The following is a 72,089-nucleotide window of genomic DNA, read 5'->3' as shown; positions in this document are numbered from 1 at the left end:
TAAAAAACAGCCATAAATGATAAGAACCATTGGCAAAAGGTAAATCTGAAACTAAATCTTGACCGATTCTTGCAGAGTGAAGATGCCAGACATGTGATGGTCATTTGAATATTACATTTTTTTAAGAAAATCAAGTTTTTCATGCACCACACATATCTACAAGACAAATATTGTTTTAAATATTGTCAAGTAGGAAAAAAAATATGTTCCCATGGGGTGTCTGGGTAGCGTAGCGGTCTATTCCGTTGCCTACCAACACGGGGATCGCCGGTTCGAATCCCCGTGTTTCCTCCGGCTTGGTCGGGCGTCCCTACAGACATAATTGGCCGTGTCTGCGGGTGGGAAGCCAGATGTGGGTATGTGTCCTGGTCGCTGCACTAGCGCCTCCTCTGGTCGGTCGGGGTGCCTGTTCGGGGGGGGGGGGATAGCGTGACCCTCCCATGCGCTACGTCCCCCTGGTGAAACTCCTCACTGTCAGGTGAAAAGAAGCGGCTGGCGACTCCACATGTATGGGAGGAGGCATGTGGTAGTCTGCAGCCCCCCCGGATCAGCAGAGGGGGTGGAGCAGCGACCGGGGCGGCTCTGAAGAGTGGGGTAATTGGCCAGATATAATTGGGGGGGGGGGGATATGTTCCCATGTACCCGCATGGCATTTTTTTGTAAACTATCCATGTTCTATGCAAATATGCCTCCAACCCCCATGGCCGTTTTGCCATCGTGGGAGGAGCATCAGCTGTGCGGTTCTAAGTTCCTGTTTATTTTTTACTCTGCCTTACAACAACAAGTGAAAGCAGAGGAAGAGGAGGCCTCAGAGTTTGTCTTTGGTGCGACAGTGTAAAAATGGCTCCGCTACGCCCCTGAACAGCTTGGGGGCATCGCTCGCGGTGGAGTCCCCTGACATTTCATCGGCGTATCCAGTTTATAATGAGGAGTAAGGCCACCCTTTGGCCTCAGGAGAGTATAGCTTCAGTGCTTGGAAAGCATCACATGGGGAGCAGCGTTGAACTGTAATGCTGGAGTCCGGTGGTGTTTCTGTCTTTGTTGATGAGCTTCCATTTGCATTTACATCTAATTTGCCGACGCAGGTTGCATTTGGTATAATTTGGTATATGTTGCCATGGTTTTCCAGGCGTTTCACCCGGCAATTACCGGTGCACAAAAAAGCTGTATCTATGCACTTCATTGTCATATGAATTCATGACATCCAAATTTTAGTGCATTGTGTGGATTTTGCTTTAATAAGTTCTGAATTACAATTCCAATCTAATTGTCCGAAGTCAATTTGCCATCCAGTTTACCTTTACACGAGTTGGATTTTAAGCTCGAGCCTCTTGCTTATTTCCCGCTCAAACAAGATGTGGGGGCATAAATAAATAAAATCGCATGTGAATTAATGTCTGATTGAAGGATATTTTATTTACTTTGGTTGAGATGGTGACTTTTTGGATCAAAACCATGTTAATTGCAGCCCCACGTGGTCTTTGATTGAAGGGAGTCAAAACTCACAATGCTTTACTGGCGAGTTCCATAGAATCCTGCTATGTAGAAAGCAAGATTGATTTGATATTGTTTCAATGTTGATTCAATATTAAATCAGCGAATGAATTTTAGTTGAGCTAACATTGATTTTGTGTCCAACTTAATCTATTTTTCATGTTGAAATAATATTATTTCAGGGTCCAACCCTGATGAAAAATCAATGTCAATGATAGAGTCGTTGATGCATCGACATTGATTCAATGCTGTTTCAGTGTTGGTCTGCTATCTGGGCAAAGACGTAAAATGTGTCACTTCCTGCAGTCCAGTAAATATTTTGTGCAAAGCCACGGGACGTCATTGACAAATATGCAAATAAGCAAATCCACGTGAGAAGTTTTTTTTAACATTCTTTGGGGCTTGGGGGGATATTTTCTACACTAACTGCAATTAAAAGGTAATATTTTACCATAAAATCATTACCTCTTGCAGGTTTAAAAAAAGAGAAGCATGAATAAACTATTACGACAACTATTTCCCAGGTATGTTATGGATTGCATACAAATGTTTGACTGCATTCATGACGGACTGACTTGCATTGGCGCAGTTAAAAAGTGCTAACTGCAGGTTGCTGCAGTTGTGAATTTCTGGTGGGAGGACATTCTGAATTTCCTCGGGCTCACATTAGGAAACAATGTAACGCATTTATAAAAATCAATAAATGATTAACCTTCCCTGTTAGAGACTCACAAATGTTTTCATGTCAGAGATCCAACTACTCCACGTCCCGTCCCGTCCCGTCCACATCCCGAGGACCAGTCTGTGATGACCGCAAGTCGGCACACCCCAGTCCCCGCCTTTGCCTGCCACCCGGCCTGCATTGCACCCTACCGCAGTGCTCATCGCCGCGGGTGGTGGGTCCACAGGGTGTTGTTTTTTGGGCTGAGCCCAACTGGGCCCCATGGGCCAAGGCCCGGCCACCAGACGCTCGAGGGCAAGCTCCCCTTCCCAGGTCTGGCTCCAGGAGGGGAGGTGGAGCCAGTGGAGGTGGTTCGGGCATCTGATTAGGATGCCTCCTGGGCGCCTTCCGTTGGAGGTTTTCCGGGCATGTCCAACTGGGAGGAGACCTCGGGGTAGACCCAGAACTCGCTGGAGGGACTACATGTCCAAGTCTAGCCTGGGAACACCTTGGGGTCCCCCAGGAGGAGCTGGAGGGCGTTGCTGGGGAGAGGGAAGTCTGGAGTGCCCTACTTAGCTTGCTGCCACCACGACCCAACCCCGGAGTAGTGGCTGATGATGAGATATGATGAGATGAGATGAGATGAGATGAGATGAGATGAGATGAGACCCAACTACTGTCCCACACAGATATGCAGCAGGTCCAAGACCATCGTTCAGTCAGATTGTGCCACAGGTGAACCCGCCACCCTTTTTCTATCTATTATTCACCAAAGTATCAAAGTCAGGCTGGGTTGTTTATAACACACACTGGAAGAACTACAACACTGGACCAAAGTGCTGTGGAAAATGGGAAAACATGAAAATAAAAACAGAGGTATTGAATGTAGCTGGGGGCCAGGGTGTTCAAGGCTTTACGAACGACAATAACAAAATCATCAAATTGATTTTACAGCGCACTGGGAAGCCACTGGAGGGAAGTCAGTAAATACGCTGCTCTCTTTCTCCGCGTCCAGTCAGACGACTGGCAGCGGCTTTTCTGACTGGCTGGAGATGGGACAGGGCTGAATGGCTGATCATTTGTAAAGGTCCTGTTCTAAAGAGATAAAGGCATGAACGCCTCTCTCGGAGTTCTAGAATAGGAGAAACGATAAACAGGTTAGAAGGTTTGTGGGTCAAAAGGGGGATCGATTTCGTCGCTGCGCTGACTTATTTGTCTCGTTTTCTGTTTGGAGAAAATGTAGGCTGCAGATGGGACGATAACATCACGAGGGACAGTGAAACCTGTGGTCAGAATAGCTCTGCACATCCCAGCGTCGTGCTAGCGTCTGGTGAAGGTACAACTCACGTCAAGGAATTTGAATTATGCCTTGTTTTAAAAATTCTGACCGGGGATAAATAAGATCTCGACTGTAGTCAAGATACTACAAGTTCATTTCCAGGGCACTTTTTTTGGGGGGTGGGGGGTGGGGATTATTAAATTAATCATTGAACATTTAAAAAACAATATATTAACAATGCAGCCTGTGGAAGTGTTATATCAACAAAGGATCTAAGCCACTTTATTTTGTCATTGTATTCTTACAGTGAATGTGTCCTCTGCATTTAACCCATCCTATTGTATAGGAGCAGCGGGCAGCGGCAGCACCCGGGGACCAACTCCAGTTCTTCTTTCCGCTGCCTTGCTCAGGGGCACAGACAGGAGTGTTAACCCTAACATGCATGTCTTTTTGATGGTGGGAGGAAACCGGAGCACCCGGAGGAAACCACCACAGACACGGGGGAGAACATGCAAACTCCACACAGAAAGGACCTGGGACGGCCTGGGGTTCAAACCCAGGACCTTCTTGCTGTGAGGCAACAGTGCTAACCACTGGGACCACCGTGCCGCCCCGAGTGCACTGGATTTTTATTACCAATAATTTTGCAACAGTAGGTGTCTCAGATTGAAAGGGATGGATATCAAACGGTGGAATACATCCCCCTCAGCTGATTTGCACATACTTTCCTTTTGTTATGTGACATCTCGCCATATTGAGAGCATGTGGTGTTTATGTCTGCAAAGAAATATGTGTAATGAGTCACCAGAAGACAATAGCCGGTGTGTCTGACATTCCTGTGTAAGAAGTGGGGTTGTTGTGAAGCGTCTAGTGTGTTGATGTAGTGTTGTGTGTCTGTCACGTCTCACTCTCAACCTTCACCGCTGGCTAGCAGGAATGTGAACAGCCAGTACATAGCCTCTCCAACAGCGAGCCCTATGTAGCGCCTCCTTGTGGTGACACACGGTAACTGGGTACACCTTGGACCCTGGCTGAACCACAAGGGACTCGGAGGAGATCTGGCCCCTAGACGTGTGGTATGCAGACCCACTGGTGTGTGGATATTCCCTGATGCCCATGAACCCCCCCCCCCCATTTATGGGTTAAACAGTGCCACTGCCCCTAGTGGACACCTCGGGAGAGGAATAGGCTACGGGAGTAAACCCCTACAGAAAATCAATGCCCACAGTGCTGTTGCTTTTTGTTTTTCTTGCCCTTTCGTATGTGTCTAAGTGGGAGTACTGCTGGCGTCGTGTGTGGCTGCCACTTCTCCCTCTCATAGCGCCCCCTTCCCACCCACCCCTGTATGTCTGTGTTATGTTTATCTGTTGTCTCGTTTCACCCCGTTTATTGTAAAGCGACTCTGAGTGTTAGAAAAGAGCTACATAAGTTGAATTTATTATTATTATTATTAATAAAGGTAACTTAACAGACCAGGACAGGTGAAATTACTGCGATGTCACTCTATCTCTGAGGCGCTAACGTGAAACTAGCAGCTCCCTAAACAGGTGGTGCACGTCTATGTGTCTACATGTGGCTGTCATGCCAACTGAGCCAGCGGGGGTAATTGTTAACACTTCTTTTGGCACTGGGCACTGTCCAAAATGTTGTTTTCTGGCCTTCAGTGACGTGTATTACCACACGGTAATGGGAATAACATGCTCAATGCAGCCCTGACAGCGAAACTTAACCGTGGCAGTCGCGGAAGAGGAGAAACAGAAAACATCGTCTCAGTTTATACTATTGTATTGCCCAGGGGCTTTATGCTGGCTGTTTTTCAGCACATCTTTGCCGATCTACGCCGCTAATAAATCACAGGGAGATCAGGGAACATCCTGAGGCGAGGCTGACTCTGCTTGCAGGATGCGGCGCTTAGTCAACGAGAAAGAGTTATCTCTTGCCCTCTATGGACCGCTGAATGAGGACTCAGTCTTCAGGCGTTGGTGCAACTATAGTGAGGGGACATGATGGGCTGTGTGATCCAAACCCCATGAAAGTGACTATTTTTGTCCTTGGATCATCCTACTATCTCCGTACTATCACTGATGTGCTGAATGCATATGAAAAGTCCTGTGCAACGCAGCTTCACTTGGTTCGAGAATTTGCTTTTTAGAAAAATGGAAAAATCTTAAAATTTGGCATGCCACTCAACTAGCACCGATACGTGGTCAAGGGAAATCTTGAAACAAACTGATTTGCATTTGAAGCTAGATATTTCCCCCATTCAGTTAAAAAAATATGAATGAAACTTTAAAAGACTTGAATAAGATACTGAATGTCTTGAAACAATGGGGGCGGGGGGGATGTAGGTTCCCTGAAAATAGCTGTTCACTTGATTTCTTGCATATTTTTGTTCTCAATGTAGAGTTGTTTTTTTTTTAATCTAGCTTCCCCACTCGTTTTGACACGTGCTAATTTGGAGAAAATTAAAAATGCGGGCTTAAAAGGTAATAGAACATTTCCCTCATGAAATGTCTCAAAATAAGATTCAGTCTTACAATTTTACCCGTCCCTTGATACCGCTCCAATATGTTCAGCCTATTCTCACAGTTTCATATAATACTCTTATATCCAGTAGCGTACCGTGGGGTTTCAGTCGGGGCCTTCAGTAACAAACTGCACCCCCCCCCCCAACACACACACACACGCCTCATAAGGGTGCTGATACAGGCAACACAGCCACATACAAAATCCACTATCGCACACTATATGCCCTATTGGATCAATGCCAAGAAGACAGCTGATCTTCAACAACCACAACGCACACCACTGTGCACCATAGCAGCTATTGCAGCATCACCATCAGATCTTCCTTTACGTCACTAAGCAACCAGATTGCACACACACACACACACCAAATGGCACAAATACAACTAGAAGAGTGCACTCGTTAGAGTGCAGCTCAACGCCAGGTGTATCTCCCCTTCCCCGGTGCTCGGACTTGGTGACAAACCACCCCCTTTTTCACCAGCCAGGAGAAAGGGCCCTTATTAAAAGATGTGTTTAACCGTCGTGGTTTTCATGATATAAAATGAATGTGGGCGAATGACTTTCATTCATTCTAAAGCGATAAAACAATGGTAACAATGGTGGCTCAGCCATGGGAAATGTTTTATTTTAGCTACTGAGATGATTTCCAGCTGTGACTGTGATTAATCCTACTCTTGAAATCGTATTCTTATAGCAAAGTTTTAACATTGGAGTCTAATAACCCAGCCACTGGGGATGCATAAGCCAATGCATTCTTAGTGCCAGTTCCAAGCCTGAATAAATGGGGAGGGTTGCATCTGGAAGGGCATTCAGCATCAAACCTTTGCCAAATCAAATATGTGGATCAAAATTCAGATTTCATTCTGGAACGGTGGAGGCCCGAGTTACCAAGGACCGCCACCAGAACTGTTGGCCAGCAGGGTGCCAGTGGATACTATGCTACTGTAAGGCGAAGGAAATAGAGAGGGGGAAGGCATGTCCAGAGGCAGTGGGAGAGGAGGAAGGGTAGGACCGTGGAGGTGAGAGTCGGAACTTTGAATGTTGGCACTATGACTGGTAAAGGGAGAGAGCCGGCTGATATGATGGAGAGAGGCAAGCTAGATATACTGTGTGTGCAAGAGACCAGATAGGAAGGGGAGTAAGGCCAGGAGCATTAGACGTGGGTTCAAACTCTTCTACCATGGTGTGGACGGGATGAGAAATGGGGTAGGGGTAATCCTGAATGGCGAGTATGTCAAGAATGTGTTGGAAGTGAAGAGCGTGGCAGCCAGAGTGATGAGTATGAATCTGGAAATCGAAGGGGTGATGATGAATGTTGCCAATGCATATGCCCTGCAAGTTGGGTGTGAGATGGAAGAGAAAGAAGAATTCTGGAGTGAGTTGGATGAAGTGGTGGGGAGTGTACCCAAGGAGGAGAGAGTGGTGATTGGAGTGGACTTCAATGGGCATGCTGATGAAGGGAACAGAGATGATGAGGAGGCGAAGGGTAGGTATGGTGTCAATGAAAGGAATGTGGAAGGACAGATGTTGGTGAATTTTGCAAAAAGGATGGAAATGGCTGTGGTTAATACATATTTCAAGAAGAGGGAGGAACACAGGGTGACATATAAGAGTGGAGGAAGGTGCACACAGGTGGACTATATCTTATGCAGGATGTGCAATCTTGAAGAGATTGAAGACTGCAAGGTGGTGACAGGGGAGAACGTAGGTAGGCAGCATCGGATAGTGGTCTGTGGGATGAATTTGGAGATTAAGAAGAGGAAGAGAGTGAATGCAGAGCCATGGATCAGAAGGTGGAAGTTGAAGAACGATGACTATTGCGTGGAGTTCAGGTAGGAGCTAGGACAGGCACTGGGTGGTAGTAAAGAGTTGCCGGATGGCTGGGCAACCACTGCAGATATGGTGAGGGAGACAGCTAGGAAGGTACTTCAGAATTGGAATCATGCTTAATGGCCATGTAGGGTTGCACCTACATGGAATTTGACTGTGGTTTAATGGCTCTGTCAGTGTACTTGACATAGAATAACAACACTACAACACAACAATCTTCAGATATATACACAAGGATTGACTTATCCAGGTGAAATAAGAGGTGATAAAGTGCAGTGGTGCAGAGACTATACCAGCAGGTTACTTAACATGCCTGAGGTAGATGGACATGACAGAGCACACCAGTATACATACAATGTACAGTACATTGTATGTATAGCGAGTGGTATGAGAGGTTGGACACTAAGGAAGGAGAAAATGACTTGTACCAGTTGGCTGGACAGAAAGAGCTAGCTGGGAAGGATGTGCAGCAGGTTAGTGTTTTAAAGAATAGAGATAAAAACGTGCTGACAAGCGAGGAGAGTGTGTTGAGAAGGTAGATGGAGTACTTTGACGGGTTTATGAATGAAGAAAATGAGAGAGACAGAAGGTTGGGTGATGTGGGGGGATAATGAATCAGGAGGTGCAGCGGATTAGCGGGGATGAAGTGAGGGCAGCTGCGAAGAGGATGAAGAGTGGAAAGGGGGCTGGTCCAAATGACATACATGTGGAGGCATGGAGATGTTTAGGAGAGATGGCGGTGAAGCTTTTAACAAGATTGTTTAACACAATCTTGGAAAGTGAGAGGATGCCCGAGGTGAGGGGAAGAAGCGTACTGGTACCGATTTTCAAGAATAAGGTGACGCGCAGAGCTGTAGCAGCTACAGAGGTATAACGTTGATCAGCCACAGCCACAGCATGGAGATATGGGAAAGAGCAGTGGAAGCTAGGTTAAGAGGGCAGGTGAGCAGGCGAGCAGCAGGATGGGTTCATGCCAGGAAAGAACACTGCAGATGTAATGTTTGCTTTGAGAGCGCTGACGGAGAAGTATAGAGAAGGTCAAAAGGAGCGATATTGTGTCTTTGTGGATTTAGAGAGCGCACATAACAGGGTGCCAAGAGAGGAGGTGTGGTATTGTATGAGGAAGTGGGGAGTGGCAGAGAAGAATCTAAGAGTGGTGCGGGATATGTAGTGAGGTGTGCAGTAGAAGTGATGAATGGGTTAAAGGTGGAGGTGGGATTAGATCAAAGATTGGTTTTGAGCCCTAGTTTGCAATGATGATAGACAGGTTGACGGATGAGATCAGACAGGAGTCTCCATGGACTATGATGTTCGCGGATGACATTGTGATCTGTAGTGAGAGTAGGGAGCAGATTAAAGAGAGCCTGGAGAGGTGGAGGTATGCACCAAAGAGAAGAGGAATTAAAGTCAGTAGGAGCGAGACAGAATACATATGAGTGAATGAGAGGGAGGGCAGCGGAATGGTGAAGATACAAGGAGTAGAGGTGGCATAGGTGGGTGAGTTTACATACTTAGGGTCAACTGTTCAAAGTAATGGGGGGTGCGAAAGAGGTGAAGAAGAGAGTGTAGGCAGAGTGGAGTGGGCGGAGAAGAGTGGCAGGGGTGATTTGCAACAGAGGAGCACCAGCAAGAGTTAAAGGGAAGGTTTACAAGATGGTTGTGAGACCAGCTATGTTGTATGGTTTGGAGACGGTGGCACTGACAAAAAGACAGGAGGCGGAGCTGGAGGTGGCAGAGTTGAAGATGTTAAGATTTTCATTGGAACTGACAAAGATGGACAGGATTAGGAACGAGTATATCAGAGGGACAGCTCGGGTTGGACGGTTTGGAGACAAAGCAAGAGAGGCAAGATTGAGATGGTTTGGGAATGTGTGGAGGAGAGATGCTGGGTATACTGGGGGAAGGGTGCTGAATATGGAGCTGCCAGGGAAGAGTAAAAGAGGAAGGCCAAAGAGGAGGTTTATGGATGTGGTGAGAGAGGACATGCACGTTATCGGTGTGATTGGCGTACAGGACAGTGAGATGGAAAAGAGAGCAAAAAGAAGAAGTAGCAGTAGTAGTAGTAGTAGTAGTAGTAGTAGTAGTCGTTGAAATTGTAACATTGGAATCTATGGCCATTTCCCCCCGTGATGTCAGTTAAAAACAAACATGGCAGCGAGTGGAGGAGAGATGCTGGGTATATTGGGAGAAGGATGCTGAAGATGGAGCTGCCAGGGAAGAGGAGAAGAGGAAGACCAAAGAGAAGGTTTATGGATGTGGTGAGGGAGGACATGCAAGTGATTGGCGTGAGAGGTGTACAAGAAGATGTACAAGACAGTGAAATGGAAAAGAGAGACAGAAGAAGAAGAAGTAGCAGTAGTAGTAGTAGCAGTAGTAGTAGTAGTAGTAGTAGTAGTAGTAGTAGTAGTAGTCGTTGAAGTTGTAACACTGGAATCTATGGCCATGTCCCCCCGTGACGTCAGCTCAAAACAAACATGGCAGCGAGGCGAACAAACGAATTATCATCCTGTCCTGACATCGGCAGTGAACGGCTTGCTGATTTGCGAAATGCGATCGATGTCTCGTTTACTTCACACACTCGTGCCCGGACACGTGACGGACACCGTCGCTGCCCCCATCTCAACCCACGTGCAAACTAGGGAGTGAATGGAGAGGGGGAGCGGCGATGGATGGCGAGGGCAAACGGTTTCTGGAGGCTTTTAATCACCGCAACCACCACAGCTTCTTGACCATACAGTCATAACTGTGCACACACGATTTTAGGCTGATAGGCCCAGTAGTTTGCGAGATTAGCCGTGGACAGACACACACGCACACACTCACACGCACACACACACACGCGTGCGCGCACGCGCACAAATGCATTATCGGCTCCAGGCTACCGCGTGGCAGAGATAGCACAGTTGGTGTAGTTTTCAATGTGCACACCAACCTGGAGTTTGAAGTTCCACCTCACTTGAGAGACTCGAGGCAGCTTTCTCTCGCAAAATTCATCCGGTATAATTTAGTCCGTTTGGGGGAACGTGTAAAAAAAATGCTGACAATCCTACCAGATTTGCAAAAAAACCCCCACAAGAACTAGATCAGCAACAAGATCGTCAGAAGCTGTGAATGCGGCGGCCAAGGATCAAGGTCAAAGTTGCTCTCCAGGTGCTACTCGCTGCAGAGCCAAAATGGGCAGGGCTGGATCTAGGGCGGGGTTAGATCGGATCCAGTGGGCGGGGTTAGATCAGATCCAGTGGGCGGGGTTAGATCAGATCCAATGGGCGGAGTTAGATCAGATCCAGTGGGCGGGGTTGGATCGGATCCCATGGGCGGGGTTAGATCAGATCCAGTGGGCGGGGTTAGATCAGATCCAGTGGGCGGGGTTAGATCAGATCCAGTCCCTCTGACGAACTGTTTTTATTGGTCTCTTGGTCTTCATGTACTTTCTCGATGACACAGCCACTCAAAAGTTGTAATCAGTTTGTAGCTTCGGGCTTCAAGGAAAGGCGAGCAACGCCACTAGTGCTGGCCCAAAGAGCTGTGATGCATCTAGATGACATAGGAAATCCCTGCTCAGCCCCACGAGAACACAAGTAATTGAATTCAGACACACTTTAGGCCCACTTCAATTGAACTATGACAAACAAATTATGATTTTGACTTTGACTGGGCCAGCAGAGAAAGAAGAAAAGAAAGCCACTTTATTTTGTTGTTGTGTCACAAAAAATGTCAAGACAGGAACTCTTCTGGAAGAGAAAATGAAACGAAGTGGAAGCCACTTTACTTGACATTGTATTCTTACAGCGAATTTGTTCTCTACATTTAACCCATCCTGTTGCATAGGAGCAGTGGGCAGCTGCAGCACCTGGGGATCAACTCCAGTTCTTCTTTCCGTTGCCTTGCTCAGGGGCACAGACAGGAGTTTTAACCCTAACATGCATGTCTTTTTGATGGTGGGAGGAAATTGGAGCACCTGGAGGAAATTCCATGCAGACACGGGGAGAACATGCAAACTCCACACAGAAAGGACCTGGGACAGCCTGGGTTTTGTGAGGCAACAGTGCTAACCACTGGGCCACCGGGCCCTGATCCCCCTGACAGTCCACCACTGCATACAATCACCGGCCACTTTATTAGGTACACCTTGCTAGTACCGGGTTGGACCCCCTTTTGCCTTCAGAACTGTCTTAATCCTTCGTGGCATGGATTCAACAAGGTACTGGAAACATTCCTCAGAGAGTTTGGTCCATATTGACATGATAGCATCACGCAGTTGCTGCAGATTTGTCGGCTGCACATCCATGATGCGAATCTCCCGGTCCACCACATCCCAAAGGTACTCTATTGGATTGAGATCTGGCGACTGTGGAGGCCATTTGAGTACAGTGAACTCATTGTCATGTTCAAGAAACCAGTCTGAGATGATTCGAGCTTTATGACATGGCGCGTTATCCTGCTGGAAGTAGCCATCAGAAGATGGGAACACTGTGGTCATAAAGGGATGGACATGGTCAGCAACAATACTCAGGTAGGCTGTGGCGTTGACACGATGCTCAATTGGTACTAAGGGGCCCAAAGTGTGCCAAGAAAATATCCCCCACACCATTACACCACCACCACCAGCCTGAACCGTTGATACAAGGCAGGACGGATCCATGCTTTCATGTTGTTGACGCCAAATTCTGACCCTACCATCCGAATGTCACAGCAGAAATCGAGACTCATCAGACCAGGCAACGTTTTTCCAATCTTCTATTGTCCAATTTTGGTGAGCCTGTGCGAATTGTAGCCTCAGCCTCCTGTTCTTAGCTGACAGGAGTGGCACCCGGTGTGGTCTTCTGCTGCTGTAGCCCATCTGCCTCAAGGTTCGACGTGTTGTGCGTTCAGAGATGCTCTTCTGCATACCTCGGTTGTAATGAGTGGTTATTTGAGTTACTGTTGCCTTTCTATCAGCTGGAACCAGTCTGGCCATTCTCCTCTGACCTCTGGCATCAACAAGGCATTTTCGCCCACAGAACTGCCGCTCACTGGATATTTTCTCTTTTTCGGACCATTCTCTGTAAACCCTAGAGATGGTTGTGCGTGAAAATCCCAGTAGATCAGCAGTTTCTGAAATACTCAGACCAGCCCGTCTGGCACCAACAACCATGCCACGTTCAAAGTCACTTAAATCACCTTTCTTCCCCATTCTGATGCTCGGTTTGAACTGCAGCAGATCGTCTTGACCATTTCTACATGCCTAAATGCATTGAGTTGCTGCCATGTGATTGGCTGATTAGAAATTTGCGTTAACGAGCAGTTGGACGGGTGTGCCTAATAAAGTGGCCGGTGAGTGTATATCCTTTAGAACTGGAGAAAGATGAAAGCGCATGTCTTCGTTGCCAAACATTTACATCCCACGGGGTCCCATCAAAGCTGCACCGGGCCCCTTCTAGCCTCTGTGATTTGACCTCGAGTACACGACAAGACTAGATAGGGTGCGGCGAGGAGCACCGTATTACTCCCTTATCCTCACAAAATGAGTTGTTCGCCAAACCAGGAGTTACAGACTTAATCTCCCTGTTGCCCCCCTCAAATCCACTGACCCGATATCCCCCTTCACCTTAATCCACACACCTCTCTTTCAACCTAACCCTGGAAAAAAAATAAATCATCACTGATCTCGGACCGAATACTTGCCCCCATTTTTTTTTTCATGTGACATGCGCCACCCCCACCCCCCCCACAACGCGGCAAATAATGTGAGAAAGAGACACCATCTATCTGTTTATCAGAGAGTGAGGAGAAGGGGAAACTAGATGAGGGGGGGGGGTGTGCTACTGCCTTTGAGCAAGGCAACCCCCTCTCCCCACCCACCCACCCACACACACACACACATACTTCCGCCTTACAGAGCTCCCAGGATCAAGTCTAATTCAACAGAGACATGCATTAAGCCCTGTCACTCAACGCCGGCTGCCCTTGAAGGGGAGGTGGCGGCGATGAGAGGGGAGGCTCTCGGAGGGCTGGGAGATGAAGTCTTGTCTTCTAAATCCATCAGGACTGCCGCGGTCCTCCCGCTCACTCCTCTCCCTCCGACCACAGGCAGCTAATTATATACTAGAAAAGAAATGGAGGTGCAGACAACGTTGGCAAGGATGCCATTTGCCGCAAAACCAGCCAGGCCCATTGGTCTGCGGAGCCCTTTTGCTGCAAAATGATCTTTTAAAGGTGATTGATAACCGGGAAGGGGAAACGCACTGTCCACATCAATCTCTTTCAGCCATCCTGGACAATTCTAACTTAATGATGTCACGGGATTGATCTTTCTGTACATGTGACAGCATGGCAGAGAGTCTCTCTCTCTCTCTCTCTCTCTCTCTCTCTCTCTCTCTCTCTCTCTCTCTCTCTCTCTCTCTCTCTCTCTCTCTCCCACAAAGAAAAACTGATAAGTTAGCCTCAGGGGAACTCTCTTTTCTCTGATAAAGTTTACCCAATAATGTGTTGCCCTTTACCTAACTGTAGCATTATGTGATCCAAAAAGTAACTTCTACACACACACACACACACACACACACACACACACACACACACACACACACACACACACACACACACACACACACTCAGTAGATCAGCAGTGAGACAAAATGACTAAACCAAACCAAAGGGGCTTCTCTGTTCACCGCCACGAGCACCACGAGCTGCATGCTGCATCACTCCGGGGAGAAGGAGTCTCTTCCAGCCATGTCTGCTGTCTAAATATGTGTGCAATGTAAATGGTGTTTGCTTACGAGCTGGACATTGCTAATTATCCCAGTTACATAACTAATTATTTTGAACTTCAAAGCCACGTTATCCTGGGAGGCAGGGTTGCTCAGTGGCAGAGGCAGAACACTAACTGAGCACTCTGAAGCTATCTGTGGCTAATTGGGAGATCGTGATGAGCTGTTTGGAAGGCTGCTCATATGCTTGCCCCAGCCTGCCCTCGCCACCACCACCACCACCACCACCACAAGAAGACACACACACACACACACACACACACACACACACACACACACACACACACACACACACACACACACACACACAAAGCCCAAAATAATCATGAGCAGCTAAACCGATAGTGGCCCAACTTTTCCCCCCACACTGCCATATCATTGCTGATCCAAGTTTAAGGACGCCAGTGTTGTAGATGTTATTGGTGCCATGAGGGAAGTGCAGTTTCTTTGCAAAAGTCAGTCTCCAAAACCCGCAAAGCCCAGTTTCCTGCACCACTGCCTCACCACTGCCCAATCTTAATCTAACAAATACTGCAAAAAAAACAAACATTGAGGACGAAAACAACTGAAGATCACAGAAAACTGTACAATTAGGATAAAATAAGGGAAGAAATAAGAATAAGGACTTAGGAGAATCAAGCTTACAAAAAGGCCAGTCATGAATAATTTTGACGTTGAAAGTGGCCGGGGCTCGTCTGGGAGAGCAATCAGAAGTCTTGGGGCTCTGATGCTAAAGACGCAGTCGCTTCTGGTCATGAATCCGGACCTCGGGATAGTCAAGTAGAGTCTGTCCAGAAGACCTCAGGCTGCATTCAGGCTCATATCTTGTTTACTCCCATCTGAGATATATTCCCCAGGGTCCTTCTCCTGGATCACCACCTTGCCTTTGGTGGAGAAGCTTGTGTGCACCATTGATCCCAAGAGCTATGTCGTCCAGAGCTTGGCTCCTGGTAGGGTCACCCAAGGTGGTTAGGTCGGGGGGGGGGGGGGTCCAGATGAACTGCAATCCAACAAAGACCTCAACGGTGGAACTGGCAGAAGATGTCTCCAGGTCACAACGGCAGTGAAGGCGGATGAAGGCTGCAACAGAGGGTGGTCCCCAGCCATTTTGGTTCTCCATGCCTTTGGACTACGGCCACCCTCTGCCAAGGACCGTGTGGTGGCTGCAGGCGCATCAGCCATTCCACGTAAAAAGCTGTTCCGTGCAGGCGTCCTCCCATAATGTGGCTCCAGGTTCGGCCTCTACACCCACCTGAGGACCCAGAGGGATCCAAAAGGACCCAGAGGGAGGACGGTCATACTCGACCCGGAGTGACCGCCGATGATTCCAGGGCCAGTCCCAGTTGAGGTACAAAAAAGTTATCAATAAGATAGGGGTGACACACTTCCTTTTTTTTTTTTTTACACCAGATAATATTCTTGTATAAAGTAATTTGAACTAACTGCAAACACAAGACTTGATTTTGATTTGGGCAGGAATGGAGAGACTTGCAATATTGCAAGACACATGCATGAATGAGTTTCTCAAATTCACCAAATGAATTGTTCATCAAAAAGCAAATCATTGCTTTTTGATGTAGTTCTCACTTGGAGGAAGTATGACTGAACAAGTCTTTTCAGCCATTCATCACAGTTAAGACCAGCATCAAAAACTCAAAAGTGTAGAGCAAGGCATGAACACTCCTCCTTGTTACGAGTTTCATTCTCTGACTGCTTCTGTGGCTTGGCCATATACCTAATATTGTCAGGTTAAAGGGTTCAGTTCTTACTGGGGTCCCCCTTGGTGAAAAAAGAGAGAGAAAAAATTGTGCTCTCATAAAGGGTCCTTTGTATTCTAACACATTCGTTGTGATTAGGGTTTAAGTACATCTGTTACAGGTGTCATTCATGCAGATATGAACAATCAGATCCTATGGCTGTGTGAAGTCAACAAAGTTGCACACCATGAAATAATAATAATAATAATTTTCATTTATATAGCACTTTTAAAACACAGGATTTACAAAGTGCTTCACATATAGGATAAAATACGCACATTCAAATCCAATTATACATACATATATACACATATATATGCATGATACGTGAACAAAAATGAAAGCACACGACCAAAATAAACAAAACTGAAGCCAAACAGAGTATCTATAATAAGGCTAACCTATAGAAGGAAGTTTTCAGCTGCCACTTAAAACAAACCACAGATCCAGCAGACCTGATGGACAGCGGAAGGCTGCTCCAAAGTTTAGCAGCTACGACTGCAAAAGCACGGTCACCTCTGGATTCAAAATAAGAACGGTGACCAGATAAAAGGCCACGACCAGATGGTCTGAGTGGCCCACAGCTGGAATAGGAGTAACTCGGCTATATGTGCGTCATCGTGTTACAGAAATGATAAAGATAGGAACTGTTCCGGAACAGAAAATGAAATGAAAGCCACTTTATTTTGTCATTGTATGGTTACAATGAAATATGGTCTCTGCATTCAACCCATCCTATTGTATAGGAGCCGTGGGCAGCTGCAGCACCCGGGGACCAACTCCAGTTCTTCTTTTCATTGCCTTGCTCAGGGGCACAGGCAGGAGTATTAACCTTAACATGCATGTCTTTTTGATGGTGGGAGGAAACCCACACAGACACAGGGAGAACATGCAAACTCCACACAGAAAGGACCTGGGACGGCCTGGGGTTCGAACCCAGGGCCTTCTTGCTGTGAGGCAACGGTGCTAATCACTGGGACCACCATGCTGCACACTTCACTGACTTCTAATTTTTTGAATATGTCAAGGCCACACCAAAAAAAAACAAACAAAAAAACCCCACCATTCGCTGGTACTTCACAATAAACACTAAATAGACCAGTCGTGCCCGTGAAGGGAATTTTAGTCATTTTGCAGTTATTTTACCTAATCTTAGAGGTAGAGAGGAGTCAAAACGTCTCTATTTCAAACAATGCTTGTAAAATCATACTTGTAAATACTGTGTATATAACATTTATCCGGCCTTTTGAGGATGCCTTTATCTCAGCCATCTTATATTTCAAGAAGGGGATATATTTTTCGGTAGAGGAGGACACAATGAAGCACAAGCACTGGCCGGGTTTTGGTTGGGATGATTTTGATTTCTTGCTGTAGCGGCTACTATTGTTATGTTTGCCGATGACGTCGTGCTAGCAAACGAGGACAAGGAAAAGTTGGAGAGAGATCTGGAAGAATGGAGAGAAGCGCTGGAGATTAGAGGACTAAAGATCAGCGGAACAAAGACGGAGTGCCTGTGCATACATAAGCAAGTAGAAAGTCCAGGATCGACCTTGGGAGAGGTCCCGGAAGTTAACGAATTCAAGTACTTAGGACCGACAACACAAACAGAAGGCGGTGGTAAGTGGGAAGTCAAGAAAAGGACACAATCTGGGTGGAATTCCTGGAGAAAGATAGCTGGAGTACTGTGTGACAAAGGAATGCCATTGAGGGTAAAGGGCAAGGTATACAAATCGGTGGTTAGGACATCCGGGTAGTGTAGTGGTCTATTCCATTGCCTACCAACATGGGGCTCGCCAGTTCGAATCCCCGTGTTACCTCCAGCTTGGTTGGGTGTCCCTACAGACACAATTGGCCGTGTCTGTGGGAGGGAGGTCGGATGTGGGTATGTGTCCTGGTCGCTGAACTAGTGCCTCCTCTGATCGGTTGGGGTGCCTGTTCAGGAAGGAGGGGGAACTGGGGGGAATAGCGTGGTCCTCCCACGTGCTACATCCCCCTGGTGAAACTCCTCACTGGCTGGTGAAAAGAAGCGGCTGGCAACTCCACCTGTATTGGAGGAGGCATGTGGTAGTCTGCAGCCCTCCCCGGATCGGCAGAGGGGGTGGAGCAGCGACCGGGGCGGCTCGGAAGAGTGGGGTAATTGGCCAAGTACAATTGGGGAGAATAAGGGGTGGATAGCGGGGTGAATAAAAAAACAAAAACAAAAAACAAAACAAAAATCAATGGTTAGGCCTGCCATGTTGTATGGTATGGAAGCAGTGACAATAACAGAGGCTAAAATCTATATTACAGGTAGCAGAGATGAACATGCTTGCACTGGTGCTTGGGAGTGAGAAGAAAAACCCAAAAGAGAAATGAAGAAGAGAGAGCTACGTTGAAGATCAGAGGAAGTGATGAGAAGCTGAGGGAGACAAGATTGAGACGACATGGACAGAGAGGAGGCACAGACTATATAGGAGAGAAGGCATTGGGCCTGGAAATACCTGGGAGAAGAAATGGAGGAGGACCAAGGAAAAGATGGAGAGATCAGATAGAGGAGGACATGAGGAGGGCTGGCCTGCGGGAGAGGGATGCGTCGGACAGGAAGCTATGGAGGGCAAAAATCCGCTGTGGCGACCCCTGAGAAACAGGAAGGAGGAGAAACTATTCTTTATCAATAGGAATATTACTTCCACACGTGCCCCTTAAGTCTTGAAACAGTAAAGTATCTTATTAAAAAAATGTACTCTTAACTATTTACTCCTATGCATTTTCAACTCAACCGCTCACTCTTACATTCTGTAGCTAACACTGCCACCATGTGGCCAAACGCTGTATTGAGGCTATGATAAGCGGATGACTAGTGAATGCCGAACGACTTTTGATGTTATTTTTCTAATGGCAAACCACGACGCCCAGACATGTGGGGCTTTAGCAGTACAGCGCTGTACCCATGCTGGACCCGATTTAGCTGTGGTCCGGCATCGGTAGGCTTTCCGTGGGAATACCACAACACCTTAGAAGAAGTGGGCCAGTAAAGAGAATCCATACTTGAGCACTTCATCAGCCTCTGGACCAGTGTTTCTCAACCCAGTCCTCAAGGACCCCCTATCCTGCATATTTCCTTTGCAACCCTGAATAGGTACCCGTTTGTAGTTATTCAACCAATCAGCAACGAATTTTGTCAGACGTCGCACACCTTGCATAATTAAGTGATGTGAGATGATTGGTCGAGTGAGTACAAGCGGGGCTACCTATGCAGGGTTACAATGAAAATCTGCAGGATAGGGGGTCCTTGAGGACTGGGTTGAGAAACACCGCGTCTGGACACTCTTTTTAAAGAGTGACTTACGAGCAGGCAGGGCTCATACAGGTGCAGCGCTTCCCTCGGTGGTCTGCTGCGTGCGTGTGTGCGTGCGTGCGTGTGTGTGCGTGAGAGAGAGAGAATCCTCACAGACATCTCGCCAGAGTGAATCGTCCTATTTGGGATTTCTATCAGCTGATATAAACGCTGTGGTCCAATGTGGGGGGGGGGGCACCGGTTCAGGGTGAAATCCCGATACCGAGCCATGGTATGGTAACAGCCTACCCCCCCGAATCACGATGCGGAACCGCAACGGACAGACGTTTGAATGCGAGCTGCGTCAGTGTGTTCACGCTGGGAAGTAAAGTAAAGTAAATTAGTTTTGCTGCACTTTTACTTTGGATTATACCCCCCCCCTCACGTTGCACAGTGGATAAGAGGGGATGGCGCTCAGCTATAATTAAAAAAATAATAATCGAATCCCATCCGAGAGATCGCGACACGACACGGACCGTCAGTAAGACATCGACTCGGGCGTTACACGCGACGTACACGCAGCGGCACGCCGAGGGAGAACCCGTCTCACGCGCGCGCGCACACAGGAAGTCACGCGGAGCGGGCGCGGTGATTAGCAGTCGGCTCCCGGCCTGCGGTGACGCGCTGGGGCTGACGCGGGGAGATTGATCTTCACAGCTGGTTGAGTTTCCCCGCAGCCCAAACCGGTACCGCCCGGCTGCAGAGGGAGCGGTCCGGCGTTTGTTCTGCGGGGCTGAACGGAGCCGAGCCTCTCCTTCCTTACGCCTCCGGTTCAGATTAACAGATTGTGTGTGTGTGTGTGTGTGTGTGTGTGTGTGTGTGTGTGTGTGTGTGTGTGTGTGTGTGTGGTGGGGGGATGGGGGGGGGGCGACGGAACCAATAACACTTCCGTTGCCTGGATTCATTTAGGCCTAAATCATCAATCATGACACATCTGTTTGATGTAAATGGACAGTGAATTTTTGATGGGTTTTTTTCTATTATCTTAATTTGATTTTCAACAAGTCCCCCTTGTCAAGTTGTGTGTGTATGTGTGTGTGTGTGTGGTTGCCGGACGCAGTTCTGCAGATGAGCCCATTTGTGTATTGATTTCTATTACCAATACAATCGCCCATTTGATGATTTAGTCAGTCGGGGTAAAGACGCACGTGTTCACCTCACGCCGGGGTGGGGTTAGGGATAGGGTTAGCCAATCACAGACAGGGTAGGGCGGGTCTTGGCGTGGCCATACTAGGATTCGCAAATTCGCGCGCGGGACGGACTGTTTTAACCACCTGCGGGCACGGCGGGCAGGAACACGTTCTGACCTATTTTTCCATTTGAATCCCGGTTTCCGTCCTTCGTTGCTCCACAGACCAACACTTAAATTCAGCCCCGCAGAACTTTTCCATATGGAAGATGAAATGGCTTTGTTCTGAGACGCAGGCATTCCTTGGAATATCGCCATCAGCCTTTTCCACGCATGCCGCTTGGCCGACACTTGTCCACGGTCCCTTGCTCGATACGCCCGTCGGCAGGGCGACTAGTACACAGCCTGGGCGGGGGCCTCTCAACAGCGATAGCGTTGTAGGTGTAGCGCCACAGCGCCACCTTGTGGCGGACAAAATATACTGCAACCGCTGCGCGTTCACCGGCATTTAAACTCGACAGCATATATAATTCAGTGATTTAAAAATCGTTTTTATTTTTCAGTGTTTTGATAAAAAACAAAACAAAAAAAAAACAAAAAACAAAACATACCGGAATTGTCCAGTATCCGCTCCCATTGGCTATACTGTGGTTATCCCAGAGAATCATCAAGTACCGAGTCTATATACACAACAACCGGAGGTGGGGGGGGGGGGTTGGGGGGGAGAGAGGAGAACTCTATTCATCGCTATCCCAGATTCGCCAAACAGAATTAAACTTCACAGATTCTATCATTTCACAAGATGCAATGCCATTAAAAAAAAAAAAAAAAAAAAAGAAGAGGGGCCTCTACAGCTGACTTCTAGTGTGCCCATAGTCTTTTCGTACAATACTCTCTATAAAGTAATGCATAATAAACATTTCTCCTTTACAATAAATTAGGACAGGCACATTCTCCTACAGTTTAATCGGTAATATAGGTCCCTGTATCATGGTTTAAAAAAAAAAAAAACAGGAAAAAAAACATTTTACAGGTAATTTGAACTGATCAACACACACACGCACACACGCACGCACGCACGCACGCACACACACACACACACACACACACACACACACACACACACACACACACACACACACGGGCAAAAAAGAAACCCCAAGCAATTTTTTTTTCCATACAAGATAAACTTCTGGGTAGCTATTTTTTTTTTTTTTTTGGTTTTGGTGTGAATGATGCACTTCAAGGCAATTTAATTGAGAGCATCTGAAAGTATATAATTATATAGATTTTATATAAATATGTACAAACCCCCCCAAAAGAAAAAAAAAAGTCCAGTAAAAACATTCAGGTAAAAAAAGACACACACAAAAAAAACATGTTAATGCCATAGAGAGTAGGCTCAGGACCTCAATAACTTACAAAAACTGTAAAAAAGTAGCTGGAAAATAAACAACAAAAATGTGTTCATTACAGTATGCTTGTTTTTTTGTTTTTTTTTTTATATACGCCACTGCAAATCTTGCCTCTCATGAGCCAAGACCCGCACAAGTAACATATAGCACCAGCAGAAAATATGGGCACTGTTCAGTGCCCAAGTGATTTGCCCTCCGAAGGTATAAATATCTGGAACGTGAACGCAATGGTACCAATAAAAAAAAAAAACCCAAAAAGAATAAATTAGTGTCAGGCCTTCTACAGGTTATTTACAGGTTGAAAAAAATACAGGAGCTGCTGCTTTGGAGGAGATGTGGAGTGTATGGATGGGCAGGGAAGTGCAGGATGAGAGGAGTGATGACGGCAGTGGAACTTGCAGCAGTCTTGCAGCACATATTTAAGGAGGTCAGAGTTCAACCTCTGGCACATTCATCAGGTGAGACCCGTGCCACCGCCCCCCCCCCCCAACACCCCCCCTAAAAAAGTCGGTCCTCACAACCCGTGCGTGTGGTGAGGATATTATTTTTAACAACAGCTATGTGAGTTGCTCGAACTTCTGTTGCATAGCTCATTTATGAAACTTAAGATGACATGTTGCAAGCTACAGCATTGTCGATAAAAAAAATGGTGTAGTAAAAAAGAAAGGTCATGTGAGGTGATGTCTCCCCAAGGAAGCGGGTTCAGTTGTTCATAGTCAGCTTGAGAAAAGCGAGTGACCACAAAAACAGAGTGCGTGCGTGAGAGCACCTTTTGTGCGTACAAGGCAGAAATATTTAGGCCGTTGATGCTGAAGGATTTTGAGTAAACAAAAAAGAGTCGGAAGGACAAAGATGTCCTGTCGGGACTGAAAGGGAGCTGGTAGGAAATGAGGGGTTGCCGTTGGAGGGGTTTAGTCCTTGATGTTGGGTTTGCCACTAGGCTTATCCCTGACCTGGTTGAGGTGGCTCATGGCGCGGTTGAAGGCCGTTTGCACTGCTTTACGAATGCTGGAGGAACGGCCCTCCATCAGCTTGATTTTGTCAACTGTCTTATGCATCCCAAAAGGAACCATCTTGGATCTAGGAAGCCATTGCCTGAGGGGAGAAACGGTGATGCGCAGGCCGTTAAAGGTCAAAGTTAAAACCAATGATGTAGACGAAATGAGCCGAAATATATTTGAGAAAATGTGTTCATCTGAAAATGCTGACATCCTAGTACAAGTCATCACTGAAAAGTTACATTAGTTACTGCGAGACCATTTCCAACAATCTTCACCCCCCCCCCTTTTTCTCCCCAGTTGTACTTGTCCAATTACCCCACTCTTCCAAGCCGTCCTGGTCGCTTGCTCCACCCCCTCTGCCGATCCAGGGAAGGCTGCAGACTACCACATGCTTCCTCCGATACATGCGGAGTCGCCAGCTGCTTCTTTTCACCTGACAGTGAGGAGTTTCACCAAGGGGACATAGTGCATGGGAGGACCACGCTATACCCCTCCCCCCACAGCGACCAGGACACATACCCACATCCGGCTTCCCACCCGCAGACACGGCCAATTTTGTCTGTAGGGACAACCGACCCAGCCGGAGGTAACACGGGGATTCGAACCGGCGATCCCTGTGTTGGTAGGCAACAGAATAGACTGCTACGCCACCCGGATGCCCAGTCTTCACTCTTTTAAGGGTGAAATCATGTCTTTATTCTGAAATAGTAGAATTAACATCAAAGCAGCTTTTCATTCTTAAAAATGGACATGTACTACATAGCCATTTGGAGTTGGAAGATGCTACTGGTCGATCATACTAATGTTGTAGAGAGAAGAAGGTGGCTACTGATGAGCTAACTTGAGAAGAACTCTGAATCTGAGGAAGCAGAATTCTGCAGATTTTCCTCACCAGCTGCGCTTGTTGTCGAAGAAGTGGACGAGGAAGAGTTTCTCGGCGGACTTGTACTGCATCTGCTCTCCGACTTTGAGAACGTCCTGCGGGGGCAGGGGCAGGGATACCCCGTTGTGATGGTGCCCCGTCTTCGGCATTTTGGGGTCCATGATCTGCTCCGTGCAAAAGTGAGAGGGGACGGATACAAAGTCAAGGTGTGTATTAACGGATGAGGCAGGTTGTGTTCTGGCACCAGTTTGACAGAAGCCTGAGCTAAAAACACACACACGCGCACACACACACACACACACACACACACACACACACACACACACACACACACACACACACACACACACATGCAAACCACAGCCCCGCGGAAAGCTCTAAGCAATCCGGGGCAACTCTTGCAAAAAAGCAGTCCACGCCTTGCTAGCTGAAAGTCCTGCATGGGTATGAGCACAAAACACGAGCTACACCACTTACGATGAAAAATATGCAATGGGTAATGAGACAAAGAAACATGGCCAGGGGTCTCAGGATACACATGCGCGCACTCACTCACCAAGGCAGGGTAGGAGGGATATCCACTACATTTTGCCCAAACTAGTTTAAGAGGTTCCAGAACAAATGTTGAGGCACTAGTGGGCATCCATACATTTCCGCTGCCAACTTCTAAGGGAGCAGGAATAACGACAAGCAAGTTATGGGGGGTTCACTGCAAACAGACAGAGAGCACAACTGGTCTAAATATAGGAGCCATGCATACAAGACAGGGGATGACTACAACATTCACACAAGACACACAGGCCCAATATAAAACATACAAAAACAATATACACACATGTAGGGAGAATGCCCACGGGGGCCCGTACCCCACTCTACTAGTTTATGAATTAAGCAGTTAAGTGGTTGGTGGATGTGGACTATTGACGCCGTTAGTAAGTTAGAGAAGGATGACCAGCTGATGAATTATGAATAGAAAGTAGGTAGGGATGCTCCATTGTGGCCAAAATTATTACTTTTGATTGTGCTTTTATTTTTTTAAATCTATATCAAAATGTAGGGCTGCAACAGTATAGAAATGTCCTTAGCGCAGTATTAGACGAATGTAATGTTGCGGTTTGTAGTAGTGCCGCAAGTCATGGGGGATGAGAGGGGGTGGGTAGCAGTCATTCATGACTCGTATTTACACCACCAGATAAAGTTTTTTTTTTTTTTTAAAAAGAAGGGAAAATCGTCCTTTAAGGAATTTTACAAAGCAGAAAATAACTATCAAATGTAAATCAAAAATAGGTCTGACCTAAATAAATAGTCACCCATTCACAGCCTGTCTGTGTGGGCTTTTATCTGGGGATGTCCTATCATTTGTAATAGAACTGTTTTCCTGTGCGTATCTACCATGTACATAACATGTCAAGTAAAAATTCCAGCCTAAATTACTGATAAATTTTCCCAAGAGAGGTCCCATGATGATACCAATACCGTGAACTTAACTTTAGGACATTAAGAACCAATCAGGTCTATGGTTTATTAGGCTAATCAACTGAGGTCTTGGTCATAACGTTATTCATGGTGCGCACATCTGAAACACCACATAAGATACTGAATACTTGATTGAGTAATGTCTCTCTGTCACAACTCGTCAGTCAGTATTCAAAGTAGCGACTCGTAGAAACAGAGTAATCTGGCATGTTGCATAAATAGCTTTAAGGAAATGCTTACCGCAGACGTCTGAAGTCCAGACAGTAAAACTCCAGAGCAGAATTACTCGACAAGCAGGTAACCCAGTTCAAATGCCACGCACAGGAATTTAACAGTGTTTGACAAAATTAGTCATCACACTGAGGTGGACTTGTCACTTGCTTTTTATTAACATTAAGAGAGCAAAAAAAGTAAAATAATTACTGTTTAATGATTAGTTTTATTTCAGATTGCACATAAAGGCCCCCATGCACCGTGCGATTGTGGTCGACTATCACATTTATTGTGTCACACTGCAAGACAGGAAAAAAGTGAAATCTTCATACACCCCCCTTGTTAGACACTGCGAGTTGAAGTGAGTCTACTTTCACACTGTGTGTACAGCAACAATACGATCAACGTCAGCCAACAGAAAGGTGACTGCACTCGCTCCAAAAAAGGAGATCTGGTCCCAGGAATATTCCGATGCGGTCTCACATAAAAACATGCAGTTGCATTAATGATGGCAATTTTTGTCTCAAGGAACTCAAAAAGACGACAAAACATGGGTTAACAATTCACCCGAGTGAGCTCGAGATATGGTAATTTTCCCAGGCATTTTCATGAAACAGTCAGCACACAGCTACTGTTTGACAGGTATTTTAGACTAGCAGATGACTCCTTGATTCCCAGACAGCAGTGTACACACACACACACACACATGCACATGCACACACACAAAGAAAACCGAGCAGTGTGATCCTATTGTCAGAAGTTATCGGTCACTCTTCATGATGGGGTCATGGCTGTAGTTTTTATTGTCAGATCCCCTGCCACAATACACTATCACTGTCCAAATTTTCTGACACTGCCAGAAATCTGTCAGAGCCTAGGACTCCATGGATTGACCATTGTTCAGAACGAACGAAATCGTAGTGTGTGGGGGCCTTAAGCCACAAATATGACAGCACTCTTTGATAATTGGCCAATGGTTATGACGGTAACTAGGATAACATGCTCTGTATGGCAGTAACGCCGTTATTGTTGCAGCCCTTCCTACATTTATTTTGTTCCAACTACCCAGGGTGCTAGAATATTGTAAAATTCTATTACTGTTCACAATTAAAACCAACATCATGATATATGCTCATATAAAATGGTTTGGACAATCACAAGCTAATTAGAAATGGTGCACAGTATCACAGCTATCAGAATAACACACCATTAGTAAAGTAATTTCGTCCCGCGGAGAAACCCTCGAACAGATGCTAATTTGGCTCAGGACACCTTTATCTGAGAAATATTTACCGTTTAATATATATATATATATATGATTTGAACAGAGAGGTTGTCCATTGTCAGACTCAGGGCTCAGGATGAAGAGATCTTCCCCTGGGACAAAAAGGGATTTTATCTATACATTTTTTATTTTTTATGTATTTATTTATGGTTTACCAAATGACAAACTGAACCGAGCACCGACTACATCGGAGCACGTCTTCTCATTTGACCAGAGGCTCTATGCCATTCCTGTGTCTGACTTCCTGCCTGGCCTAATCTCCTCTGTGCATGTGACTTCGGTGAAAAATAGACTAGGCACATATTTGCAGCACAGCATTATGATGTGTTCGAGCTCTGTTAAGTAAAACTGAGTATTGGGTTAAGGTAAATTATTACTTTATCATGATGTGTTCAAATGTTCTTGTAAAATGTTTTTGTCGAGACATTTTAATAAACAGCTGAAGGAGACATTTGATGTTTTCACAGCAATTTAAAATAGATATTAGAGGGAATTTTAACCTGTGTAACTTCCCAACACTAATTCTAAGCAGCTTATAATACATAATTAAAAACTACAAATGTCAATACATTTTTTAATCAAAGCAATTTTTAAATAAAAAATACAATTATTTCCCAATCATAGTGTGTTTTTATGCAAATAACCACTACAGATGACAATAACAAAGTAAAAAGACAACATTTAGAATTTGGGATCGTTTACATTGACTTTGGGATGGCTGAAATTATTTTTTAGGACTCTTTCGGGGCGGTGGTGAAAACAAGTTAGTCTGGAGCCCTGGTCAGAATGCAGCAGCTCTACCCCCTTGCGCTCTGTACTTTTTGGTTGCTTGTAATATTGGGTTTCTAGGAATTGTGGTCACTGCAAAACAAGCGCATAAGTTAAAAGACTAAAAGGTCAAAGTAAGGGTAGAACTTGAGGTATAAACAGCAGAAGGAGATGACATCTGTGAACATCACATTTCTCGCAATAATTTGTTTAATTGGGCTCACCAATAGTGGACGACAATATATAAGTAATGATACTGTGTATGTCTGTGAGATGTTTGCTCGGTATTATTTCATTTTTGCATGGGATATTCGGAGAAATACTTGCTTCCATTCTATCTGCAGGTTAAGAATTTTTGAGGGCATAACAATACATGCACTTTATACAACCATGCTAAACATCAGTGAAAAGACAACGTATATTCGTTACTCTTAAATCCCAGCACGTTATAATTCCTAACTCATGAGATGCTTGCCCAGCCCTGTCCTGAAACATTCAACCCCAGTTTCTATGTTGACATTATTAGAGCTACTAACTTGCCATATGACAATATTGGCATAATTACTCTAATATTCATCAGCTTCTCACCAATTTACCAGCCAACTTAGGTTTTACAACATAATGTGTGTTGGTAAGACTTTTACAATAAGACTTACCAGCCAAATTTAAACAATATCACATTTAGGCTGGTTGGTCATTTCCCATTCAGTACACTCATATACTGTTCGAAAGCATAACGTACTAAACATAACAAATAACATAAACATGGTATGGGTGCTTCTAAGGTGCCTGGACCTTACACTGAGAACCAGTGATGGAGATTGTGACACCAGCAGTCTTAGCATGCCATAGAGCTAAGAGGACAAAGCCATTAAAGATAGAAAACTGAATACATTCTGAAACAAGAGCATGTTTTACTATTCCATGTGTTGTAATTTGAGTTTGAGTTAAATTTAAGGACTCCGTTTAGTCAATCTCACAGCAGGTACTCTACTGAAGGCACAGGCAGAGAACCTGACCAGCTGATACTACAGGCCATCGTTCATACCAATTCATGGTTGGTGATGCATAGTTTGATGGCTGCCAATGTAAGCTCTCACCTGATGCAATCTTGGCTGCTTTTGTGAACTCCCCATTTTCGATACAGGTGATGAGAGCAGTTTTATCATCCACAGTGCTCCGCCGGGCAACAGCCGGCCTCCCTTTGCTGCTCTTTGGCACAACGACCGTGCTGAAGGAAATGAGGGAACGGCTTGTCAATGGCCTATATAATTCAGGAGAGTATTAAGGTTGTACTGGGCAGATTTCAGATATGAATTAGTCTAAATGTGCAAGTGTGTCACAGAGCAGTACTGAAAAACAGAGTGAGGGCTGAAAAAATAATTCCCTGAATAAACTTGATACAAGAAATGTTATCATTGTGAAGCTTTCTTACTACTGCACTTTTATTGCGGTAGGGACTATGGATTAGTGCATCAGCTAAAGGAAAGTGATATTGCATTGTTTGTTGTTGTTAGAAATGTGTCCTTAATGAACAATATTGTTCTCCATACCTTGTGCTACAAAGGACACTTCCACTGGAGGAGATACTGGACTCTGATGCGCAACGTCTACGAGGCTCCAGGGGTCTGGTAGGAGTGGGCAGACTCACCTCCTCTTCCTCCACCACAAAGCCATTGGCTAGTCCTGTAAACAACCAAAGAATGCTTTCTACAAGTTCCCCTTGTTTCTTTCCAAGCAGAACAAATCACCAAAAAAAGAAACTACAAGAATCTTTATTAGACTTTGGCCAAGTAATTACAGCGAGAGCTGAACAAGATTATGTTCCGGAAAAAAATATTATGGTAAATGATTCGGGAACTTGTTCTATAAATTGAGTTAATCTAAAAACGCTACAGCTTTATTTTGTTAGTTTGCAAAAAAATCTTGTAAAAGCTTAACATAAGAATCAAGTCTGACATACATCTTACTACCGAATGTTTACACAACACCTAAAATTTGCATGTGCTCCATTTATATGGCCATGCCGTTTTGTTGCTAGTACATGAGAGCTGGAGCAGTCATGTTTCACTAAAATATGTACAAAACATTTACAAGTTTTGCATGTATGATTTAATTCTAACCAATCATTTTAGTTTAATGAGACATACCTGTATCAAGGCGTTTGATTGGGGATTCCTCTTCCTCCTCCTCACCATCTCCACTAGTGCTACGGGCCCTCTTCCTAGGCAGGAGAAGGGTTTCGAGGCGAGGAATCACAACTGAGAGAAAGGTTTTGGCACCGAGTGGTGGGGAACCTGTCGATGCTTCAACCGTTTTGTTGGGTTTCTGCGGGCTGACACTCTTGGACTTTCGGAAGAGCACATTGGTCCGTCTGTTGCCAGTGACAGAGGCTTCAGAAAACACAGAGGTGGCCATGACACCGAGACCGCTGTCAGAAAGCAGGGGGTCTGGAATACGCCCATTGAGAGCATCCTGGTGTACGGAGGTAGCAGTCGTGGTGTCGCTCTCGCCATTGACATGCATCTGAATGTCATCTACACTGGATTTGGCAGGCTTCAAAGTAGGTGGCTCTGAATCACCTCCTGAGTTTTCAACTTGCGGTGGTGAAATTAATGGCTCAAGTTTTGGCGGAGGCAAAGACTTCTCCTCTGTAAAAAAAAAAACAAACAAAAAAAACAAAACAAAAAAGAAGCACCAACATTAGAAGTACTAGAGGCTATATATTTGTTATGGAACCAGCTCTTAGTATAGCCCCACATGGGGCTATTGTTCACCTTTATGCAAGTGATCTTGGATTTATTTCCACAAAAACCAACTTTCACAACAAGATTTACAGTCATTTCCTAGCATTTGCCACAACATACGAGTGCTAATCTCCGCTTCAGTTGTACCCCAAAAAAAAGGTAAACACTGTGTTTCATGTGATCATGCTGAAATGAGAAGGGACCAAAATTATTCTGAATAAATCTTAATATGTGGTCTATCAGATAAGTGTGCTTTCAGGCGAGCAAGACAACATTTCACAGCAAATTCCGGCACCCATTTTAACGCGATAGTCTTTCCTATATAAAAAAAGAGAAAGACACAAATAGGATCTACTTAAAATCCAAATTATACTGCACAACTCACACAGCTTTTGCTATGTGTGTAAAAGCCACACTGACTTTATTGAGGCTGAACACATACCTTCCTCTAGCATACAGCCTTCAGTTGAGGGTTCAGGTAGTGGTTTCTCCTGCAGTTCCGATTGGGGTGGGCTGGGTTCTGGGGGAGGCAGAAGGGGCTTCTTCAGGCTCATCTCACTGCGGACCTCCATAATGGTCTTTTTCAGCAGTTTGAGCCGTTTGCTGCGTGAAGGGCTGTGCTTCATGGCAGTGCTGAGATCCAGCTTCTCCAGTAGCTCCTTCAGCTGCTCTTCCAAGGGCATATGCTGCCGGTAAACTGGGTTTAGCAGCCGGTCCACTACAAGACAGTAAGATTATCATCACAAAAAGGAGACATCTAACATTTGCTAGAAAGTAGAGACAGTTGCTCATACAAAACCATAGATTGACAACTGCTTTTACAAAATGAAACCAAAACAAATTATAGTGCATCCATTCATCCATTATCCAAACCGCTTATCCTGCTCTCAGGGTCGCGGGGATGCTGGAGCCTATCTCAGCAGTCATTGGGCGGCAGGCGGGGAGACACAGGCCGCTAGTCCATCACAGATTATAGTGCATATTAAAATTAAAATAAAACAAGCCAACAGAATCATGTTGTCCCACACCCATGATGCATTACACTCTTTGGGCCTTTGTTAGACCCCCAGCTTGTGGAAGGCACTTAGTTCTACAGTGTGATGGAAGAAACAAATTAACCACCAGGGAGAAGACAGGATCCATAGCTCCTCCCCCTTTCAGATTTCACCAGGGTGGGTGCAAAAAAATTAGTCCTTGGTCCAAAAAAGAAATGTTTTGCGAACTGGATTTTCTGTGTTTTGCAGTCAATTAATAACAAAATTCAGCTTATAAACTGGTTCAAAAATGGGAGGTATTCTATGGAAGTGGATTTGTTTCAAAACATAATAAATGCAGTGAACATGATATACACATGGCCATCGTGTCTTACAACCAAGCATGGTATAGAAACCACAATGTGTTTTCCTAGACATAAATACAGATTTGTACCCGGAGACAATAATTCCACAAATATATATGTCTAAACCTAAAACTATTATACTGTCTGACTGGCATACTAGGAGCTAGCTCTGTGGGCACTAAGAAACTTGAGCATCCCCAAAAATTCTACCCCCCCACCTCCAAAAAAAAAAAGAAAGAAAAATTAACTGTTTGGCTACATCAAAAAAGACATTGTTGCATAGCTTAAGATCTGTTAAGATCTGGAATGAGATTGGCTGTGTTACCGTCAAAATGAACCAAATACATGATGCGTGACTTTAACGTTATGACTTTACCAAACACGTGACTTTAACCAAAGCTGTAGGCGACCAGTTTTGCCTATAAAACGATAAATGTCAGATTTCTAGCTTTCAACTCCAACTCGTGTGCGCTGAATATTGGTGATGTTTAAAACTATGTTATACTAGGTTTTAAAAAAAAATACAGTGGACAAGTTGAACTATAGTTTTGGTGTGTGGAAGGGTAGTTTATACATTAAAAAAAGCCCATTTTATTTTCAGGACAGTATTTAATCTTTTTTTGGTAGGGGAGAATATGGGAAAAATACAAACTATTTTCACTTTTATGTCTGTCCTTAAAGATGAGCACCCACAGTCATTTTTTAAAAGTTGCTGCTTATGAATGACCTGGTAGTTAACCTCAGCCCAATTTTTACCTTTAATTGTAAATTTGTCTACTCACACATGCAGGTTACCAGCCATAATTTGGAGGTCCTACTCTATTCAATAAATCTACCTGGCAGGTTCAGGGCTGAAACGATTCCTCGAGAAACTCGAATAACTTGATTACTAAAAATCAGCTTTGTTTAATCCATATAACATATACTGTCGCACAACACGCTTACACTGTGGACACGTGACGTGAAGAGGACGATGGCACAGATTGCTAAATGGAGTAACAGAGAAAATAGCAAGAGGTGAAAATAAGAGACAGGCCAGAGAAAACAACAGAAAGTGTCCAAAGTTTGGGATCACTTCAAGCTGGAACAAAATGAAAAGTCTTAACAGTGTGTCTATCGTAAAACCGACTTAGCCTGCCACAATAGCACATCAATGCTTCAGCATCCAGTCTACGCACCAAGGCCACAGAGCAGACCCGACGATACAACACGACGATAGCATTTAACTTAAATCAAATGCCACACAAAACCTTTCAAGACAGTAAAAGCTTACGTTATACCTGAACTGTAGTTAGGTTGAAACCTATAGTTCTGAAAGTTAAGTTGCACAACTTAAAGGCAACTTGCAGAGGTGTAAAAACCCGGTCCAGAAACTAAAAACCCTAACCGTGTCTACTCCATCCGTGTATTAAACCATCTGATTTGGGAAACTAGTCAGTGCAATCTGATGGTTTAGTACATGGGTGGAATAAAGACACAGTTGGGGTTTTTACTTTCTGGAACGGGTTTTTCCCATCTCTGCTTTTATGCATTATCGTTATTATCATTAGTATTATTTTAATTTACGCCCCACTTTTAGGTTGTATGTATATCTTTTTTAAAGTAATTTGCATTTTTATTTATTTATTTGTTTTTGCATTTCAGCAAATGTTTTCTTTAAAACCTAAAATGTAGTCCTTTTAGTGCACTTAAATGCACTAAAAGGGTTTAGTTTTGACAGATATTACCGTATGCAATTTAAGCATTAAAAATGTTGCTTTTTCTAAATAGGAAACCAATTAGTTGTTCATTTTAAGAAACTTGTCTTATTTTCTCTCAGTAGCTGCAGCCCTAGGCAGGTTAATTAGAGTAAGCAGCAGGTGCATTTTTAAACTTAATAGCTGTTGTGGACAATGTACAAATAGTCTCTTTCCTTTCCCACTAGAATGTACTAAAACTGGGTCTTTCGGTGTTCCTAGCTTACCATCCTCCCAGGAGAAAGATGGAGACACCTCTATTTTTGGGGCTTCAGGGAGGTGCATCCCGCTGGGGAAGTCAAAGCCAATCCTCTCAGCATCTCTCCGTGCTTTTCTGAGGATTGCGCCTCCATGGTCTTGCATTCGTTGGGCAGCCTTGTAGAAGAATGTTTCCTTGGCGTTATACGTCATGCAGTTGGTGATGATTAGGTTGAAGTCAGCCTCAAACTCCTCCAGACTCCTGTAACCATGAGCATCAATACGCTTCCTCATGGTGAAGAAGTCCATTGGGTTCTTGATGTGGTCTAGGTAGTCAGGAACCTGAGGAATTTAGACAGGTCAAAACAACTGGGGTCAATGTGAGAATAAGATTTAACCAATCTACACCTAGGTAATATGAATGCAGCCGATGTGTTCCCTTGATACAGAGACATCAGTGGTGATTTCCCTTTTCTATTTGTAGGTGGGGGTGGCAAGCTGTAGGTATGCTGTTGACCAGAGAGGGAATATCACCAAAATTTTTACCCGGTTGGCTTCCTTTACCGTTTTGTCATCATACCTAAGTGACTGTTAAACTTTCCACAGCCTTCCGTCACACTTGTAAAATAGTCAGTTTCACTGTGTTTCCCATGTTCTTTAAAAAAAAGCATGCGGTATGAAAATACGAAAAATCTTATTCCATAATGAGTTGGCGTTCAACTCACTGAAACTTTCAAACTGTGCGGCGTGACAAGCAATCTTTAGAGACAGCAAAAACTAAACTTTGAATATGACATGTTATGGTACTTTTTGTAAGACATCTAATGTGGCATGGTGAACACCAAAATACCATGAAGCGTGTGACATCTGTGCTGTCAATAGGGCTGCAATTTTCTTGCATGGATTTATTAAGATAAATTGCATTTCATTGATGAAATAATAAACAGAGCCTCAGATTATTCTTTTGAAAACTGTCATCACATGTAACAGGAATGAGCTTAATATTTTTTTCCAAAACTGAAACTAAAATTAATTTGATACATGTCAAATTCCCCTTTTAAGAAGTAAGTATGCAGAGGAGCTATAAAAGTTGGTGGCTGGTAACAATAACTATTAATTGTTTGACCACCCCAGTGATAAGATGTATCTAAGAAACATTTCACCAAGGAAGGTGATGATGAAATATGATGTAGTCAAACATTGTCATTGACTGACTTAGACATTACTCAATCTTCTCTGAATCTTAATGCACTATAGACTGTGTTAATAATAAACGAACAGACCACTTGGAGCACTTTAAACTGGGAAATAAGGGAAAGCAAACAATGCTCATTAAAAAACCTTCAAACCTTCAACCTGATGAATGTCTTCTATGATCCTTCACAAAGAATGAAGACATCTTTTTTATACGTTTTGAGGAGAAGACGTTCATCACAAGTTTAATTTCCAACAATTTCTAAGCCCCTTTCCTCTCATTGGAAAATGTTTCGATAAAGAACCTGATTTGACAAGAATATTTTACCAACTTTGTAACTTTCATCAATCAGTTCTGGAAGAAAAAAAAAACCTGTCAGGGCATTGTATGTCCAAATGTAACTCTGAAGAATTTACCTAACAACCCGAGATGTCAAAATTGCTACATACTGAAAAATATTCTCCTTCTACTGATAAGTCAGAACTACCACTGACCTCCTTGGTGCTGACAGGTTGAGCAAAGATTCTGTAAGAATCTTTTTCTTGCAACTGGCTCAGAACAGCTCTGAGCAGGATGTTGAAAGGCGTGAGCTGGACCTCCAGTATTGATTGTTGGAGCTTCATCTGTGAGAAGAGAGTGAAAGAGACAATAACAATGTGGAAATTAGTTCCAATTCATGCTGGTCTTCAATGACGCATCAAAACAATGCTTCAATCAATCAAGTTGCATTTTATATAGTGCTTTTCTAGCTGCAACAGCCACCCAAAGCGCTTACAATTAATTAAGGATTCTACATCAGCTTCATCACATAAATAGGCAATCTTTAGATGTAGTGTCTCTGTTGGTCTACTCAATCACTTTTCTTTTCTTCTTTTTTTTTAAATTTCTGATTTTTCCCTCCCAATTTACTGCATGCGTTCGCCAACTGCATCTCTCCAGCCGGCAGTCTCGAAGGAGACGCCTCACCACTTTCGTGACAAGGCGACTTCCAGGCCGAACCACTGCTTTTTCCGACACACACAGAGACGCATTCGTGTGACAAACACAAACCGACTCCGCCCCCCTCCCGAAGACAGCGTTGCCAATTATTGCTGCTTCATCGAGTCCGGCCATAGTCGGATCTGACGAGACCGAGGCGCGAGCCCCAGTCCCCAGTGGGCAACTGCGTCGACTCAAAGCAGACGCTTAGACCGCTACACCACCGCAGACCCCTACTCAATCAGTTTTTGGGGGTAAACAACTTGTTTCTTTTTAATTTAGTTATCTGACTGGTGAAAAAACACATTTTTCTAATTAAAGAAACAATCCAGCAGTTTGTCATTTCCAAACCCAACATAAACTGGTTTAATTTTGGAATCCATTTGCTACTGTGGCAGTTGGTTGGGTTCAAAAAAAGGTTTTGTTGTTTGTCAGGTGTGTTAACAATGACAAACTTAGGGATGTTTGATTACAGATTCTACCTCCTCTCTTTTTAGCTTTTCCCTCTTCCTGATCAGCTCCAGCAGGAGGCGAGCACGCTCCAGGTCGTGACGTAAACGATGCCATTCTTTAAGCTGTTCTTTCAGTGCCTTGTTTGTCTCCAGTCGGTACTCCTGTGGGAACAAAATTTACATTGTTATTTTAGTCTAGCTGAATGTCAGCAAGTGGCAAATGACAACTCAAGTGCTGCATGATTAAACAAGTAAAACCTCTCATCCATACAGCAAAATCGCTTGGGGGGGGGGGGGTGCAGTATTTTCCCAAAACAAGAGGAAGTAGCCACCACTCTACATGCTTTTTAATTTCTGCTGTGCAAAACCCTTTTGTCGACATATTAAGTTTGTATACTGGGAAATATCTTCAATCCTGAGGATCAACATCTCATTCTTCACCATAAACCATATTTTTCCCCAGGTACTAAAAACAAAACTAAGCCTACCCACTTTCATCACAATTTATGTCTCTATATTCAGCCAGTAATAATGTAGTATAGTGCAATCCTTTTTCAGTTTAGCTGCTTACACAGAATAGTAAAAAAAAAAGGTGATAAAACTGACCCATAATAGCATTATTATCAACATCAAAAACAACAGCCTAATATTGCCCCTGACAATTACAATTAATTCTGCTAAACAGTATTACATAATATGTTATTAGATTTAAGGAGTGTACACAAAGAAAGGTGGTGTCCCAGCTAGTGGTGTAAACATGTGTTCAAGTAAGAGTGCTCGTCCAACAAACCATACGTTTTCAAAAAACTTTTAGCAAAAAAAAAAAAAAAAAAAAGAAATTTTCTGAAAATTTTATTAAAGAGGTATTTAGCTGTATCATGGGTATTTTTGAAAAGTTTTGCATATATTAAATCAAATATATGCCATGACGCAATCTGTAGGGCCTGTTTCGTGCAGAATTTCAGAGCAGACAACTTCAAAAAGATGGCAGAACCCTGTTTTGCATGCATTATAAAACCAACAAAAAGACTTCGCAAGGTAAACGAAAGCTCTATGATCCTTGACAAAGCCGTATGGCTTTACCTTACAGGCTTGTCCAATGCAAGGTACACCACACTGAAATTTGACTACATGTACAGCCCTACTAGGAACTGCCCTCGCTTTGACCAACAAAAGGCTGGTAAAACCACTGATATTTCTTCCAAAAGCTTTATGTCAGACTTGCTGGGGACAGTAGGAGCAGAAGCCAGACAGCTTTGCCACGATCACAGAACTAGGATTACCTACGTAATCATGGCACAATTTTCATCAATCGTGTATACAAATTTGCTCTTACACACCCATGAATTTTTTTTATGTCTCAAGATTGTCTGACAGTCAGAAGCCTGATGGTTATTTGTAATTCCCTCCTCCTAACATCTAATGTCTACTCTTGCAATGAACAACCACCCAGGCTCCCAAAGACATCAGTGGTAGCCAATTGGTATCTAAATTCGGGGGTTACCCAGGTTCTACACTGGATTTCAGACAAACTTCAGGGCTAGAACATTCCATAGGTGTGTAAGAACAAATTTGCATGCAAACCATTGATGAATGGGGTACATTGTTGTATTTCAGTAGGCTCTGGTCTCTGGCTCCATCTTATGGGCTAAAGTGGAGCGGTGAGTGAACCCGGAGGGAGGTACTCCTGATGGACCCAAGAAAGGCCCACATAGGAAACATCACACCTCCACACTGCATGATTCCCACACAGGTAGACATAGATCGAGAAAGGGATGTACAGACATGACCACATTCTTAACACTGTAAAAGGAATAGGCCTTGATCCCTTACACAGGCAGCCATCCATCTCTGTGGGTATCTGTAGAGTAAGGGCACACCTGAATTACCTCACCTCATTCCAAACAATTACCGCAGAACAACAGGTTTATAGTCCTGGTCGTCTGAGGTGAAGAAAGACTGAGTGCTTGATTAGGAATTGTACCCAACAAGAGTCAAACTTTCTAAGTGCCAACCATGCCCACCAATAGGCATGAAAGGCATCACCAGCAAATAGGTCAGAAAAAACAGAGGGTCCCAGATGGGGAACAAGAACAAGTTACAACCCATAACAAGTTACAACTCATAACCATGAAATGGAGCCCCTAGGTGAACCACTGCACAAAGAAGCATAGCCCAAAGCACCAAGAGTACCATAAGGGGAGATAGGACCAGAACAGCAAGTTAAGAACAATAACTGAACCCTAACAGGTCCCATCTTCCACCCCCAAGTTAATAAGATTAATTCTTCATTTGTAGGATGGCTGAGATAAAGGGGCCACCCCCAAGTGTAATGCATTTAAACCTTTAACAGAGACATTTGGCCCATGCCAACATAAGCCTGGCCAACAGCCTTACACAACCAATGACAGTCGTTTGAAAGGGCTCAGCCCTTCCTCGCTTCTCGGTAGCAGACACAGCAGCTACAGAGTGGACCTGGATGAAGCAGTGCATTCTATGTAGATCTTCAAAGCCTGTACTGGACATAAGGGATGGAAAGCTTTTTCCTCCTCAATTTGATGGGGGGGTCAAAAGCTTTCAACAAAGTATCCCTAGAACAAAAGAACAAGTGAGACCTAATCCCTCCTATGTTCCCAAGAATCCTAGGTGTAGCTGCACTGCCGTCTTCTTTCAATAACAGGCAGCTGTTTCTCACCAACAGAGCATACAATTTGCTATCCTAATCTGCCTAGTACCCCGCAGGAAACTCTTCAATGGTGGGTGACTAAACACTGTTTGTCACTGAACCCTTTATGGCAAACCAAAATTGCCAACACATACACCTTCAGGGTAGAAAAAACATGGCCCTTCTACAAAAGATACAAGAGAAAGGCAAGGACCTCAACAGGGCACAACATAGGGTCAGTGTCTCTATGAGAACAGTAAAGAGTAGACTGTGAGCCACCTTGTCGAATAAAATGTCATTGTCAAAGGGGCTCGGGTACTCTTGAGTAGTCTTTATGACAACAGGCAAAAGCCCACACGTCTGTAACCTCAACCTCTAGGGAGCCAAACTACCAGAGGCTGACCTAGCACTGGGAGTTGGTGAATTGAGCCTACTGCTGAAGACAGCGTCTCTTTGATCGGAGGCACCTGTCCCAACTGTTAAGTTGACCAATCCCAGGAACCAGGGGGCAGACATATTCTGCGGGACCACTAGAATGCATGATGGTTTTCCTACTCTCATTCTCTCCATTAACAGCCAGATCAGGTCAATCGGAAGAGACGCATAAAGGAGGTGCCGGGGCCAAGAGTTGTGGATTCAGAGAGAACCACAGGGGGCAATGTATGTTCTCCCCTACGGCAAACATGTCCACTTCGACCTTCACGTACCACTTCCAGACCTGACTGACAATATCATGACGCAAATGCCACTTGTGCGGTATTTGCAACATGATATTGATGCAAAAAATGTAATCTGCGTTTCTTTGTCTCCAGGGGGTGAGACCAGGTGGGAGCCAACTTCCTGGCTCTGGTGCTGCTGGCAGGCTATCATCTTCTGGTGTCCAGTAGAGCAGCAAGAACAGAATTAGGCTGGACTGTTAGGGGTGCACTCTTGGGCGGGTAGGCCAGAGGCTTCCTGTCCCAACATTCACCTGTGCTGTCTCTCCATCAGTAAGGACAGGCTTAGATGTGTCTTCTCTTCCTCCATGGCATTCAGTGCCTGTGTCCTTGTCATCAAAATGCAGACCGAGCCAGTTATCCAAGGGGCTCGTGAATCTGCTAGTTTCTGCAGCTGATTAACAAAATCACAATATCAGATTCAGCCAATACCGTGGTTTTGTTGAGCCAAAGAGGACGCTGAACCATGGTTGACCATATCATTACTCTATCGGTGGTAAGAACCACATTTTTGTTGAGGTGAAGGATAGCTCCCAATGACTTGCCAATGGTCTTGATAACCTCAAGAGACAGCAACTCCTTATCCAGCACAAGGTGCAACAGTCCAGATGAAATGAAGGCAATGTTGCTGACTGCCACCACATTCTGTGCTGCACAAGCAAAAGATTTGTAAGATAAGAGTGGTAATCTTCTGGAAGAGATGGCTATGGGGTTTGGCTACTGAACGCCACAGCACAATACTGCTGCTAAAGAACTCTTGGGAGCATGCCAGCTGCTTTGTCCTCCCTTCCAACTAAGATCAAGGCATGAGCTGTCAAACTGTGCATTAAGGGCCAAGGGATCATGGCCTGGTCTGGTGATGTACCAGTTGATGGGCAGGAACTTTGGGCAGCGTACCATGGGGCAAGTGGTGTGCTTTGGGGCATAAAAGCCCCCCCATGGAGTCCTCCAGCTCCAAGCAGAGGTAGATGTGATGTGGAGACGGCGAAGAGAGGCCACTTATCTCCACTGCATGCTCGTTAATGCCAGAAAAATCATCCGAGGCATCTGGCTGCAGGCTTGACAAAGGTGTGCGCCACCACCAAGCTGATGGCAGAACTTTTGTCCTCCTCCATTTCAAGAAGGGGGCACTTTTCTGCGCTTGAGTGTGTGCAGCTACTCCAGGCACTTCGTGCAACTGGAGTGGCTGTCATCTGGCTCCGGGGGAAGCCACAAGAGGAGCAAAACCTCTCTGCGCTAGGCCCTGAAAAGGGTTATGGTGATATTGCTGCGTTTCATAACTTCTCCAGACAGGAAAAAAATGCTCTATAGAAGCATCTTTCAGTGTGAAGTGCTATGCACCTGACGGGACAAGCCCATTAGGTGGAGCCAAATGGCAGAGCCCATGTAAAAAAGCAAGCTCCTCACACCATTGATAATTTTCTATCAAAAAAGTCATGGCTGCAAGCATTCCTTGCACCACCATTAAAAGATTTGTGATCTTCTTTTATTACTTCATTCTATGTTCCAACTTCTCGGGGGAAAAGACAAGCGCTTTCGTTTATTTTAACCATGGCTTTTGTGGTTGATATTAATTACATTGTGTAATTTTGGTCAATTAATCCACCCATTTAGGCTGATTTTTCTTTGCCATCTATTATTTATTTTGTTGGCCTGGTGGCCTGTCCAGGGTGTCTCCCCACCTGCTGCCCAATGACTGCTGGAAATAGACTCCAGCATCCCTGCGACCAGGATAAGCAGTTCAGATAATGGATGGAATATTCTAACATTCATCTTTTTTGTGTTTTCTTTCTGTGTGCTTAAGATGGAGCCTAAATCAAAGGAGTAATAATAATCATTACATTTATATAGCGCTTTTCTAGACACCCAAAGCGCTTAAGAGAGGGAGAGCCCTAATAAGCCTACTAAATATTTGCAAAAAATAAAACGTTAAGCTGTTGTACTTAAATCTTTTGAGTATGCGTTTTATTTATAGATTAATAATAGATCCTATATATATTTTTTGGGGGGGGCTGAGCTGTAGATGTTATCCTCTTCTTGTTAAGTCTTTAAAAAAAATTAACTCATGTTAACGGCATCTGTGAAGAGGTACATTAGTCAAAACAAAGTGTCATAGTGCTGTTAAACAAAAACAGAATTAGAATCAGATTCTGTTTTGGCTATAATTCTTTATTCGGGGACAAATATGCCCCACATTATAAACTTTTGGGGAATCCGACCAAGTAGACTACAGTTACTATTCAGTGCTTAAGTTTGAAAGCATGTCATGACATCTGCCCCACTGCGCTGGCAGAAGTCAGGTTCATACGGATGGGAGGGAAGGAGTAAAAAAATAAAAAAGTACACATACTTGTTGAGAAATTCAAACATGTATTTGATTGGAAAAAATACTGATTATTTGCACCCTAAGTCTACGCACAGTCGCACACCAATGCAAAACAAAAACAAAAAGGTGTTTGGTTTCCTGACAGCACTAACCGGCTGCTTTGTTTTCTGAGGCTGGGGATTAGCCTGCAGCCGTCTGATCAGTGGCACATTGTTCCTTGACTGCCTTTTTAACACCCAGTAGCTCAAGACCCGCTCCACAAATGGTCTTTTCCTCTGGACAGCCACCTGGTTGAGGATTGTTTCAAAACTGATAGGGAGATAGAAACAGAGGGAAAACCAGAGAGGAGAGAGTGCAAAACAGATGCTGGTCAAAACATGAAGTTTGGCATTAACTAATGGTCACTAAAAAAAGAAAATGCATGCAACTGTCAGCCTACCTAGATGGGGTGATGCTTGGACCAGAGTTTGCCGGTGCTTCTGGTTCCAGCTCTGGCTCTGCTCTTTTACTCTTCTTCTGCCAACCTTTAAGCCTGGCCCTCCCTCTTTTCTCTCCTCGTTTGTGACAAGCTCCATTCTTAGTGTGAGCCTCCTCGTAAATATTGAGCGGCCTCTTGTCACAGCCTTCAGGTGTGTGAGCACAACAGTAGGCGGTTTTTTTCACAGAAAAAGTTGCAGCACCTGACTCTGTCACCTCTTTGACTGGTTCCATTTTCATGTAGAGGCCTGCCTTCTGTGCACAGCTGACATGGAAGGCAGTGTAACAATTGACTTTGTGGCACTGGATGCAGGCCCCAACACCTTTCTCCTTGCACAGGTAACACGTGAGCTTCCAGCGGGCAGGCGGGATATTGCTGACTCCATCGATGGGCTCAATGAAGACCGTGTCGGAGAAGCCCACCTCGGGAACCCACAGGGCGCAAGCCACATGCCCCCAGCGGTCGTCGTCCGTCTTCTTGAGGGCACCTCCCCGGTTGGGGCAGAAGACGCATTCAGCAGGCCGTGAGGGGCACTGGAGGCAGTGGCGACACAGCCACTGGCCCTCTGGGATATAGGGCACACCGTAGCACTCCTGGTGCACAGCAATGTTGCACGAGTCACAGAAGAGGATGACATTGCTGTCGGCACCGTCTCCATCCATGCAGATGCAGCAAACGGCGTCCTCGTCAACTAGTGACTGCATGTCACTCTGTCCTTGGGTAGCAAAGTAGGACTCCTTCTCAAAGCGATCCATGAGGAACTCAAATAGGTTGTACGACACCTGGCTGATGCCCTCACTCTTCCTCTTCTCATTGAGAAGCTCCAACCAAGCATAATCCTCCTCATCCATATCATATTCCACCTCCTCATCAAGCTCCTCGGCCGTCCTTTCCATATACTTATAATAAGTTGCCGGTCTCTTTGGCACGACCGGCAAATTGTACTCCACGTTGCGAAACTTGGGTTCCAGGAGAGCGCTCCCACCTCCAAGGGTGGCAGTACCATGCGTGGTGGTCAACGCTGCGTTCTTTTTCTGCCGACTGTTCTTGAGACGCACTGACCGCACCAAAACTTGCTGGGGCTTCTCATTGTTCTCCTTGTTGCTGTTGCACTCCATTATCTCCTGGGCTGTTGGATCATCGTCTATGATTACATCCAGCTTGTCGTATATACTTAGCCGATGTACACGACCGTCCACCTCCAGCTCCACCATGCGCTGGGCCTGGGCATAAGTCAGAGTTTCCCGGTTGGGTGAAGGCTTGATGGGTGAAGACGCCCTCTTCGGCGTCGCCACACGGTGATGTCGACATTTTTTCCTCATCTCAGAAGGCCTATATGACCCTGAGAGAAAAAGAAAAAGAAAAAAAATCAAATTAACATCCTACCAACATATGAATCACAAATGCCTACAAATAGCTGCAGCACATAAATGACTACTTTCGTGATATTTTGCCACACTATTGTAACGGGTTATTTTCTTGCCCGGTGCGGGATTCGATACGGGTGTACTGCACCACAAGGCGACATCACTAACCGCTCGGCTAAAGGGTCAAACCCGTCAGTTAGGGACTAACGTGTCTTAGTAGTAGTTTACACTGTGTTACAAAACCATAACGTGGACTAGTCTTGTCACATTTGACACAGATACCCAGACGCTGCAGCTAACAATTATTAACAGCCTTAACTCGCTGCGGTGCCCTGGGTGAACGACGCCTTACAAAGTTCACGTTCATGCAGAAATAGCATCACTTGACGTCCTTAACGTCACAACACTGAAGTACAAACAAGCAATGACCAACAATAGGTACCAACTCAAGTGTGCGTATCTATTGGCTCTGAAGCGATGCGTGAGAATGAGGAAGGCGTGAGAATGAGGAAGGCGGTGCACGCACACGCACACACACGCCATGCAACGGCTATCAAGGTGTAACGGGTGAATGAATGAAACGTTCAAACACCAAACGCCCCCAAAACCGTCCAACAACCTCAGCTAACGTAACAGCTGGAGAAGACACTAAAATCGAATCTTTTCAAACAAACATACATACACAGTTACCGTCGGAAACATTGTAACGTTAGCCTCGTTAACATTAAAGGTATAGCTATGACTTAGCTAGCATTACCGGGGGGCGGGGGGGCGGCTTAACACTGTAACTACCCGACAAGACGAGCGTTAGCTTGCGTCAATAAGTCGTACGTATAGGCGGTGAAACGTCGCCATCACGCCGGCTGCGGCTGACCTGTGTGAAAGGACGAAGGTTAAGGCTTGCGGCCATAAAAGAGCGGCCTCTCTGGCTCCCCACCAGTTAGCCGTTAAGGCGACACAGCTAGGACGCTCCGTCCGCCGACCCGACAGGCTAACGTTAGCCGGCTAACCCGCACAGTGAGGGGGAAACATGGCGACCAACAAAACAAGAAACTGTCTTCGTCGGGGAAAGTTGGCTTTTGTGCGCGCCCCCCGCAGCAGCACTGCGCGTACGCGTCGCCGGGTCGCCGACAGAAGTCTAACCGTCGACGCAAAAGCGACACAAAAAGCGTAACAACCTTATTTTCCCGGGAGCCGAGTTTGTGAAAACAGCAAAGGCTCTTGCGAGCAATGGCGACGCGGCCTGTTGTAGTGAATCCACATTCAATCCGATCGTCCCGACGAACGCCGCGACTCGGGCCGCGGCGTTTAGGTGGTGCCCAACGGCGCCCCGGCCGACCGAACGGGTTCAGACCTCAACTCCGTTATCGGCATAAAACTATTTCGTTTTTCAATTCTTCCGAGCGGCAATCCTCTTCGGAGTCGGACAGTCCTCGGCGGCTCTGCGAGCCTAGCTTCTTCACCCCCCAACAACAATGCGGTTGTGCGGCCCGTTACGTCATGACGCAGCACGTACCGAGCGAAAACCAGGAAGTCGGTGCTAATCGCCTGTAATTTATGAGTAGGGAAAAAAAAACACAAGTTTTCAGATTTCAGTAACATGCAAGTTGCTCGTATGTTGCAAAGAACTGAACTGCGTTCAAGTTCGGCTGAGGTAGAAAAACGTCGGTTGCACGGGGAAGGTCGAGCGGTTCAGCCGCTCTTTAAACCCCCTTGCGTCCTCTGCAGTCGCCTATGTCCGGCGCACGGGTCGCCCACGAGAGAGACCCCGTTCTTGCAAATAAGGAGCGCTCTACTAAACGTATTGTCCGCCCATTATCCGCACCGCTTATCCTGCTCTAAATCACACATGCATACATCGCACCGGCAATTCTAAAGATTTACATTCGCCGTCCTCATTTCAAACAACCAATGTGCAACAAGAAAATAAAATCATCCGTTCGCTATTTTTTTTTTCATTTCCTAAGCCGCTTATCCTAATTAGAACCGTGGGGTGCGGGAGCCTATCCCAGCGCTCATTGGGCGGACGGCGGGGAAACACCCTGGACGGGTCGCCGGGCCAACGCAGGGCAAGTGACGTCAGACTCATTCAACACGCTGACAGACTCATTCACAATTATGTGTATTGGTCATGTAGGCTGGCACATACATGGAAATTGACTCCGGTTTCGTGGCCCTCTGTATACTTAACATAGAATAACAACACTACAACAAAACAATATTCATATATATATATATATATATATATACATACACACATACATATACACACATATATATATATGTGTGTATGTATGTATATATATATATACACACATATACACACATATATACATATACACATATATACACACACACACACATATATATATATGTATACACACACACACACACACACACACACACACACACACACACAAGGATTGACTTATACTGGTGAAATCACAGGAGTTAACCCAGACTGACTATAATATATTTTTACTCGTATTCAGGCAAAATAAGAGGTAATTCAGTGTCTCAGATTCACCTGACTTACGTGCCCTGACGTCCCCTTAAATGAAAATACAAGACAGTATGCACAGAGCACTAAGTATTCAAGCCTTTTAATAAGGGTGTTTTTAGACCTGATACAACAGGTGAACATAGCCATCTATCGGGCAGAACAGAAAACCCGCAATGAAATGGTCCCTAGTTTAAAAAGACTGAGGTACCCCTTAGCATACAAAAACTCTTTACATATGCTAGATTTAGGCTTAAATCGTCCTACATTAGGACACTAAACTAGCAATATACAGGTTTCAACATATTTTTTAGTTTTCAAATTCTGTTCCTTTTCCAGTCCTCTGATTCCTTGACTGCCCATGAAGATTTTTCTTTACATCCAAAATGATGCATGCAAGCAGATGGCTGACTGTTTGAAAGGTTAGGCTATAATCTCTCTGTTGTAATGTAATTCTTCAAAACAACAACATTTCCCAATAGGCAAAAGGATCATGGGTCTTGATTGAGTGTATATTGATTATAATGAATGGATGGCTGGAATGCGCATTAGGATGGAAAACATTCTTCCGTATAACTCCCAATTTTCAGTCAAATTGCATAACTTCGTCAGTCTCAAAGATTAATTTTGAAGGTTTTCCTTATTTCATGTGTTGCTTTTTTCACACAAAGTATATGATGTCAATTTCTAAAATAAGGTGACAACTGTGGTTTGCAGTGGCGCCCCCAAGGGGTGGCCATGGGTGGCCACGGCCACCCTGATACTATCCCTGCCCCCCCCCCGCTGGCCCCCCCAGCCACGAGTGGCATATGCAGAATATGCTTCTGATTATGCATAATATGCTTCTATCTGATATTTTACATTAGGTGCTGTTCATTTAAATCAATAATGCATATTTTTCATAAATTCATGTCAAAGGAAATAACAAATGCATAGCCAGGCAGCCAGCCATCACTGCGTCACACTCCCTCCCTCATGCACAGTCTGCCTCTGACAGCAGCTTAACTTAACTCTCATATTGACAGTTTTCAACTAGCCTATCCAGTATACTACAACAGCAAAATAGAATTCCTGAAATTCAGTCATGGCTTTTGGTTTTGGTGTGCCACCCCAAGCTTTTCAGTGGCCCCATTTGGCCACCCCCATGAAACATTTCTGGGGGTGCCACTGGTGGTTTGCATTATTTTTGGTGGCTATGTCAGATTAAGTTTGCGCTATATTTAGGCCTTCTACGGAGGCAGTGAAGGTATGACATGAAAAGTATACATTGTTTAGCCTTAGGTACATTCTTTAATTAAAGAAGGTTGAATCAGTTCATCGTTTATTGACAGAAACGTTTCATCACTCATCTAAGTTACCTCTTCAGTCTCAACTGACTGCAGGTGTCCCCACCCTTATAAACATTAGCTGCATTACAACTGAAACCAACACTAGGTTTCATATGCAAATATGGGCGTGACCATTAACTAGAGTTACAATGACCATGTGTACTATCACAGAGGATTTGGAAATGTTTGCAATCACATCCAAAGGAGTTGAATCAAGCGCAACTGGACTTGGTATATATCCGTGAAGACGTTTCACCTCTCATCCAAGAGGCTTCCTCAGTTCGTGCCTTTCTGACTAGACGAGGCTAGTCTGACTGGCTGGTGATGAGACTCAGCTGTGATTTGCAATCACAGCATTGTAAGATGGCGACAGATATACGCTTTGCCCCCCCCCCCCCCCCCAGGTTCAGGGATGTTCATTCCCTGGATGGCATCTTTGACTCCCCGTTCAAACACCGTATCCAGATGAACTGAATCAACCTTCTTTAACTTTCTTGCCTGGATTACTGAGCATGCATAAAGACTCTTTAATTCAATGCAATGAAAAACTACATTGAGTGTATTCTAATTTTAACTTTGTTTTATCTAATAGAAAACAGAGAGCAAATAATCACTAAAAACAATTCATAAAATACAGTATATGATAGGACACATTTTTAGCCATTAATCAAAACTATATGTCCTTAATATACTCAGTTAAAACTGGATGTTTTCTTTGAGCAATTCTACTCATAGAAATCCAGAAATCACAACATGTGTGCGCGTCCAAATATCCGGTCAATACAAAATTGAAATATCAGGCTGACTCAAGACTGTTTTGTGTCTGGTGCACTTTGCTGCTCCTGGCTTGACAGCTGCATAGAGGACAGGGCCTGATCCAATGGGAGGGAAGGAGAGCCTTCTTTAGCCAACAGATTATTCTTACGAAGGTGACAGGCCTGTTGGTATGGCGGACATATTGGCGGCTGTGTGGGGGGTGTATACTGGTACTCCCTACTGGCATCCAGCTGTGGAGAAAAGTGCAGTACTAAATCTTCAGCACCAACTTTGCCTCAGAAGAACAAGCAGGTAAAGTGATTGTGGTAGGCATTGGCTGACGATGGGGAGTATAAATGCCCATCCAGTAACTGTTGGGATAAACTGGGCTTTCAAAGAAAGTTGAATCAGCTCATCTGGACACAACATTTAAACATTTCATCACTGATCTAAGTGACCTCTTCAGTCTCAACTGACTGCAGATATCCCCACCCTTATAACGACCGGAAATGATGGGTTTCATATGCAAATTGCTGTGACCATTAACTAGAGTTTCAATGGCAATGTGCTCTATTCACAGAGGATTGGGGAATGGTTGCAATCACAGCACTGTAAAATGGCAAACAGATGTAAATGGTAGATGGACTGAGTTTATATGGCGCTTTTCCAGTCTACCGACCAACGATCACATTCATATGTAAATTGAGGTGAATTAAGTCGAAGAGGCCATCTATGTGAAGAGGGAACAACCATCCCTGAACCGGGGGGGGGGGGCTAAGAGTACATCTGTCGTCATCTTACAATGCTGTGATTGCTAACATTCCCAAATCCTTAATAAGGGGTGGGGATACCTGCAGTCAATTTAGACTGAAGATGTCACTTAGTTGAGTGATGAAACAGAGTATCTGTCAATAAACGTTGTACACGTTGTATCCGGATGAACGGATTCAACCTTATTTGATTCCCAAATCCTCTGTGATTGTCACTGTAACTAGTTAATGGTCATGCCTATTTGCACATGAAACTAATCGTTGGTTTCAGTCATTATGCCACTGGGTGGAGGATACCTGCAGTCAGCTGAGACTGAAGAGGTCACTTAGATGAGTGATGAAACGTTTCTCGTAATAAACGTTGTGTCCAGATGAACTGATCAAATTTCTTTGATTTTCTTACCTGGATTATTGAGCATGTACTATAAAGACATCTATTAAGGCTTGTAGGGAAACTGAATCTCATGTAAAATGCACTAGTGTACAAGGAGACATTGTGGTCTGCACTGCTTGGTAAATAAGAGGTCTTTGCGTGATGCAGCATTAAGGTAGCAGCTGTGAATCCATACCTTTAGTGGGTAAGTTCGGTCTGAGTCGAAAGCACTTAGGTCCCCACAGGCAAGGAAAGGAACGATTATTCGATTAGGTCCCTCTAACTGGTTGAAATCGACATCTGGGAAGCCACAAGGGGGAACCAAACTTGTGAATCGGTATGTCTTGAGAGAATTAACATGTAAACAAATAATTTCTAGTAACAGAAAAAATGAGTTGGTTCTCAAAACTCTTAAATATGTGGTAGTTTTTTTACCATACGAGTGATCCAAAAGAGGATTGGACATGTTGGGAACATAACCTTCTGGAGGAGAGTAATTCAGACACACCACAAAGGCTTCTGCGATGGAGACAGAAAGAAGCAGGGAGAGAGAGAAAGTGAGCATTCCTTGGGGAAAATAGGTCTGTTTATTAGTAATATTTGTACAATTTCTCCTGCAGAAATCTCTGCGAAAACTAAGTATGGTCGACTTCGGACTTCAGCAGCCACTGAGGTGAGTGCATAACGAGGAAAATTTCTTACCCTTTTCTATAGTAACACAGGCTTTTCTCTTGGGTATGAGAAGGGTTACTGCTGAAAGACTATAGAGCAAAACACTGCATTTATCCTGTTTAACTCTGCCAAACTGTCTCAGACCAAGAACATCCTGCTCACCAATACTGGAGTTCCTGCTGCTCCGTGGTTTGGCACAGGTCACACCACTGAAGAAGATCTTGAGTTGAGAGTACAGGAGGGTCACGTCCTTCCCCCGGAAAATCTGCACACGGTCAACATTAAAGGTCACAGTTCATTAAAGAAGAATGGCACCCACTACTAAAACACCTCATTTACCACTGGCTTTGTTTACACTGTGGTTTAATGGAATGAACACTATTTTCACTGAAGTGTAGTCATTTGTAGGCAATTTTGTTTTGGTGCAATTCAGCCTTTTTATGAAGGGATAATATAGAGAGATAAAGTATAAGGCGAAAAAAAGAGAGGTAGACATGCAGTGAAGATCTGGGCATGACTCATACTCTTAATGTTGTGATCAGGCTCGAAGCAACATGTTATTATTTTTTATTTTTATTTTGATATACTCTATTGATCCCTGTGGGGTAGATTGTGCTCTGCATTTAACCCATCCTCACTGTGTAGCTAGGAGCAGTGGGCAGCCGCCGTGCAGCACCTGGGGACCAACCCCAGTTCATCTTGCCATGCCTCAGTCAAGGGCACAGGAGTACTAACCCTAATATGCATGTCTTTTTTTGATGGTGGGGGACACCGGAGCACCTGGAGAAAACCCTCTGCGGACATGGGGAAACATACAAACTCCACACAGAGGACGACCTGGGATGACCCCCAAGGTTTGACAACCCCTGGGGTTCGAACCCAGGACCTTCTTGCTGTGAGGTGACAGCGCTAACCACTGCACCACCGTGCCGCCCAGTGGTACGTACGTAGTACATGTACCAGGTGGTACGTACATGGTATGTGTACTCATCTGCTTAGCTCATCAAAAAATACAGTTTTAGATACAAAGTCCAACAGCACATGACAGCCTTAGTCTGATTTGAATATTAAGAATTGAGAATTTTTTTAATCACTGCAAGCATTTAATTAAAACATGTTAAGTTATGCTAGGTGGACAAGGTTCTTAAAGGCACAAGGGATTGTCATCTGTGTCTTTAAAGAAACTAGTTTCTACATGTTGTTGAAAAGAAAAAAACAAAGCCTCCTACAGCATAAATTAGAACTATTTTAGTATGAATATATATAGTACAGACCTTGGCAATAAAAGTTCCTCCAGGTTTCAGAACATGTGTGGTAATATTCAGTGCCTGTCATAGAAAAACACATCACCACACTGTTATAATATGCATAATATATGTATATGTATAAGTATAATACCTGTAAACAGCTGACCAATAGTTATGGAGTGATTTAGTGCATATATTTTTTACAGGTTTGTTCAAAGTTTCACAAACGTATGACAGTTTTGTGAAGTGGAAAATGAAAGAAAACAAATTTGCTTGCGATATAATCATGCATTTCATGCAGCCTACAATGTCAGTTTCAATAACAATCTGCTGTGCAGGATGCCGACTGTTTGATTTCTCCCAGCAGATCACATTGGTAGCATATAAGCAACATTTAGTCCACGGCTAGGCGAGACAGAAAAGGCACAAATACTATTGGTACATTTAAGATCGGTTAGGCATTAGTTGACTTGAGTGATGTGTTTATAATTGACATGCACTGTATATACAGTGCAGAAGAAGTGATAAACCCTTTTTTATGAAAGTGCATTCTATGTATTCACTTGCACGTTGTCCATCTTGGGAGAGAGATCCCTCCTCTGTTGCTCTCCCTGAGGTTTCTTCCCACTTTTTCTCCGTTAACGTTTTTTTTAGGGAGTTCCTTATCCGAAGCAAGGGGACAGGAAGTTGTATTGCTGTAAAGCCCCTTGAAGCAAATTTGTAATTTGTAATATTGGGCTATACAAATAAAATTGACTTGACTTGTAGTCATTTGTCAGAGCCTCTGCCACAGTTTATTTTTTTTGTGACTGTATCTGGTAGTGACCAAAATAAATGACAGTTTTCTGTTGGCTATAATTCATGCTTAATCAATCAATTTCAAAATAAGCAGTATGCACTCATTTGAATTAAAAATAGCATTATCTACACTCCAGAATGCAATGATTTGCATTTTAGGAAAAGCCTTACATTAATATTGGCTGTATGCTAGTTAGCTTAGCCAGACAAATCTAGTCAGCTCAACCCCATTGTACGCGGATTCAACCTTTAAGTGTCAAGCAACTCGAGTAATTCTGTGTTGTAGTGTTGTTATTCTATGTTAAGTACACTGAGAGAACCACAAGACCGGAGTCAAATTCCATGTATGTACAAACCTACATGGCCAAAAAACTTGATTCTGATTCTGGAAGTAGCTGCCTGCAGTGTTAAAGTGGCAATGCAGACATAGATGCTCTCACCTATGCAGTCATCCAGCAAGCTTACAATCCAGGGATGGTTAGAAAATTGTTGAAGCTTAACGGGACAGTACACCCCAAAATAAAAAAAACCAAACAAACATGTTTTTCCTCTTACCTTTAATGCTATTTACCCATCTAGATCATTTTGGTTTGAGTTGCCAAGTTTTGGAGATATCGGTTTTGCCTTCTCTTGAATACAATGGAAGTGGATGGCACTCAACTTGTGTTGCTCAAAGCTGCAAAAAAAAAAAAGAAAAGAAAAGAAAAACTCAAAAGCAATGTCTCTTTCCAGAAATCGTGACCCGGTCACTCAGATAATCACCACGTCTCCTCCGACACATGTGGAGTCGCCAGCCGCTTCTTTTCACCTGACAGTGAGGAGTTTCGCCAGGGGGATGTAGCGTGTGGGAGGATCACGCTATTCCCCCCAGTTCCCCCTCCCCCCTGAACAGGCGCCCTGACTGACAAGAGGAGGCGCTAGTGCATCGACCAGGACACGTACTCACATCCGGCTTCCCACCTGCAGACACGGCCAATTGCGTCTGTAGGGACGCCCGACCAATCTGGAGGAATTCACAGACCTTGTTGTGAGCCGTTTCACGCGGGTGTATTTCGGTCTGAGAAAACAACTCTTACATAAAACTGCTCACAATAAGATCTGTGGATTATCTTGAGTAACTGGGTCATGATTTTTAGAAAGAGACATTGCGGTGAGTTTTTCAAATGTACTTTTTTGCCGCTTTGAGCAACACAAGCCGAGTGCCACCCAATTCCATTGTATTCGAGAGAAGGTAGACATCTCCAAAACTCGACAACTCGTAACAAAATGATGTGGTCTTTCCAGCTTTAAATTCCTTGGAGACCACATCAGCGAGGACCTTTCGTGGACATTAAACACCCAGGCCCTTGTGAAAAAGGCCCAACAACGCCTGCATTTCCTGAGGAGGCTGAGGAGCGCCCGTCTACCCCCCAAAATTCTCACCAACTTCTACCACTGCACCATAGAGAGCATCCTGACCATCTGCATCTCAGTGTGGTACGGCAACTGCACCTCAGTAGACCAGAAAGCTCTGCAGCGGATCGTCAAGGCAGCCCAGCACATCACCGGTACCCAGTTCCCAGCCATAAAAGACATTTATCACAAACGCTGCCTTCGAAGGGGTCTGAGCATCAGCAGAGATCCCACCCACCCCAACCATGGACTGTTCTCCCCACTGCGCTCTGGGAGGCGCTACAGGAGCCTCAGAGCCCACACTACCAGGCTCAAAAACAGCTTCTTTCCACAAGCTGCTGCCCACCTGGACCTGGCTACCCACTGAATGACTGTAGATATTTTGTACTCCAGCTCTTTTTTAACTTATTTTTAGCTTTTGGTCTTCATGTGTGTACATCTTATATTGTGTTTGCTGTGTTTGTCTGTGTCTGTCTTGCACTGTTTGGTGAAGCCACAGCCCTCATCTCATTTTTAACATGTGCCTGCACATTGTTTTTAATGACAATAAATTGAATTGAATTGAATTGAATTGAACTGAATTGAATTGAATTGAATATAAGTTGGACCCTTGTGTGTAGGGATTTTTTGCCAGTTCCCATAGCAAAATTGTGCAAGATTTGTGTCATGTTGTATCCACAATATGAATTTCTCATACACAATACAGACCTGTGACTAATAGTAAAGTTTGTACTAGTGAAATACAACTCATGCCTTTGTGAATATAAATTACAAAAATAGTTGTTTTCTTTGCTGATCACAAATCTTTCATCACGTGTATGGATTTTCATAGCTCAAAATACTAGTATTTGTGAATCTTTGAACCCACATGCAAATAATAATATATGCACTACTTTGACTCCATAAGTAACAGTATGCAACTGGTAGTCTCCATTCACTAGCCATACTCACAGCCAGTAGAAGCTGAGCCTGGATGTACTCATCCACATCATGGAGCCCGGTCACTAAGATGACAAAAAAAGGATGAGGTTCATGACCTTCATGTAGCCTTCTCATGTAAACACAATAAAACTGAATGTGAACTAGGGGTGTAAAACTAAGGCTTCAGCACAACACTATATTGATTTGACAGTAAGGAAAAAGATTCAATATTTGCTGGTATTTCAGATTTTGTTGTGATACAGTTTGATACATAATATGGTGATATAAATTATGATTAATTGGGATCCAGCAATTGTAAACATATGTTATAACATTTTAGTCACGTTACAACAACAAAACAAAATTAGGTTAATACTTAAATTGTATTATTAAGATGCTCTGCTTAAAATGAGATTATCTTTAAAACTTTATGAAACAATGATAACAACAACAAAAAAGCCTTCTACAGTGCATCCTTTAACAGAATTACCCAGAACTACCAGCTTCTCCCTGGGCCAAAAACACAGGACAATCCCAAACCTCTGCACCAACAGGTGCCAAACAGGATCCATCAATCCATTATCTATACCCGCTTATTCAAATTCAGGGTTGCAGGGTGCTGGAGCCTACCAGCAGGAATTGGACCGAGGGCTGAATATGCGTTCAGAAGGTATGCTAGTGACAGGTATGCAGAGATAGGTGTTGGCACACAGCTGGCTGCTGCATCAAAAACCCTTCTTACATCTTCAACATACTGCTCCAACGTGGGACGTTTTAATTTTCGTTAAGAACCCATCGTTAAGAACCAATCCGTTCGTTAAGAAGTCCATGTCTGCACTGACTGAACTGCATTGTTGCCTTCTGAGTTGATATGAATCAATGAATTTTTCCACCCCTGATGTAAACTACACTAAGCATGTAAAGTTTCATTGATACCGTTAATTCATTGTTTCATTCACATTATGTATCTCATTACATTAAATTGTTAATCACGATTTCTCATTACAGACTCTAAAAGGTGAGGTAACATTCATTAAGATGGCAAATGCAGATACACAAATAATTACTGTACACACCTGCACATATCCTCTCTATAACTCTTACAATGTTCACCACAGGTGTATGTGGTATTGAAAAATTATTGCATTTTCTATCCATTCTCTGTCACTCCTCACTAAGGTTCCTTGCTACATCAGGTAAATGCATACATGTACTGATGCACTTGGAAACATTATCAGTGATGGAACCTGGCTTATTGGGTGTTTCGGCTCTTTCAACATCAGATACCCTCGCCCAGGCGACCCATCTGGGATTGATCAAGTCCTGACTTGGGTCCCGGTAGCATGTGACCACAGAACACTCCTTTTTACATCAGCATATTATTAACATAACAGTACCTAATCACTCCTTGGACTTTATAATTTGGTTCTAATTATCACTAGCGGTAAGAGCTGGTAGTAAAACCTTCATGTGTTAGCCAAATCTCAGGCCTTGACTGCAGTGACAAGACAGTTTACATGAAGATAATCAATGTCAAAAGATTGCATAACATCTTGATAGACTTAATACATCAAGCTTTAGAAAGACATTTAGAACGTCATCCAACAGAAGACATTTTATCAGACAACTTACCATCTGGTGCTCCATCACACACAACAAGATCTGCTGGCTGGCCCTCAAAGTGCCTTATTATCTCTTGTGCTGTTGAAATCTATATACAAGGAGTAAAGGAAGACATTTATATATTGGAATGTACAGTACAGTTTCACAAACACATCTGTATTATGCAGTCTGTCCAAACATGTCAAATGAGGTATCTTTGTTCCAAAGATAACAATTGTCTTTTCACTGGCTGCACCTTAAAGAGATCGGGGTCAACAACAAAACAAAACCCCTTGGAGCGAATAGGGGGTTTTAGTGTGGTCATGGGTACTTCAAAGCAGATTATTGCCAATGTAAGAGTGGTAAGAGGGTCCACTTAGTCAGTATGTTACAATGGTGCCTATGCTTAGCCTCAGACTCTGAGGTAAAAGTTGGACTTCAGCAAGTATAAAAAGGATTTGGTTTCAGGTAATGCCACTATGTCAGATGTTATGTGCAGTGGAAGAGGGACAAATAAAGGACTTGGTAAAGGACACTCATTACTTTGGTGATGTCTCCCTGGATCTGTGTCACTCCTGGAAGAGGAGCCATGGCCTGGAGATCCACCGCCACAATCTTCACTTCTTCACTCCTCACCTCCTCACTCCCACCATCTCCATCACTAATCTTTACTCTAATTAAGAGAATCAACAAGGAAAATAAACGCATCGACCAAGACAGGGAACTAAATTTCAAAACTTTCTTAACCCTCCAAAAAATAGTACCAGAAAAGTCATATTATTTCTTTAAATGGAAAAGGTTTGGTTTGTTTACATACCAGAATGTATGAAAAAAGTAGTGATGGGCAATATGAAGTACTACAGTACTACACATTGAACTGTTTGGTAATGTAAAGTATAATAACAAACTAGTTTTCAAATAATACTCCCTCAAATATTTCAGACTTTTCATTTTGTGCAAAATCTGTATTGCTAATTTAAATGACAAAATTGTGTATTACCATATGTACCATACCTAACCTACCTACCATGGCTAGCTTAATGAAAATTGCTGTACACAGTGACGGGACAGGTAGCATTAACACTAGTCTTTAACATCACTGAGCCACAAGTTAACAGTTAATATTTGCTAATATATTTGTGTTGACAATAACTATAAAGGATTGACTAGTATTAGTAGGAAGTCGCAAAATTGCTATAAAGCAAACTAACTAACGGCAGTTTACTTGGCTATCCATCCATCCATCCATCCATTATGCAAGCTACTTATCCCAGTTGGGGTCACGAGGATACTGGATCCTATCCCAGCAGTCATTGGACAGTAGGCAGGGAGACACCCTGACAGGCTGCCAGTCCATCACAGGGCTGACACAGACACATTCACACCTAGGGGCAATTTAGTATGGCCGATTCACCTGACCTACAGGTAGCGTAACACTAGTCTTTAACATCACCGAGGCACAGGTTATTCATTAAAATATATATATTTGCCAATATATGTCCCTAGGTGTGAATGTGTCGGCACTGTGATGGACTGGCGGCCTGTCCAGAGTGTCTCCCCACCTGCCGCCCAATGACTGCTGGGATAGGCTCCAGCATCCTGTGACCCGAATTTGGATAAGTGGCTTGGATAATGGATGGATTGATTGATGTATTACCATATGACAATATTCAAATTTCATCCTGACACATCATTGACAAGATGACAAATGACAAAACTGGATTACTGCTCAGCTCCATGATGTAGCCAAACTTACATCTCATAGAACAAATTAATTCGTTTATATCTTAAGATATGTTGTGTTGTAGCATTGTTATTCTATGTTATGTACACTGAGAGAGCCACAAAACCAGAGTCAAATTCCATGTATGTGCAAATCTACATGGCCAATAAACATGATTCTGATGTGGGTTTGGCTAGTAGCTGCTGGCCTAAATATGAATCCTGTTAACAAGATTATGTAAGTTTTGACTAAATTGCGATATCTATAAAGTCACAACATGGCCTGTAAAGAACAGAACCTACACAATACTGGAAATGAGAAGGAAACTGACCTGAGTTTACGACTGAGGACCTGACTCCAGCTCCCTGGTGCCGCGCAAAGGTCCACTGCTCTCTTCACTCCTGAGCAGGGTAAAAGAGAAGAACATTTTTCTACAATATCTATTTCCATTGTTTGGAGATTTCTATCCGACTACAGGTGTTGGTTGAAGAGAAAGCATTAGACTATAGCAGTGTTGGCACACTTACCTTTAAAAAGGCCAAACTCCTCATCCAGCTGCAGCAGTTTGAAGGCACTCCTTGCTCTCCAGCCCTCCTCCTTAGCTAGACGGTAGTAGATGTCCCGCTTGTCTTTGGAGGAGCGTCCCATATTGACCACTACCAAACCTCAGGGTGCGTCTGTAAATATGAAAGAGCTATACGACATTTACATCTAGATTAAAATCTTTATCCGTTATATAATTTATGTGCAAGTACAAATAGCAGTGAAATGAGTTTTTGGCAACTCCAAAACTGCAACAAGAGAACAGCATGTAATGACAAGCCATGTTAACGTGTAATGCCTGAGGAGACGATGGCTTTCGTTTATATGAAATCAAGGTCAGTATAAAAAGGTCTATGATAGCTTTGGGGTTTTCAGCATCATTGCATATCATTTGTATGTAGCAGGCATGGGTGAAGGTCTAGTGCGAATAAACAACAGCTTAAATGAAACTTATGCTGGACGTGTTGTGTCGATATGTGCTACCTGGCGGTTCTGTGCATGGGTTAGGCGAGGTTGGGTTTAGAATGCTAACGATTCGCGCTACAGTGCCATTGTTTGACAAGTCAACATTAATCGCTAGAACAAGCCTAATGCAGTCATATTTACTGTGCTTATAATATAATAAGCGATGAATATATATGGATAAGCTATTATCGTTAGACGAAATACCGCATCCTCCACAACTACTGCGGCAGCACGATCACACGTTGTTCCGTATTGACGTCAAAAGGACCCTGAAGATAAGCTGTCCCCGAAGCGCCTGTTCAAATTACCCCCCAAAAATAATAAAAATAAGAAAGCAACAGATGCTAAAACGATCTATTCACTAGTACATCGGTGCTTTCGTAGATATACAGACTCTAAGGGTAACTGGATTTTTAATTTGGCAAAGGCTGGCACACACCACAACTGTCATAGTAGTCATGTCAAGTAGCCAGACCAAAATGGTTTACGCGAATACAACATGGCGCTTCCGTCGCAAGCGTCCTCCTGAGCAGAAACGCTTGTGACTCAACCATCTGCTTATGTTTCTGGTACGGGAAGATCCAAATACTCTCAAAGGCAATTAATCAATAAGGTCACACGATTCTTAATCATATACAGCTTTTTTTTTAGAAGCCAGTGTTATTACGATTTATACTGCCTTATCTATCGAACAATGCTACCGCAACAGTGCAAAACGTAACCTGTCCTACCCATGAGTAGAACCGCTAACACCGGCTGCCTTGCTGTACTTGGTTGTAAACCGAGTCAAAGAAAGTTGAATCGGTTCATCTGGACACAACGTTTATTGACAGAAACGTTTCATCCCTCATCTGAGTGACCTCTTCGGCCTAAACTGACCGCAGGCATCCCCGCCCGTAGAAACCAGTCCGCTGCGTAACGACCGAAACGAACGATCGGTTTCGTACGCAAATATGGGCGTGGCCATTAACCAGCGTGACCATGGCCATGTATACTGTTCACAGAGGATTCGGGAATGGTTGCAATCACAGCATTGTAAGTTGGCGACAGATATACTCTTAGGGTGGGTTAATTTCTGGCGCAGTGTGTTTTGGGGTTTGAAAGAAACTAAGACGCGAAGTTTGGACAATACTGTTGCAACCACAGGAACTGCCGCGGCCGGGACGCGAACCCGTATCGTTCGCACCGCGGGAGACATCGCTCGACTAAAGGGTTCAACCCATTAAGGCCAACGTGTCTACTTATGCATGCACGTTTCACTACCCCCCTTCGGGAAAGCGCGTCCGCGCGTATCCCACTTCTGACACCAATGTTGCGAATTCGGGGGGCAGTCTGGGAGACCGTCGCCACAGCCGGGACGCGAACCCGTGCCTCCCACTCCGCAAGCGACCACGTTAACCGAGCGGTTAGCGATGTCTCCCGCGGTGCGGGCGATACTGGTTCGCGTCCCGGCCGCGGCAGTTTCTGTGGTTGCCTCCCCGAATTCGCTACATTGGTGTCAGAAGTGGGATGGTGAGGTCGTCGGAAGCGCGTGTGCCCAGAGGCGTGAAGGATACGATATACAAGTTGGCCACTATAGGTCAAGTTTATTTGTATAGACCAATATCACAAATCAAAATTTTGCCTCAGTGGGCTTTACAGCAACACAACATCCTGTTCTTAGACCCTCGCATCAGATAAGGAACAACTTCCTAAAACAACTTTTAACAGGGAGAAAAAAATAGGAAGAACCCTCAGGGAGAGCAACAGAGGAGGGGTCTCTCTCCAAAGACGGACAACGTGCAATGGATGTTGTGTTTAGACAATTTACAGAATGCAACACTGAAAGAGGATACAAGAATTATAAAATATACGAAGAATACGATGCGCAGGATGCCAAGCAGTGTCCAGATGCCACCGGACCCAAGGACCCACAGGACCCAAGCCACACGACCAGCATCACCATGTAAAAAATAAAAACACATATCGGTGAGACTGGTGAACCCATAGCACACCCATGCTTCTTCTGCCTATAGTACAGTAAACTGAGTGTTAAGTCAGCCTCTCAACAAAGGAAGCCATTAAATAGTTGTGTGGAAGTTTGACTGCCAAATGTGGGTGGAGCAGTTCTGTTCAGAAGGCAATAAAATGATATAAATAATAAAGATTAATTAAAGTGGCGTTAATTAAATACCACTTACTATAGGCCCAGTTTGTTTGTTTGTTTATTTGCTTTAGTGGAAGTTCAAAAGTTCTTCCTTTGGGTCTATAATTGTTTTTTTTTTAGGTGACCCGTTACATTAAACAACAGCCTTATAAAACGAAGAGGACAAATTTGGCCCCCCTCTAAATGATTCCTGAATCAAACGTTGCACATATATTAGCATACTTATTTCTGAGCTTGACAGCCCCACACAATACTTGCTAGGGAACCCGATCTTTCTAAGACAGTGCTTTGACGGTGAGCAAATACATTTCAAAGCAAACAGCATTGAGCAATTCTCATTGCTGGCCACATAGTGGCGCTGTACTCAAGTGAAAAAAATGCCACTATCCAGCAGCTGAACAGCTGAGCTCTGAACAGCTGAGCTCAGAAAACTGGGAAGACCTTCTCTTGATATTTGCTGGTAGCCTTTGTTGCCAGGTTGGTGCCCTCGAAAGAGGCTTCGTCACAGGATGGTTACTCGCCATTTTCTTCTCCAATTCTCATGCTACTTAGTTTGGTGCCCACTCAAATAACCCTACCACTATTAAGCTATTAAGAAAATACTGGTATTAAATTTCCTGTTTATTAAAGTATTTCTCTATTTTTTTTTTCATCTCCTATCAGGAATTACAAAAAATGGAATGATAAAATGTCTAATTAATTCAATTTGTCACATTATGAATTATCCCTCTTCACTATTCTGTCACACTGAAGGAGGGTAAATTGTCCCAACTAGAAACAAGCAACGTATAGAAATTGTTTTTCTAAGTGGCCATATTCTACTGTAGTCTCACTTCAGTAGCTATGAAATCAATTGATAAGTTTAAATAAGTCAGCTAAATTTAAATCATTTAGCTGAAAATCCTCCATAAGATAGTATCTAAGATATTGTCTTCACAGGGACGGATAGTTGTTGTGGACAGATCCAAGAGATTACTTCCCAAAATCTGATATTTCCCATTTGTACACCACTGTTCAAATTCGAAAGTTAGTGTAAAAAACGTTGTTCGGCTTTATCCAAAGGTGAACCCACTTGGAAGTTGCAAGATTTATCAAAACCCAAACTCATCCACATATCCCTCCTCTGACTGTGATTACCATTGTTAGACATCCCGCATGGCAGGAATGGAAAGACTTTCTGGTCAGCATATTTGTTGTCTGCAGCTGGCCAGTGGTGAACTGTGATTGATACCACCAACAATCTCGGCATGTCTGTTGATCCAGGCAGCTGACTGGAGTTTGTGTTGAGGAGGAGTCACCGCTGACTAGGTTTAGAAAGTGTCTTGATGCATGCTCAATAATCCACGTAAGCAAACCAAAGCAAGTTAAATCAGTTCATCTGGAGACGACGTTTGTTGACAGATACGTTTAAACTGACCGATCAGATTCATATTCAAATTGAGGTGAATTGAGTCAAAGAGGCCATCTATGTGAAGTGGGAACAACCATCCCTGAACCAAAGGGAAGGGGGCTAAGAGTACACCTGTCACCATCTTACAATGCTGTGGTTGCAAACATTCCCAAATCCTCTGTGAATAGTACACATGGCCATTGAAACCGGTCATCGGTTTCGGTCGGTATGCCACTTTATTGTTTATAAGGTTGGGGATACCTGCAGTCAGACTGAAGAGGTCACTCGATGAAACGTATCTGTCAAGAAACGCTGTATCCAGGTGAACTGATTCAACTGTCTTTGATAGGTTTAGAAAGGTGAATCTACTGGAAGGAGTTGGTCTCTAGAAATGATACCGTGGGAGGTAAAAACAGGGATTGCACTCAGGGTCCAGAATATCACCGTTAAAGAATAACTAAACCCTAGACCATTTTAGTGAGTTTGCTGATATCAACAGGTTTAAAAAGAATTACCTAAAATGTTAGTTTTTCACAATTGTTTACACACTAAAGTTGGAACTTGAAACGCAATCACTGAAACCTGAAACCCATGTACCAAATCCCTAAACCAAGTCTGCAAAATTGTAAGCACAGTTTCTGCTTACAGTGTTACAATTTTATTTAGCAGACACTTTCATCCAAAGTGATGTACATCTGAGAATTAATACAACACAAGCAAGGATCTAGTCATCAGGACGCGACAACGCAAGTGCCAAAAACTAGGTTCAAGTCCGATAGGTCATAGGTGTCATCAGACAGTGCACAAAGGCAATGCATAGGGTGCATAGAAGCTATTTTTTGTGCTTTACTGAATATGGAGCTGCCAGGGAAGAGGAAACCAGGAAGGCCAAAGAGGAGGTTTACGGATGTGGTGAGGGGGGTCTGGCAGGTGGCTGGTGTGACAGAGGGAGATGCAGAGGACAGGAAGAGATGGAAATGATTGATCCGCCGTGGCGACCCCTAATGGGAGCAGCCGAAAGTAGACACTCAGTTTTCAATTCTAAATCAGACTTTTTGAAAAAACACTACACACAGTTCTCCACATTTGGCACAGCATTCAAAATTGAAATCTCTTTTGTTCCTTTGGAAAGCAACGCCAATCACAATGCCAAGCTTTATTTACCAATTGGCAGCACTCACTCCTCACAGGTGTAAACAGTAGTTGTTTAAATTGTTCACTTAAAAATCAGGAGTTTTAGCGCTATAAAAAGGCCCCAGATGAGCTCTCCTGTTTTGGAGGACAATGAAAGCCAACAGTGAAGCAAGAGCTAGACATCAAGGAGTGAGAGTAAGAGGAGGATGAGGAAGGAGAGCTATCTCAGATGAGATCGGGGCTACACTGGTTGACCATTTGCTCAACCATGGATTGAGTATGAGGGAGGCTGAGTGGAGAGTTCAGCCCAACCTGAGCTGCTACACGGTTGCATCTATCATCTGTACATTCAGAAATTTAGAACCGTCAAGTTACCTACTATCTACGCTATGCTACTGCTCTTTATGTATTTTTGATATTTGAGTTTTTTTTGTTTTTTTACATACTCTATTGATCCCCATGGGGAATTTACGCTCTGCATTAAATCCATCCTAGCTGTGTCGCTATGAGCAGTGGGCAGCCGCCGTGCAGCGCCCGGGGACCAACTCCAGTTCGTCTTGCCATGCCTCGGTCAAGGGCACAGACAGGAATATTACCCCTAACATGAATACCTTTCTGATGGTGGGGGGAACCAGAGCACCCGGAGAAAACCCACCGCAGACACGAGGAGAACATGCAAACTTTACACAGAGAACGATCTGGGATGACCCCAAGGTTGGACAACCCCGGGGTTCGAACCCAGGACCTTCTTGCTGTGAGGCAACAGTGCTAACCACTGTGCCACCCTTCTTTATGTATGTATACTGTAGTCCGACATATCAGTAGGCCTATGTTACGTTGTGATTGTTGATCAATGTTACAGTAATGTCATATCATATTAAAAAAAAAATTACATTGACAGACAGATGGAGAGAGACAGCACTAACAATTGTCAGTAGTATTCTCAATGCTGGTTCTTTGGCACATCTTCATCCAACGGAGCCTTATTAACGTTATTAGCTACAGCTGTGTTTATCCTGCGATGCTAACATCAGAGTACCATGCCCAGCCTGCCATGTTTTTAACATTTTAAATAACATTGTAAATGTCAGCAAACTCACTAAACTCGTTCTAGGGTTTAGTTACTGTTAAAGGTCAGCACATACCGGCACTAGCTGACACGCGTCAAGAAGAAGGCTCCAACACATTTCAATATAAAACCCCCACACCAGTGGCCTCTCCTCTCGAGTTGATGGATGTCAGCTCGATGAGCTGCGAATTCTCCATTCTATTCTCAGGTGTCAGCACTCCTACGGACTTGCATTTCTATGGTAAAAACATTTTATTGGCTTTGCAGAGCAGTGCAAACTTTAATATTTGACAGGCCTCAGCTGGCACTTCCACTGTGTGCTACAGGTGGCATTTGACTCAAGTAATTTGACTCGCCGTTCTGTGTCTGCGGCAGTGTGTGCTGGCCTTTAATATGTCTCCCTCTCCTGCCTGCCAAACAGATGTGTATGCACGGTGCGCAGTTCATTGGGCACAAGTGTGTCTGATTGATCACTTCTGAGTCCCCCTACCTCCTGACCACTGCTCCAAATGCATCCCAATTGCTACATGGCAGTTTTATGTTTGCATCCGGCTGTGGCAAATGCTGAATCCAGAGACAGCCTCAGCTGTCTGTAGTCCAATAACCAATCTAATTAACTTTATTAAACATGTGATTTTCAGTGTATCAGGGAAAGGGCTACCCGAGCTGAACGTCATCGGCCTCACTCAGCCTCACTCACTGGGGTTGTGTGTCCGGTCAGCGTCATCAGAACAGATCAGATGACAGAACTTCCTGTTGAGTCCTCTGAATGAGTCACGGACCTTATGTAAGTAAACACGTGTGATGTGAAGTTCCAACTTGATAATTCGAATGGTGTACATTCCCCACTTGCTGATCTCTTCTGTCATCACTGCTATTCCATCTGAAGACACGGTCAGTGGGAAGACAACCGAGGAGTATCCAAAGGAGCTGAATCAAGTGCAACTGGACTTGGTATATATCCGTGGAGACGTTTCGCCTCTCATCCAAGAGGCTTCCTCAGTTCGTGCCTTTCTGACTAGACCAAGCTAGTCTGACTGGCTGGTGATGAGACTCACAAGTCTTCTGAGTCTCATCACTGATTCAACTGATTCAGCTCCTTTGGATAACCATGACCTGGATGAATGAGAACATTCACAGACACAACTGAGGAGGTTAGCCTCTATAACCGGTGCAATGGGGAGAAATAAACCAGACTCGCAGAGGTACCAGCAGAATGATATTTACATATTTGTACATTGAGGTTTTCCTCATAAGCACGCTTGTCCAGCTGGCTTGGTGCAACCACTTTGATCTAGATGAAAGAAAACTGCACTTGTCATGTTTCCTTTCAACCTTTTGAGAGGCTTTCCCATGCTCAATTGGCTGAATCGTGCAGAATATAAAAGCAAAATGACGCTGACGCGCCAGTTCTTGAGGGTTCGTGATCTAAGGTCTTTGTTTGTTTGGTCGACTTGCAGCCTCTTTGATCAACAGGTGTACGGAGGAGGAGGAGGGGGAGGGGGGGTTCCCAGTCTGAAACGTACTCAGACAGGTCTCCCCTCTTGGCTTGCTAATACCGTAGAGTGGGGTTTGTCAATCGCATGCTGCAGAACTGCACAGTTGCACTGAAGGACCTCAAGTCTGTTTGACTCCCAAAGCAAAACGCAAACATGGTCAGAAATCGCACTTTTCTTGCCAGTCTATTTTCCGGCATTGATTGAGGTATTTCCGCCCACACGCCCCTACTTACTTGATTGCCAGCCTCTTTAGAGTTGGTCAGTATATTGGCCATCATTCATTGTCAGCGAGCGTTTTACAGTCGTAGCCACTGTTTACTTGTCTGCCACTTTATTCTGCACAACAAAGTCAAAAGGCCTTAAGCTCAGTTGTGGGGATATCGGATTAGATTTCAGCAATAAGCGAGGGCAGAGTAATATGACCTAAATACCATCTCATATGAAGTACACAAACCATCACATTTTAAAAGACTCCGTTACAAGTTATTCGACTGGGCAGTAGAAAAGATGGTGGGGTTTTTTTTTTTCCATTTCTACACGCAGTTACAACCTTTTGCCTTGGTTGGGCAGCATTGTCCAACGACTGATTCAGTGGACTGTCTGGTCAATACATTATCTCCTAAAAAAAGACAAGTTCATAATCTACCTTTCCTCTATCCCCCACTTTTCCTTCATTTCCACTCTATGGTCCTGAATAGGGAGACTACAGAGTGAAAGCGAACACAAATTTCGAGACTAAACGCAACCTCCTCAGACCGCTATTAAAATGAACAGGTTGGGTATGGCAGCTACGAGTTCAGCTACGATTGTGGCCATCCATGCTAAAATGTCATGCACTCGCAACACTGCGAGGCACTTGGATGGGTTCCTCAACCATCCTTCAGCCACATGCTCGCTTAACATCTACAGTGTGTTTAAATGGTGGTTTTCAAGTTGCGTTTTCTTTCCTGCGACGGTCCAAGGCTTGACATCAGTTCTGTCAAATTTGAATCATCTGGCTCTTTGTTTCATTTGGATCTAGATGTGAGAAATAGATGTCGTTTCTTTTTTCTTTTTTTTTAACAAGAACAAAGTCACTATATGCTTGGAAGAATGTTGACTGCCCCCCCTCCCACTTTGCAGGCTGACCTCTCCATGCAAACCTGCCGCCGGCAAGATTTGACAGGTTTTCATTTTTAGATTATAGCACCCTTTTGTCTTTATTTAGACATAAGTTGAACTAGCACATATTGCCACTTCCATCAACAATAATACTGTCAGTATTTGATCTGAGTGTTTTTTTTTGTTGTGTTTTTGTCATGAAAAGGGGCAAGAAAGCTGAGACAAGAGGTGCCTGTCAGGAGGTGTTTGCAGAGCGGGCTACCAGAGGCACACTGTCACGTTGGAGGACTGACAAGGAGAACAAAGGTTGTAATGGTATCGCACCCTCCTCCCTGTTGTTTTTCTAACCTTTTCTAATGATTTCAACACCTTGCCGCTGCACTGCACAGAAATTAAACATTTTCTTTGTGCTGTCAAGAGATGGAGACGTGATTACAACCCCTTTGTTAGTGATCACACACCCCCGCCGTGGTGTTCTGTCCATTGTAACCATTGGAAACCACCAATCAAACATTCCATGAATGGACTCCTTTCTGCTGTACAAACCTAACAGCTAATAATTAATATAAACAGCTAATATCGTTACTGATTTATTTATCCTCTGTTCTTTTGGTGAGTTATACAGCTGTTCAGACTTCATATCCAAACACTTAACCCAAATATCCATTCATCCGTCGTCAGTACCCACTTAATCTAATTCAGGTCAGGTTGGGCTGGAGCCCATCCCAGAATGCCATGGGTGGAAGGCAGGGAAACACCATAGACAGGACACCAGTCCATCACAGCCCCCCTCCACACACACACAGCCCTGTTAGCATTTAAGAGACTCTAATTCACTTAACATGCATGTCTTTGGACTGTGGGAGGAAACCGGAGAACCTTGTAGAAACCAACACAGGCATGGAGAGAACATGCAAACTCCACAAAGATGGACTGGAAATGAACCAGTTAAGGACTCTCTCTCGCTGTAAAGCAAAAGCGCTAACCACCAAGCCACTTGGCTGCCCTTGTGTTAATATACCTAATTATTTTATACATTTATTATTATACGGGTAACTTGTTAGTTCATTAGTTGCTGTCTTGGCAAACAGAGGTAATGTGTTAAAGGTTGGAGAGGCAAAACAGCTGGTCTTAAAAAAAAAGAAAGCCCGTCTCATGCAGAATGGTTTCCTCCATTGGACATGTTACTGCAGCGTTTTTTGCTCTTAACAAAAACTCCCGAAGCTCTGGTGGAACAATATTGCTATTTTTATGACCACAGCGTACTCAGGTCTTGGCAGCCTCGTCTCATGCACACTGTGGGTGATGTTTTTCATGCAATGACCAAGCATACTTGTGACTGGAAGGCTGCCACTCCAACCGCCATAACTCCAGCGGAGCAGTTTGGTGTCCAACAGTGGAGGGCTGCGGTTGTACTGAGCAACTCCCAGCTGTGAATGTGTGTTGCTGAGTGAGTGTGAAGGAGGGCATTGATGAAACGGAGCACACATTCCCAGAAAAAAAAAATTCCCAATGTTAAAGCATAAGGTTCAAAACCCCTTTTTTTTTCTAACTTGACAATGACCCACCCGATTTCAACTTCCGATTCCAATCATGGGAAGAGGGCTATCGGAAGAGATCACTCATCCTTCCGGATTTCTTGTTTTTGGCTGTGAAGTGACTCATGGATGGTTCAGTGGGTGTCTTTGGCATCTTCAGCACCCACACCATCTTCACAGCGCCCACACACTCACTCATTCATTCACAGGAACCTCACTGCCAAAGGGAGGAAGTGAAAGGCCGTTAGACGAAATGGTTATGTAACCATCCTGCTACAGTAAAAGCAGGGAAGAACGGAAGAAAGGTTGTTGTTGTTGTTGTTGTTTTCTGAAGAGTCAATCCAATAGATTTTGGAAAAACAATTTCAACACCTCACAATCCCAAAAATGCACCCCAAATAGGAGAACAGTGGCACTCCGGGAAGCCTGTTCATTAAACAAAGCATGCCTTGGACTTAATTATACCATGTTTACACCGACTGCCAAACATTTTTGGCAAATGGCCTAATCAGATCATCAGCAAACAGTTTCACATAGCCAGAAAACAACAAATTCTCATATTGAAACATCTTGATGCATGCTCAGTAATCCAGCTAGGGAAATATAAAAAAAATAAATAAATCAGTTCATCCGGACACAGCGTTTGTTGACAGAAACGTTTCATCACTCATCTAAGTCCCCACAGAGGAATCCTCTGTGGGGACTATTCGAATCGTTAGTTGGGGTTGTTATGCAACTGTATTGTTCATTAAGGTGGGGATACCTGCAGTCACATTCAGAACACTATGGGTTTTGTGGATAAGGTGAGGGACCTCATTATGGAGGGGGGTGAAACAATGGTCTCTTACGATGTTACGTCTCTCACCAATGTTCCTGTTGATGAAGCAGTGGAGGTAGTCCTTATGAAATTACAAGATGACCCCACCCTCAGCAATAGGACCACCCTTAACACTGACCAAGTGTGTCTGCTCCAGAAGCTGTGTCTGCAGTCCACGTACTTCACATACAGGGAGCAGTATTATAGGCAGTAGTATGGATAATAATAATAATAATAATAATTACATTTATATAGCGCTTTTCTAGACACCCAAAGCATTTCACATTGAAGGGAGTAACTCACCTCAACCACCACCAATGTTTAGCACCCACCTGGGTGATGCACGGCAGCCGTTTTGCACCAGAACGCTCAACACACATCACCTTAACGTGGAGATGGAGGAATCGTTGAGCCAGTTACATGGGGGGATGATTAGATGGCCAGATGGAGATAGCCAGGCTGGGAATTTTTGCCAGCACACTCTTTGCTCTTTGCGTTAAGTGTCATGGGATCTTTAATGACAACAGTGATTCAGGACCTCGGTTTAGTACAGTGTCCCCGTCACTGCACTGGGGCTTTGATTGGGGTTTGATATTTGTTGTTTTTATTAGGACCAGAGGGAAGACTGCCCCCTGCTGGCCCACTAACACTGCTTCCGGCAGCAATTCAGTTTTCCCGGGAGGTCTTCCATCCAAGTACTAGCCAAGCCCATACCTGCTTAGCTTCCATCATTTGGCAGAGCCAGGGTACATGTTGGTATGGCTGCCGGCAAATGGGTGTGTTATGGGTTCCCCAGTTTCACCTATAGTGGCCAACTTGTACATGGAGGAAGTGGAGAAGAGGGCTCTGATGGCCTATTCAGGGATACCACTTAGCCATTGGTTCAGATTTGTGGACGACACTTGGGTTAAAATTAAATCTCAGGACCACACAGAAAGTTGAATCAGTTCATCTGGACACAACATTTATTGAGAGAAACGTTTCATCACTCATCTAAGTGACCTCTTCAGTCTCAACTGACTGCAGGTATCTCCACCCTTATAAACAATACAGTGGCATAACGATCGAAGACAACGATCAGTTTCATATGCAGATTGCCGTGACCATTAACTAGAGTTTCAATGCCAACGTGTTCTAGTCACAGAGGACTGGGGAATGGTTGAATTCACAGCATTGTAAAATGGCGAACAGATGGAAACGGACTGCATTTTTAAAGCGTTTTTCACGTCTACCGACCACTCACAGCACTTTACACTGTATGCCTCACATTCACCCACATTCATATACTGATGGTGGAGGCTGCCACGCATGTATGTAAGGTGCCAACCTGCTCATCAGGAGCAGTTAAGGGTTAATTGTCTTGCTCAAGGACACTGCGACACGCTCTCCGCAGGAGCTGGGGATCGAACCAGTGACCTTCTGATTACTAGACGACCTAGAGGCGCCGGCAGCCGTAATCCTGTACACACCGTGCTTACATTTTTTTTTATGATTTTGTTCCTTTTTTTTAACATTCTATCTTGAAAATAAAATTGTGACAACAGCAGATCCTGTCTTTGGATTCTCTTTTATTGAATAATGTGCTTGAGATGCATTTTTGGCTGCATCCACTCACTAACGTTACCCTAAGCCACTCACGCCGTTTGGTGCAAATACATTGAAGGCCGATGACTGGCGTTACCGTCACTGGCTACAGGTCACTGCATGATCACCATTTCTGGCGCTTAATCGTGACGTTGGCAATGTTGGATTTAGCTTACCGGTAACGTTATCTTGTGTGTTAGCCATAGGCAGTATAAAATAGGCGTTAGCAAGAAATGAGCAAATGAAAACGATTGCACATTTTTCAGGCTTTTGAAAATAGAAAGTGAACTGTCATAAGCAGCGAAGATTCTGCCGAGAGCAGCAAGAGCACTGAGTCTGCTCACCTTAGTGCTGCTAGTGCTAGCATTACAACAGAAGCCAGCAGCCAGCTACATGCCCATGATCCACCCGCTTTGCAAAGTGATGAGCCCCGGGAGGAATTTACTGTTGCAGCCAGTGGCGTGTCGTCCACTACGGGTGCTAGGGCGCCGCCCAACCTACAGTTCCAATTGGAAAATAAGTATTGTAATAAATAAATTATTTTTTAAAATTATGGTGTGTATAAAATCCAATTGTTATATTTACATAAAGCATGTATTTGTTTCATTCTGTTCCGTTCTTTACTTAACCCTACAGAACGGACGGTTAAAGCTTTACTTGCTTACTTACCACTTTATTAACAGAAATCCTTGAGTCATACAGTTCAGTTCTAGCCAGCGTCACTCGCGGTCTATGTCAC

The 72,089-nt window shown here is 44.2% G+C and overlaps 2 protein-coding genes across 3 annotated transcripts; both read right to left on the bottom strand.

The window, feature by feature from the left end:
* Window positions 1-23,004: 23,004 nt before the first annotated feature.
* brd1b (bromodomain containing 1b) lies at window positions 23,005-45,437 on the bottom strand. The gene is made up of 13 exons (XM_056281653.1): window positions 45,161-45,437; window positions 42,577-43,957; window positions 42,290-42,446; window positions 36,461-36,592; window positions 35,495-35,623; window positions 33,835-34,147; window positions 30,975-31,250; window positions 29,936-30,436; window positions 29,339-29,471; window positions 28,886-29,016; window positions 24,600-24,709; window positions 24,053-24,207; window positions 23,005-23,254 (listed from the first exon to the last, which is right to left on the bottom strand). The coding sequence occupies exons 2-13, from the start codon at window positions 43,935-43,937 to the stop codon at window positions 23,071-23,073; spliced, it is 3,582 nt and encodes a 1,193-aa protein (XP_056137628.1). The 5' UTR covers window positions 43,938-43,957; window positions 45,161-45,437; the 3' UTR covers window positions 23,005-23,070.
* A 2,349-nt stretch (window positions 45,438-47,786) lies between these two features.
* On the bottom strand, window positions 47,787-59,973 carry ftsj1 (FtsJ RNA 2'-O-methyltransferase 1). Of its 2 annotated transcripts, none has more exons than XM_056281780.1 (11): window positions 59,804-59,973; window positions 58,592-58,758; window positions 58,396-58,465; window positions 56,885-57,014; window positions 56,372-56,450; window positions 54,770-54,822; window positions 51,656-51,709; window positions 50,544-50,646; window positions 50,145-50,228; window positions 49,906-50,009; window positions 47,787-48,817 (listed from the first exon to the last, which is right to left on the bottom strand). In XM_056281780.1, exons 2-11 carry the CDS (start codon window positions 58,710-58,712, stop codon window positions 48,617-48,619), a joined length of 999 nt encoding a protein of 332 aa, XP_056137755.1. In that variant the 5' UTR covers window positions 58,713-58,758; window positions 59,804-59,973; the 3' UTR covers window positions 47,787-48,616. The 2 variants fall into 2 exon arrangements, with proteins under 2 accessions (XP_056137755.1, XP_056137754.1); XM_056281779.1 differs by lacking the exon at window positions 59,804-59,973 and adding an exon at window positions 59,091-59,307.
* Window positions 59,974-72,089: the final 12,116 nt, after the last annotated feature.

This window comes from Lampris incognitus, chromosome 6 (genome assembly GCF_029633865.1).
Source record: "Lampris incognitus isolate fLamInc1 chromosome 6, fLamInc1.hap2, whole genome shotgun sequence".
Classification (NCBI taxonomy): domain Eukaryota; kingdom Metazoa; phylum Chordata; class Actinopteri; order Lampriformes; family Lampridae; genus Lampris; species Lampris incognitus.
Note: the sequence above shows the minus strand (reverse complement) of the source record. Positions and strands in the feature narration are given on the sequence as shown.

Coding starts and splice junctions, on each gene's coding strand:
- ftsj1 (XM_056281780.1), bottom strand. CDS start 58,712: ATGGGACGCTCCTCCAAAGACAAGCGGGACATCTACTACCGTCTAGCT. Junction 56,451..56,884: donor TCCAGGGAGACATCACCAAA/GTAATGAGTGTC, acceptor CCTTGTATATAG/ATTTCAACAGCACAAGAGAT. Junction 50,647..51,655: donor GAGGAACTTTTATTGCCAAG/GTCTGTACTATA, acceptor GACCGTGTGCAG/ATTTTCCGGGGGAAGGACGT.
- brd1b (XM_056281653.1), bottom strand. CDS start 43,937: ATGAGGAAAAAATGTCGACATCACCGTGTGGCGACGCCGAAGAGGGCG. Junction 29,472..29,935: donor AATCAAACGCCTTGATACAG/GTATGTCTCATT, acceptor GGTTGTTTACAG/GACTAGCCAATGGCTTTGTG. Junction 24,208..24,599: donor ATCCCTCCTACCCTGCCTTG/GTGAGTGAGTGC, acceptor TGCACGGAGCAG/ATCATGGACCCCAAAATGCC.